Raw genomic sequence first — 72089 nt, 5'->3', positions numbered from 1 at the left:
GATTAATTTAACCTAACCTAACATATAAGATAACATAACTTAACTTAACGTAACTTAACATAACCTAACTTAATATAACTTAACTTAACCTAACTTAACTTAATATAACCTAACGTATACGATAACTTAACTTAACATAACGTATAACGTAACTTAACAACGTAGCTTAACTTAACGTAACCTAACCTAATCTAACTTAACATATAACATAAACTTAACCCAAAACAAAAACCTCATCAACTCCATAATTTGAAAAACGACATAATTCAATAAATAAAAAAATTCAAAACAATTTTTTTCATAATTTAAAATGAAATTTCACATAACAAATCCTAATTTCTTTTAAAACATTGAAAGTTTAAAGCATGAAATTTTCTTTTCTTAATATACAAAGTAATTTAAATAAACTTAATATGTATTTATAGGTTTGAGCACTCATATTTGTCATATTTGAGCAATGAAAGTTATTGTAAAAGTCTTAGAACCTGCAAAAATGTACACACAAACACAAGTTAAACTCTAAACCATAAATCTACAAGTAAACATGAAAACAATCTTACTTTAGTGTTATACGCTAACCCACAAGCAAGATTAGCACCTCCGATGGTGTGCATCGCAGCAGATCTATGAGAGATGGGGAAGAGGAGAGCTTGAGAAAACGCGCAAGAACTAAAAGAAATGCGCAAAGAAAGCCCGCGGTTTTGATTTTTGCAGGTGTCGTCGGTACAGTTGTCGGTACAGGTGTCGATATGTGCATTCGCGCTGCCGTCAGAATAGACGTCGAAAGAAAAGCGTCGAAAATTTGAAAATCAATTTTTTTAAAAAAAAACCTAACTCCCTCCATGAATACACACACATATATCAACGCCCGCCAGTGACGCCGGAATTCAAGTGACCTGTTGTAGTGACTTCTCCTTCTTTCGCACCTCCATCCAATCATAAATGCATGCCGATGCTACATGCTGTCTCAAGGCCGCGTCATGGCCATTCTGGCAGCAAAATGCAACAGAGATGTCTGGAAGAAGAGAGAATCAAACAACTTGGGTCGTCAAAATCTATACATCTCACCATGATACATTATCCAAGGGGCCTTTTTCATGAACTCTTTCTCAACCCAATTTTTTCCATTAGCAGCCGATTGGACGAGCTTCTCTATGACGGCGGCGTGCTATGACCGAGCTGCCATGTGCAATGCCAGCAATCCATCATGATCTACAATATCAACAATGTTACAGCCTATTTCATCTTGCTGTATGGCAAGACTATTGGTGAGCAGCTCCTAAACGATGGCTTCATGGCCCTCTCGGGTAGCATCCTCCAGGTGGTCGTGGAAAGCAGCCAAATGCAGAGGAACGCATGATCGATTAGCATGGCTTCATGGCCCTCTCGGGTAGCATCCTCCAAATGGTCGTGGCAAGCAGCCAAATGCAGAGGAATGCTTGATTGATAAGCATGATAGAAGAGACAAGGTTTCTTCTGGATCCCATGATCTGCCTTGCTTCTCTCACTGTCAATTAACCTCCATAGGTTTCATCTAGATCCCAGTTGCCTATGCTGCTCTCACTGTCCCTCCTCTTTAGTTGAGCAGATTATGATGATGCTTTTGATGTGGATACCGGCCTGAGCACCATGTCTTTCTAAGTGCTCCTTGTCATGGAAACATGATGGAATTGCTCCAAAAGGGCAGCCGTGAGTACTTGATACTGATGGGTAAATGTATTATGAAGGATCAAGTGATGGTAGACATGCTAGTAGCGAGCAACATACTCCTAGCACACAACTTGGCTTCCTAGGCTATACATAGGTCTATATCGGCAGAGTCTATGAGCACATAATTGTAATGGATGTGGGAGGACTAGTCCTTTATTTGCTATGGGAATTGCCGAGGTTATGCAGAATTATGTTATTCTTTTATCCTGTCAAAAAATTTTGGTGTGCAAAAATTGATTAGAGGGAGAAGGGGTTTGCTTTACACATGAATATCATGCATGTCTATTTTCCTCTGGGAGAATCTTTGTAGATGGTGTTTTTTTCATTACATGATGTTATGTACGCCAACTGTGTGTGTAGGACAATGGTGCGATGAACCAAATTTTGCTAAACGCTCTCAAGGATGGTGGAAATTGAGTTGTTGCATTCCATCGTCTGAGTATTTTGCTTGCCAAGAAGCTTTGCTGGGTTGATCACATCATCAACAACAATCTCTGAAGTGAATCCTATGCAAGAAGGGCTAGTTTGGGAGCTTTGCTGGACATTTAAGGTCACTCTCTCCTGCTTCTCCTACTATTTGATTTGTTTATGGAAACACAAGTTTTGCTTTTGTTATTGTGTTGGGAGCATACGTGGGATGAGGTTGATGGTTATACTGTCTTATGGGTGAGTACACAAATTGCTTTCTCGTAATTGTAATTGAGAACCCTATTCTCCACCATCTTTGTCATTTCGTGCAGCCCATTATCCATGGCCACAGCTTCTGGTACATTCAATACTATCTCCTTTGCTATCATGAAGTTATAGTTCTCCAAAGCAGTGCACAAAGCCTTGAACCTTGCAGCTGCTCTGCTGTGCATCTACCAACTAGCAGGTGTAAAAGGAGCTAGTGATCAATCATTTTTAGAGTATTTAATCCTAGAGGAGAGTTCATATATCTTTGCAACTTTTGAGCCATCCAAGTTATCCACACATGCATTAATGTCATGAATAAATAGAGGAACTTTTCTCAAGTCATTGCTTTATGTTACCATATACATGTGGTAGTGATGTGTGTGAACACACTAGGACCGCCGGGGCATTTTTTCCCTCTTTAGGAGGTTTTTTTCCCCCGTGCATTGTATATACGCCCATCACTCTAGGGCTATCCATCTTTCCATTGCACACTAAGTAACACACTCTCAATTGTGTGTCTTGAGCTTCCTTCGTCTTCTCCAAGCTGTGTGTGTTTCTCTGCAACCCTAATTCCAACAATTGGTATCAGAGCAGGTCACATCCTCCCGGGCTTAGTCGCCAGCTGCTTAAGCACAAGCCTGCTCACTGAAATCAGAATGCTCACTTTCTCCGATTTCAGTGAGCTTTGGCGAGCGTTCGCAAGTCGATAAAAATTTTGGGCAAGCTCAAAGAGCTTGGTCTGCTCAGAATTTTGATTTGGGCTCATTTCGGCCTCCGTTTCCACTACAGGTAGTACTGCACAGGCTATTTCGTCATTTTGTGTAGAATTTCTGTTAGTGCCATTTTCTGCATAACAGGTGCCTTAAAGTCTTCTACGGTTTGTGCTATATAGCACAAGTTGTTCCCGCTCTGTTTCTCCTATTTTCGGGCAGTTTTCACATCAGCTGCAGCATTTACCATGGCTGACAACAAGAACACAGATGTGTTCAAGATGTTTGTTACTGAGGACAGGTTGGATGGGGACAACTACCCTTGTGGGTTTATATGATGCAACATGTTCTTGTGTCAAAGGGTGTCTGGAACATTGTGCAGGGCATTGATGTACGTCCTGGTTCTGAGGATGTAGGCGATGTTGAGGATGTTGCAGGTCTTGCTGCAAGGATTGCAGCTGTTAGAGTTGTTTTGCCTACGGCAGAACAAGCTCGTTGGGATGTTAAGGATGTGCAGGCTCATGCATTGATTGCGTTGTCTGTGAAGCGCACCATTGTTCCTCAAATCCGTTCAGCAAAATCTACAAAACAGGCTTGGGATATTTTAGCAGGTCTTTATGCAAGCCGCAATGAGGCTAAAATTGCTTTGCTGCGTAAAGAGCTGGAGTCGAAGATTATGCATGAGGCAGATGATATGGACACTTTCCTTGCTAGTGTCAAGGATATCAATGAGCAGCTTATTTCTGCAGGTGAAATCATTTCAGACAGTTCCCTTGTGCAGACTATTCTTGATGCCTTACCAGATTCCTACCAGACTTTGGCTAGTACTTGGAGACTGATGACCCAAGGAAATCCTGAAGTTGTCAAGTTTGATGCATTATTCACATTGCTGTTGCAAGAGTCACTTTCTAGAAAAAACAAGACTAAGCAGCGTGCAGTTGAACAGGCTTTTATTGCTTCTCAAAGAAAGGGTTGTAACAGTAATGTAGCCACTTCTTATGGTTCTGCTGCGAGTGGCAAAAATTATGTTCCTAATGCTTCTGTTGGCAGTACTTCGTCTAGCAATTCTGGTGATAAAGGCAAAAAGAAGATGCGTTGCCATTATTGTAAAGCCAATGATCACTTGATCAAGTCGTGTCCTAAGTTGAAGGCCAAACAGGCTAAGAAGAAAGAGGGTGGTTCCACTGCAAATGCTGGTTCCACTACAAATGCAGCCATTGTTGAGTCTTCTGTGAAAGGAGACTGTGTTGCTGATGTCGATGCAGAATGGGCTTTTAGCGCAGAGTGCACTTACAATCCTGCTGTCCATGATGCATGCTTGTCAGTTGCTGCAGATTCATATATGTGGTATTTTGACAGTGGTGCTACAAAGCACATTACCTCACATCGTGAATTGTTTACCTCTCTCGAGTCAGTCCCTCATGGGAATTCAGTCACTTGTGCCAACAACGCCTCTTATCCAGTTCAAGGAGTTGGAAAGATTGTGCTCACTGCTGCTAATGGCAATTCCTTCATACTTGTTGATGCACTTTATGTACCTGGGATCAAGAAGAATCTCTTGTCTGTATCCGCACTTGCTAGACTTTGACTTGCAGTCAAATTTGTGGATGACAGATTTACAGTTCATGATCTCAGTTTTGGTGATGAAATTGTTGCATTTGGCCTTTTGTGCCGTGGGCTGTATAAGCTCACTTTGTATGACAAGTGTGGACAAAATTTTGCAAATGCTGTTGCAGATTCAAGGGCTATTTCAGATGCAAAACTTTGGCATGCACGTTTTGGTCATCTGAATTTTGCCAGTTTGCTGCGTTTGCAAAAATCTGATATGGTTGCTTCTTTGCTGCCTCTTGAAGCACCTGTCAAACATGTTTGTGAAGGCTGTATTTTGGGTAAGATGCAGCGTTCTAAATTTCCAAAGGAAGGTTCAGTTCGGGCCACATGCAGGTTGCAGCTTGTGCATAGTGATGTTTGTGGGCCCATGCAAACTCCGTCCTTGGGCAATTACCTGTACTTCATGACTTTCATTGATGATTACTCCACGCATGCATGGGTATTTCCACTTAAAGCGAAGTCCGAAGTTTTTATGTTCTTCAAACAATTTCTGGCTATGGCTGCTGGCTATGGCTGAAAAATGTCTCGAAATAGTACAGAAAAATGTCTCGAAATGTACTATGGGCACCCTCCGTTCTGATCGAGGGGGGGAGTATATGTCTCATGAATTTAATGCATTTCTGGCTAGTCGTGGGATAAAACACCAATGTACAGTGCCTTATACACCTCAGCAAAATGGTGTTGTTGAGAGGAAAAACAGGTCATTGACGAAAATGTCACGATGTATGGTCAAAAGTCAAGCTTTGCCGCATTCTTTTTGGCTTGAGGCCATTATGTGTGCCACTTATGTACTTAACAGGTGTCCTACGAAAGCTTTGCAGTCATATTTCTCCATATGAAGCATGGCATGATAGAAAACCTTCTATTGAGCACATGCGTATTTTTGGTTGTTTGGCATATGCTTTGGTGCCACAAGTGCAGCGCAGAAAATTGGATGATAAGGCTGTCAAATATATTTTTGTTGGTTATAGTGCTGAAAGCAAAGGTTACAGGTTGTATCATCCGCAAACAAAACGTATTCTGGTTCCTCGGGATGTAGTGTTTGTGGAAGATTCTATTCAGCCCTTGCTGTCATGTACTAGAGATAGTAATGTAAGCTCACAGGACATTTATGACACTTTGTTGCCTCTTTTCAGTGGTGGAAATACGAATGTAAGTTCCAATGAGGCAAATGTACAGCCTATGGGGGTTTCTGAAAATGTTCTAGATCAACCTATTACTGATGTAGATGTACTTGATGTACTTCATGAGGAAAGGGCTGAAAATGAGCAGGCTAGAGGTATGCCAAAATGGCTGGTGCACACTTTCCGTGACAGTAAATTGGATGCACCTTTGTCTAGTCGTACTCGTTCAGGCTCTCGCCATGCATCTTATGCATCAGATTGTTATGCTTTGGCTGTGTCTAGCTTACATGATGTTGAGGAGCCTTTGACTTTTGATGAAGCACAAAATTCAGAAAATTGGATGGCTACCATGCAATCAGAATATGATGCACTTATAGAAAATGATACATGGACTTCATGTGATTTGCCTCCTTGCAAAAAGGCCATTGGTACGAAGTGGGTTTACGAGTTGAAACGCAAGCCGGATGGTGAGATCGATCGCCATAAGGCTCGACTTGTTGCAAAGGGTTATGCACAGCAAAAAGGCATAGATTATGAAGAGACTTTTGCTCCTACTTGTCGTATGACTACTGTGCGTTTTCTATGTGCATTGGCAGCTCATTTTTGTTGGGATGCACATCAATCAGACATTGTTACTGCTTTCTTGAACGGTGACATATTTGAGGAAGTTTATGTAACGCAACCTCGCGGTTTTGTCATAAAAGGACAAGAGGACAAAGTGTGCAAATGTAACAAGGCTTTGTATGGGTTGAAGCAATCTCCTCGTGCTTGGTATGAGAAAGCTAACACTCATTTGGTCAAACAAGGCTTTGGTAACAGTCCAACAGAAAGCACATTGTATGTAAAGCGTGAGGGTGATGTACTTCTCATTGTGGTTCTTTATGTTGATGATTTGCTGATCACTGGACCAAATGAGAGACATATTACTGAATTTAAGGCTGATTTGAATGCTACTTTCAAGATGAAAGATTTGGGGATGTTGCATCATTATTTGGGTATACAGTTTAAGCAGTGTGATGGTGGTATTGCAACGTGTCAGAAAAGTTACATAGAGACATTGCTATGTAAGTTTGGACTTGAGGATTGCAAACCTATTGCCACTCCCATGGAAACAGGTTTGAAGTTGAGTCTACATGATGCTTGTGATCCTGCTGATGTCACTCTTTACCAAACTGCTGTTGGCTGCCTCATTTATGTATGCAACACGAGGCCGGATATTCAGTTTGCAGTCTCACAGGTCAGCAGATTTATGCATAGCCCGGGTCTAAGCATTGGCAGGCTGTCAAGAGGATTTTCCGCTACCTTAGTGGTACTTTACATCTTGGCTTGTTTTATCCCAAGGGGGGATCATTGCCGCCAGACTTACATGCTTTTTCAGACTCAGATTGGACTGGTTGTTTAGACACGCGAGTGTCCACAAGTGGTTTTTGTTTCATGCTTGGCAGTTCATGTATGTCATGGTTGAGCAAGAAGCAACCTACTGTGGCCATTTCGAGTTGTGAGGCTGAGTACAGGGCAGTCTTCACAGCTACAGTTGAGTGTGTATGGCTTAGACGCCTTATGGCTGATTTGGGTGTTGGACAGGACACTGCCAACACTATCTACACTGACAGTCAGAGCGCTTTGGCAGTTGCGAGGAACCCAATTTTTCATGCTCGCACAAAGCACATTGAGGTGCATTACCACTATGTCAGGGAGAGGCTCTCAGCAGGAGAGATCAGCTTGGCTTATGTGTCAACATAGGACAACCTTGCAGATCTTTTCACAAAGGCATTGTCTCGTGAGAAGCTTGAAGCTTTCCGCAAAGCTTTGGGCTTACTCCCCTTTGTGGACTGATCCTGTCCTCAGGGCATGGCACTTCCCTTTACTCATGTGCCAGCTCTCGTTCACCGCATCACTCCAGGGGGGATTTGTTACCATATACATGTGGTAGTGATGTGTGTGAACACACTAGGACCGCCGGGGCATTTTTTCCCTCTTTAGGAGGTTTCTTTCCCCCGTGCATTGTATATACGCCCATCACTCTAGGGCTATCTGTCTTTCCATCGCACACTAAGTAACACACTCTCAATTGTGTGCCTTGAGCTTCCTTCGTCTTCTCCAAGCTGTGTGTGTTTCTCTGCAACCCTAATTCCAACACTTTAGAGTGCGTAGCTTCACAATATAAATTATGTACATGTATCTTTGCTACTGCCCGACCATGGCTGCTCCCATAGCTACATGATGCATGCTCTATGTCTTCTAGTGCAGTCCCCTCATCAACTATATCGGAAGCCAGTGTCCTCCAGGTGGTTGTGGCAAGTAGCCAAATGCAGAGGAACGCATGATCAATAAGCATGATAGAAGAGCCAATGTGGAACATCAGCAGCAGCTGGTTGGAGGAGCTTCTCTATCACCCCAGCGTGTCCTGATCGAGTTGCCAATGTGCAAAGGCCAGCAATCCTTCATGATCTACAATACCAACAACGTTACAGCCTATGTCATCTTGCTGTATGGCAAGACTATGGGTGAGTATCTCCTGAACGATGGCTTCATGGCCCTCTGAGGCAAGAATGTCTCTCAAGGACCACACATTGCTAAGCGAGAACCGCAGGATGGGAGTGTGCCCACATCTGACCGCCCAGTCCACAAGGCCTTCGAGCCAGCTGCTTCCATAAATTTCTTCTAGAACCCATCTTCTTTGCTGCTCTCATTGTCAATCAACCTCCATAGGTTTCATCTGGATCCCAGCTGCCTATGCTAATCTCGCTGTCCCTCCTCTTTAGTTGATCAGATTATGATGATGCTTATGCTGTGGATACCGGCCTGAGCACCATGTCTTTCTAAGTGCTCCTTGTCATGGAAACATGATGAAATTGCTCCAAAAGGGAAGCTGTGAGTACTTGATATTGATGGATAAATGTATTATGAAAGATCTAGTGATGGTAGACATGCATGTAGCTAGCAACATACTCCCAGCACATAAGCTGGCTTCCTAGGCTGTACATAGGTCTATATCGGTAGAGTCTATGAGCACATAATTGTAATGGACGACGCAGGAGGCTTAGTCCTTTGTTTGCCATCAGAATTGCTGAATTTGTGCAAAATTCTATTATTCTTTTATGCTAAATTCTATCAAAACGTTTTGGTGTGCAAAAATTGATAAGAGGGAGAAGGGGTTTGCTTCACACATAAATTCCATGCATGTCTATTTTCCTTTGGGAAAATCTTCATATAGTCTCTTTGATTTTTCCCTATAAGGATGATGGATAGCCTATACATAAGCGGTTGCAATCGAACATGTGTCAAACATGTGTTAGTTTCGGACGTGTTGAAGTTGCGTACGATGTTGTAATGTGTTGAGCTCGATGTTGTTGTGTGGTACTAGGTATTGTAGTAACCGTGGGTCATCCCAAGCATTGCCTTTCATGACAATGCATCTAAATAAGGCTCACTCTGTTGTAGCATCGATTTGAGCCTCTAAGTTTGGTCCCTTCTCTTTCCCCTTCAGGTTTGACCGTATGTAGGCTGTCTTCACCATATACCATCTGAGCATTAGCGTATTTAAACATCCTATGCTCTATTCCAAAAGTGAAATTATCTAGTCTAAGTCATCTTTACCGTAAACCTTAAACTCATGCTTGCGCTTTGCGGCCTGTCACTTGGCCCTTATATGTGTGTGCCTTAACTCGCTCACACTCTTAAGATTGTATTCCTTCATGTTGTGCATGTATTCAAGAATGAAGGGTGATGTATAATTGTGGAGTTAAAAGTTTATCTCGTTTAATAATGTTGGAGGGGAAGGGCATGTACCAGAGGAATGCTCAATTCGCCTCATGTTTTTCAATTGCAAAGTTTCTTCTTTGTGATTAATTTTGAATGGAAAAGTAAGTATTTAGTCGTATTGGCTCAATGCTTTCTAAAGCAACCACCTAAAATGAGCTCTAATGATCCTGCAGTGAACTCCCATGTGAATAAATCTAATGAGGGATATGACAGCACTGACATCTACAGAAAAACGGAGAGCATGGATTTTGAGCAGGGTAAGTTTGCCTTTTGATGGTTCGTTGTGTTTCTGTGCATATTTTTCTGTATTGACGCGCTCGACGTGATGTCACTTTATTGTCACTGCTACTGAGCTATTGATGTACTCCAAAAGTTTGCCTTTGAAGATGTTTATTTCCTGTTTGTGTTACATGGGTATTGAAGAGAATCTGAGGTAGAATATTCTTTAGAGAACAAAGATTTTCATTGAAAGTGCGTTGTGCGTGGTGCGTGCGGAGAAGGGGAGAAGCAAGACCGTGGTGCTGTGTGGGTGGAGCAACCTCCTAGAATGAAAGGAGCCCCTTGTTCTTTGGTATATGAATAATAAGGTATGTATACACAACCGGCCGCCCGGTCGCGGGTAGAGGTAATAACGCTTTTACCCCAACAAACTCCCACTTAAAGGCGATACGTCGATGAGTGGGACGTACTAGCTAAACTACTAGTATGTATAAGAAAACAGGTGAGAGACTCTCTCAATCTATGCCCTCAATCTATACCCACTGGCTCTCTCAATCGATCTAGATGAAGCCGTATCGGCTCTAGTGATAGACGAGTGCGTATCCACATTAGAGCCTGCATGTAAATCTCGTAGACAACTATGTACGGTTTGCAAAGCTTTACAATGCATCATGTTAGTGTCAGTCATCGTACGATTGACAATCTCTGCTACAAATGCTCCCATTGTAGCTGCTAGATAGGGCCTCAATTGTAGTAGGTCGTACATGAGACGCTTGAACGCTGACGAAATCTGCGCAAACTTGGCTCTCCTAGCCTCCCGTGTACTATCTGCATGTATTTCATTATCAAGACTACTCGTCGCGTATGGATGTGTCATCGTCGAGACCCAACATTGAGATGGCTACATCCCTCTCACCCATAGGCGGAACCATGCATCCTGAAGCACTTTCACTTTTGAGCAATTAACTCTTGGGAGCAATTGCGTACCATTAACTAAAGCTTGATGATTAGTGCCACGTGGCAAGTGAATGATGGGATCAAAGGATTGTAAGAGCGGCTAGTGAAGGATAATTCCCCTTTGTTTTCATACTTCTATATGTAGGGGCATGGACTAGTGGATCAAACACATTCTTTCTCATCCTCTTATGTAGGCCGTTGTGACTTTGCCACCTTGGTATTGCCTCATCTTTCAACATAATGGTGATTGAAATACTCTTATTTAAAGAGAGCGCTAGGCATGTGCATTGCTTGCAAAAAGACAATATAAACGTTTTGTAAGAAGTATCAGACACCCATTCGCACTCTTGCTTCTTATTTTGAATTCAACACTCTCCTTTTTCTAGGTGGCGCTTTTTTTTAACGTAGCATTCCTTTTCTACTAGTGGCAATCCATTGTTTGTTTTGGTTGTTTAACTAGTATTATAGGTGTTTATTTTTCTTGTTATTAAACACTCCTTTTTCTGGAGTTCTTCCAAAGATTCATTGCAAAACTGGGGTTGCCCATAAAGCCTAAAAGAATTATAGCAAAACACATAGTCCAATTGATATCGGTTCACCATTTCTATGTTGCAACTATCGAATGTGTGCCAAAATGTGTCAAACTTCCATTTTCTAACAAAAGTTGCATTGTTCTTTGAAGTGTTATAATTTCTAATTAAAATTTCTTTGTTACTTGTCCCAATTTTGTTGGCCGTGGCCAAGAATGTTTGTGTATGCTCTTTGACACCATATTTTGATCCTCACGAAACTTTCGTAGAGGCTGAAATAAAAAGTGAGTTGCGTGTATGTCAATAATTTCTTGTATGTGGCCTAGGTCACCTCAACACTTTTTGGCCTAAACTTGACCATTGCTTGCAAAAAGTAGATAAATATGATTGTACAAAACCAAGTAGATCATCTATGAGATTTTGTCACATTATAGTATACAAAAGAAATGCATTTTAGACCTTTGAATAACTAAAGCTTTTGTTCTAAGTACTATACCTTGAAAATCATTTTATATTTCTTTAACTGCACTTTCTACTCCCTTTGAGAGAAATAGATTTGAGAAAGTAACTCATATATGTACCAAAACAAAGTAATCACATATTTAAGACCTAGTTTGGTATCTTTTAAATTTTTCTCATAGTTCCAAAACCATCAATTCCTAATCTCTTGTTGATATTACCATATTCTTAGGTAACAAGATAATAATGAGGCATACCATAATGAAAAGTGAGTCCAATAGTCATTCGAATGAAAACTCAATCACTGTAAAAAGGTATTTAAAAAAGATGCACAAGACGGAGTTAGAGAAAAACTTCCACAGTATACACCAATGAGATTCATGTGCACAAACAAAAGGAACACAATTCACTGTAAATATCATTAGTGATTATAATATCTCATTTTTTTGCTAAACATTACTTACTTCATTGCAGAGCAAGTTACATAGTTATGCTAAATTAGCATACTAGAAATAAAAGACAAATTCCTCATGTTAGAGCAAAACTCAAATTTGGCCCTCATGCTTCTTGGTTGATGAAGATTTACTGATTATAACACTCTTAGTCCATTAGTTGTATTTATGATATTAAATGTATAGGACTTTTTTGGGGGGGAAAGAGAGAGAGAGAGAGAGAGAGAGAGAGAGAGAGAATCTTATGAATGTGAAAATAATATATAAGAAATGAAGCATTAATTAAGAGATTTGCCTTGCTTTTGTACTTGAGTTATTGATATCTAAGTGGTTGATTATACATTTTTGCTAAAACAGAAGAGCCTCAACCAAGGTAATGAATGAGTTTAAGCTTCATCTCCAGATCATGATATTAGGAAGATAAGATTGGTAATACAAATCAAAGTTTTGTGGGTTCAAGGGAGGCCATTTCACCTAACCACAAGTCGCACATTTTAGATTTTTTTATTCAATCTTTTTAAAGATGTCTTAGTCAACTTTGAAACCCCCCCCCCCCTGTGCGCCCCCCGGGAAGAAAAACACACTTAGTGGCCATATGGTTAGGTGGTATTTTTGCTCATAAGTTGAGCTCTATGTGCTAGAGTAAGGTGTTATACAAAGATATTATGATATTTTTTCAAGTGCAAACTTTCTCATTGAAAATACTGAACCCACTACTTGCCTTGCTATGAGTGCAACGCCTTCCCACCACATTGTGGCATACTTTGTGACCTCTCTCATTAACATTGAAAAAATCATACATGACATCTTGAAATATTTAGTTCACATTTGGCCCTCAAATGTTTTAGAAAGACATCTAAAGCTCACATGATTCAAACAAATTCACACCCCATTCATACATGCGGTTTTGTTCACATGTCATTCACATCTACTTCAAGCATGAATTAACCTCGAACATTCAATTCCAAAACCACCCATTCATTTGGACCATTTATCCCTTTTGACACAAGGAATGTCACTTATCTATGAGGAAGCTTGTAAGGGACCAAACAATTCACTCAACAAACAAAGCGCCATGCCCATTGTTAATGAGCTTGGCAGCCTAAATAATATTAATGCGTCCAAAAACAAGAACTCGCACAGTTTGTGTTATTCATTTTTTTGTTGAAAATCAAAATCAACCAAAAAAAAAAAAAAAACATGCCACCTTACCAACACCCTCACTTTGGAATTTTTGCAAGTTTCCATTTCTTTACCATCTCTCTCTTCTATTTTCCATCTCCAAAGCATGCTCAAGACCCATGGCAGCAAGATGTCCATAAGCATTCCATAGATCAAGACAAAAATAGATGAATTGTTTAGTAAGAATCTAACTACACAAACTTTTTACGAGGGAGGGGAAGCTAAGATACAAAGATAATATAAAACAACAGTAAGATGAGTATATTAGTGAGAAAGGGAAGATTATATAAAGAAGATGATTGAATCAGTTTACATAATGCTGAACTCGACAATACATAATCTCTAGGTGGAAGATGTACATCTGAGGTATGTCCTCGGGCTACCTCTTTACTCTGAAGAGAAACAATTTGTTCTTTGCGTGGCATGGATACTTCCAAACCAATCCTGGAAGAGGTTTCTAGTGCTTTCTCATATGGACCCTCACCCAACATGTTCTATATTTCTTGCTCAAAGGGAACTTAAGGTAAACAACACCCCCAAAGGCCAGCTATGGCTGTTTTAATTTTAAGGATGCTTGATTTCATTAAAAGCATATTACTGGTCCCATTAGATTATCCATTGGTTGCTTGCCAGAACTAAATGTGATAGAGCTTGGTACTCCCATTGCAATAGAGGAGTTCCATTTTATTTTCTTTTTTAACTTGCATCGTATATATGACCATGCTAATGTCAGCCTCTAGCTGTAGAGAAAATGGACGGATGCATGCTCAAAAAGTGCGAGAGAATAAACGTGTTAACACTTCCACATGGGAAGCACTATGCAATCAGAGATGTTAGAAATTTGTGTGAATTGTACGTTGCTTAATTTCTCTGTGCAAACAACTTTGCACCATGTTGAGTGGGTGCATGCAGAGGCATTTCATCTCAGTCCAAGACTTAACTTTTCACCATGTACATCACTCCACTCACTTGCTGAACACAGGATTAAGTGCTTTACAACCTCAAAAAGTCTCAATATCTACAATTTCAATTGTCACTCCAACTAAGCATTCCCTCGGTATGGCCTCTTGTGGGTCTGAGGTGTATAGCAAGCCCATTGGAAATACACAGGCACCTCCCTACTAACCTTCTCCCGCGCTGATGGTTAAAGAAAACAAACCAAAAATAAATAAAAATCTACGATTTCAATTGTCACTCCAACCAGTTTCAATTTCCGATGTAGAGTTCCAATACAGTTTGGACATGACAGCGAGCCTCTCTAATTCAGTTGAAAACAACCAAAAATCATGCCTAAAAGAATCATCAAGAGATACAACAAAGGCTTGGCTCACAATAACTCAGCCTTTCATTTTCAGAAATAGGTTCTGTTAATCACACTTTGCATCCATTGTCTCATAATATTGGAATTTTCTCTACTGCCATGGATCTGTATCGCAATAAAAGCTCAGCTCACAATAACTCAGCTTTGGAAACTTTGAAATGGGTTCTGTTAATTACACTTTGCATCTATTGTATCAAAAAGATAGAATTTTCTCCACTGTGCCATTGGATCCTTATGAACAATTAGGTATATATCAGGACCGAGGTCAAGACCAACTATTTAAGAGTGAGTTAGCCTCTCTAACTACAGACCTATGGTTAACCTACCATTTACGTTGTCAACTGTAAAATATGAGGGCACTTATGTGGGGGCACTCCTTCCTCCCATAGTGTAGCCAGCTCTCCTCGTGTCCAACCCAAGAAAAACAAAGAGCCTGAAAAACAAGTGAGCATGAAGATAAAGCACACATGGTGATATTAATAAAAATGCAAAATAATCTCTACGCGATGCACATACTGTTTACACATACAACTTGAGAACATGCCCACACACAACAGCGCACACTGGGGAGAATACTAACATGCACTCCACCTTCGTTACACCAGTTTGCATGCTAATGACTAGAAGGCAATTTTGAGGTGTGAGTTTTTACCAAGAGTGAAGGGGACTATATATAGCAAAGCCGGTTGTCCATGACCGTCCATCAGGTTCAGTGCAATGTATGTTACAATAAGCCCTGTCAAAACAGAAAGACGGCACATTAACATGAAAAGTCTGTACTCTTGCCTGTATTCCAGAAGAGCTCTGATGATTAAAAGGTCTTACCAAACCCATAGCCTATTGACAGCCACAGAAAATAACCACTTCGTAAAGTTTTCCTTGTTGCCACATCAAAACTACAAGGACAGAAAAGGTATGGAGTTCGTAAAACATAAGTTTCTATAAGGATTTAACAATTCTATTGATGAAATCTTCACTTATAATTCTAGGATTTAACGACTAAGATCCTAGCAAAACTTGAGCATTACCGTTTTGCAAACGATATCAAGAGACCAGGGAGAAGTATGTCCCCAAACCCTATGATACTGTAACCTCCCCAAGGGTCAAAAATTCGAGGTATCTTTAGCAGCATAGGTATGCCATCTTCTCCACTTCTATCACCTCGAGCAACCTATTTGAACCACTCCAGAACTGAATACCCTTTTTTACGATCTTCAATTGAAAATTAAATGCTGTGCTTTGAAATTCATATTTCTTATATTGGCTTTTGAGCTATTTTAGTAAAACATGCCTCCTTAACTCATAACATAAAGACTAGGAAAAGCATACTTACAACAATCATCACACTCTCGTGGAAAAGCTTTGGAGACATGAACACCCAGAAGATGTCGTACACAAAAGCACAAGTTAAAAGCACTGTTGCAACCTGCCCAACATTTTGAATGAGTAAGTTTTAGCCTCTTCACAAGTTGAAGAAATTTTGCAAACCTAGCATAGCAAGCAAAAAGATTCTTGCCTTTATATTTGGCAGCCGCACAATTTGCAGAACGGTTATAATCAATGCGATACCCTAACATCAAGTCCCATGTTAACACACTCTCTCTCTCTCTCTCTCTCTCTCTCTCTCTCTCTCTCTCTCATCCGTTTTTGACATTCACTATTTTGATCATAACTTCTTCATCCGAACTTTAATTTGGGTGATCTATAGCCTCAATCGAAGAGCACAACGCCCTCTACGCATTGATGTAAAAACAGAAAATTCTTGAGCAATGAAATGCTTTTCTGCAGCAGCATTTCTGAAGTGAATAGATTCAGTGAAGTTGACTATCATCTCTTGTTTTGCATACAATGTCTTCCGGCATTCTTCTTCTTCAACAAGTCCACAACATTGTAGAAAATGATCCAAAATCTCCTTAGTATGGGGATAGCAACACAACTACTCCGTCAACGACATTGGAAACCATGATAATGGCATACTTGGTACCATTGTAAGAGACCATAAACAAGCAAGGTGAAGATTTACGGGCACTTGCAATGGAGAATGGCACGCTGAGGGTTTCTGTTTTTCACAATGAGAATCTCAACAAGACACTTGAGATGCAAACACGGACTTGAATGCTTTGAATGAGTGCATGATCATGTATTAAAAGAGGACAAATTTGACACCATGAGTTGTGATGTATGCGAGATGAAAAATGTATGCACAAACAAGTCTTGTATTGATGTATGTGGTAGCAATGTTTTCAATTCCTCTCTCGTGCAAGCTATGGCTCAAACAAAGAATGTTGAGGATGTGGATGTAGAGGAGTTGAAGGAACGGGAGTAACATTCCAAGAACATTGTTATTCGTGGAATTTCATTTTCTTAAATATTTTTAATGATTAATCTCTGTTTCTAGGATATTTTATTGTGTACACTAAGAACTGTTAAAAGATTGTAGCTATAGGAAGTGCCATCAAGAACGGACAACTCTGATGTGTCATTTGATGGGTGACGGTAAACATCACGAAGGAGTTTCCGTAAGTTCGGTGGAAAGGACCGGGTTACGAGTGCCCCTGATGCGTCACATGATGGGTGACGGGTGCATCAGTAAGGGGGCATTCCGTAGGCTAAGGAGGAAATCCGAACTGAGTAAGAAAACACGCATAAGAACGCAAGCACAAGAATAAAGATGGGTTCAATGAAGCTTTTTACGAAAAGCAGGAACATTCGCGGGAGGGCAGATGCTTTCCCGCCAGGAGTCTGTGTCTGCATTGCATCTGTGGCCGTGTTCTGCACCCGGGGACGCCTGGAATGTGTTTGTGTCGCATTGTTTCTAACTCACTGAGTGGTTTTTAAAGTTTGAACACGTTCACACCTTATTTTATAAAGTGGCCGGTCACTTTTAAGTGACCAGCCCTCTTATAATAAAATAAAGCAAGGCTCTTCTAAAAAAGAAAAACCAGCGCTAATAAGTTACGCAGGGCTGAAAACAGCAATCTCTCTCTCTCCTCTCTCTAGAAGCGCCAGAAACAGCGAGCTCTCTCTCTCCTCTCTATAGAAGCGCCAGAAACAACGAGCTTTCTCTCTCCTCTCTCTAGAAGCGCCAGAGCTTCTGCTTTTTGTGCCCTATTTCCGCCGGGTGCCCGGGCCTATAAAAAGGCAGCAAGCGTTCCAGTTTTAGGAGGCCAGGAGCAACAGAAGGAGTTAGCGCTGAGGATTCTGGAGCAAGTACCGGCGACGGAAATCTGCGAGAGTTCGTGTGACGACGGAGTGCAGAAGTCGCTTTCTCGAGGGAGGAGCAATAGGTATAATTTGTCGTTTACACATCGCGAGTATTGCTTTGTGTGGTTGTTTTGCAAGAATCCTCCCTCACAGGAAGTCCCTCACGGGAAGTACGACCTTTACGTCTAAGTCCCTTACGGGAAAGTACGGCTTCGCGCCTAAGTCCCTTACGGGAAAGAACGGCCTTGTGCCCAAGCCCTTTTACGGGAAAGAACGACCTTCGGGTCTAAGATTACAGAACAGAGGGGTTTCCTCGGGTTCTCGTGCTTGTATATGAATTCTCCCTGAATAAAGAATACTCTTGACGGGGGGGGGGGCAGCACATCTTCTGGTCCCCAATACTGTGTCGATCTTCTCCCTTCTCTCACATTTGCAAAGTATTTTATTTTTCAGATTTCTAAGTGCTCGTGTACGCTCCCGTTTTGTGACAGTGGTATCAGAGCTCGGACTCCTCTCTTTCTCTGCAAAGAAGGACGATTCTGGGAAGAACGGGAAGAACCATGTCGAGCCAAGGGAGAAGCGTTGAAGAGGAGCTTCAACAAGTGCGAGCTCAGCTTGAGGATTTGCAACAAATCTTACTACTGCCAGATGTCTAAAAGCTCTTGGGCGGAATGAAGAGAACGAATGGAACCGATGCAGCCGGGCATCCAGACCACACTGTTGGCGTGAGACCACAAGAGGAAAGAGAAGAAGAACGTGCCGAGGTGCACAAAGGATCTTCGGATCGGAATGAACGGCCTACTCCAAGGAAAGGCCAGGAAAAAGCGCTCTCTTTGTTAGACGAGAGCAAGGACATCTCTATCTCATCTCCATCTTACTCTCCTGATTATACTTCTACTTCTCGATCGTCTCGTCAGAAGAAGGAAGCCGCTACTACTACTACCCTACATCAACCCAAAGATAAGCCACGATTCAAGAAGCATGGTCGCAAGTCTAAACATCGCATGAGAGTCTTCAAATCGGGCGACAAGGACATCAAGTTCGAAACCTACAACGGACGGAGAGATATCTCCAAAGCACTGTCCTTCATCAGACACTTTGAAGTCGCCTTTACCAATGGGCACTTCACAGAAAGATCCAAATTGTGCCATGTGGGGATGCACCTCAAGGAAACGGCAAGTAATTGGTGGTTAGCCAAGATTCTAGAAGGTTCTCAGGCCAGAACTTGGGAGAGATTCAAATCTGAATTTTATGAACTGACTTCGAGCAGGACATACAAAAGGAATGGGACTGGCTCGCCCAAAAGGAACATGAGAGAGTCACGACCTATGTGGACAAGTATTGGTCGGTTCTTCTGAAGGTCACTCCCTTCATGAAGATTGCCGACGAGGAAAAGAAACAAAAGTTCGAAGCGGGTCTCCAACCGCAGCTTCGAAAGAGTATGAAAGCGTATCCGCATGACACTCTTCAGAGGATGATGGAGTCAGCAATCATTGCTGAGGATTTGCACTCAACTGGGACGCCCAGAAAAATGGAGCATAGCACTTACCGTGCAAGACAAAGAGGGGTCTACGATGACCAAGGGGGCAAAGGAAGAAAATGTCCTCCATCTAGGGACTATGATCATTCTAAGAAGCTAGAGGGCAATGGCAAGCGAACTAAGTATCTTTCTCCTACTCAACTTCAAACTTTCAGAGAGGAAGAAAGATGCTTCTACTGTGGTGAGAAAGGACATATGAAACCGGATTGCCCGCTAAAGCAGCAACGACAAGAACAAGCCTCTACAAGGCAAGAGAAAGCAAGGAAGGAACCCGCTCCACCAAGCTCGAACTCTATTCCACATGTTCAAGGAAACACAGAAACGGAGAAAGGGAAGCGTCAGCTTCTGAAGGGCTGGGGGTCTTTGAACAACCAGCGAGTACTGATTCTTTATGATCCAGGATCCACGGATAACTTCATCTCCCTGGATACTGCAGAACGTTTGTGCCTCACACCGGCTCAGCTTGGCACACCGGTTACATCCGGATCGGCATTCAGGGGTTAACAACCAATGCAACTCCCGTGCAAGGACAGCTCAATCTTCGGATTGGCGAGTACAAGGACCGCGAATCATTTTTGATGGCACCCATCGAGGGATGTGATATCATTCTGGGTATGCCATGGCACTTGCACATGACACCTATCCCCGATTATGTGGAAAAGACCCTCACTTTTGATCATGGGGGTAAGAAAATAAAGATTCATGCTGATGTAGGAGATTGGCAGTTCCCAATTGTAAGTCATATCTCCATTAAGAAAGAAATGAAGAAGTGTGTTTCTGCTTACTTGATTTTTGCACGTGAGAAGGATAAAAATAGTGGGGATTCACTCTCTAGTCTGGACATTAAGCGTTTTCAATTTATTGAAAAGTACAAAGATTGTTTCACGGAAACACTCCCTGATGAACTACCTCCGGTACGCCAGGAAGATCACCGCATAGATCTCATATCGGGTAGCTCGCCTCCCAATCAACCCCCTTATCGGGTGAGTCTTGCTCAGCAAGAGGAAATTTTGAAGCGAGTCAACGAGCTTCTAGAGAAAGGGTTAGTACGGCCAAGTGCTTCACCCTACTGCTCTCCGGTTCTATTGGTGCAGAAGAAAGATGGCACGTTTCGAATGTGCATAGACTATAGGTCTTTAAACAAGATCACGATCAAGAATCGCTTTTCGATCCCTCGGATTGATGATATACTTGATAAGTTGCAGGGTGCAAGTGTCTTTAGTCGCATAGACTTAAAGAGTGGGTATCATCAGATACCGGAACGCCCCTGAGGATGTCCATAAGACTGCTTTCCGCACAACCTTTGGACTATATGAATTTTTGGTAATGCCTTTCGGCTTGACCAATGCTCCTGCGACGTTCAATCGCATGATGGACCGCATTTTCAGCCCATATTGATCTTTTACGGGAGTATTCTTTGACGACATACTCATATTCTCTAAGTCAGAAGAGGAACACCGGAAGCACTTGGACCTAGTGTTTCAAGAATTGCAAAAGCATGAGTTGCATGTGAATGCAAAGAAGAGCGAGTTCTTTCTCTCAGAGATGCACTATCTCAGCCATATAGTCTCTCACAATCAAGTGAGTATGGATCCTGCCAAGATCCGAGTGGTAGAAGATTGGCCTATTCCCACTACGGTACATGATGTACGTAGTTTCCTGGGATTATGTTCGTATTATCGAAGGTTTGTCCGAGGATTTGCTCATGTAGCAGGACCACTTCATGATTTGACAAAGAAGAAGATTCCTTTCAGATGGGGATCGAGACAACAAGGAGCTTTTGATCGGCTCAAGTACTTGCTAAGCCATGGACCTATTTTGATAGTGCCTGACTTAAGGAAACCATTTGAGGTTCACTCAGATGCTTCAGGCGATTGCATCGGAGCAATGTTAAACCAAGAAGGCCATGCAGTGGCCTACGAAAGCAGACGGCTTAAGGATGCAGAGTTGCATGCATCAATCTACAAAAAGGAACTCACGGTTGTGATTCACGCCTTATCCAACTGGAAGCACTATCTTCTAGGAGCGGATTTTGTGATCAAGACTGATCACCAGAGTTTGCGGTATTTTCTTACGCAAAGGAAACTATTTGAGAAGCAGAAGAGATGGGCAAACTTTTTGTCTATGTTTCATTTCCAGATCCTTCACACGGCTGGGAGTAAGAATGTGGTTGCAGACGCACTCTCTCGGCGACCAAGGGTGAACGCTATCACTTCGGTGTATCACCAAGAATTAGAATCACTACCGGATTTGTATCCAAATGATCCAAACTTCTCCACCATCTGGGGAAAGCTATAGCGTGGAGAGAATGAGTTCCCTTATTCCATTCGGGATGGTTATCTCTACCACCATCAGGCCATTTGTGTTGCAGAACCCTTAAGAAAGAAGATCATGGATGAAGCACACGCTTCGCCTTATGCGGATCATCGGGGTATTCTCCCTACGACCTTAGCAATGGAAAGATATTTCTTTTGGCCTAGCATTAAAGCAGACATTGATAAGTATGTCAGGGAATGCTTGGTTTGCCAAAAAGTGAAGTATGATCGGCATAAGACGCCTGGGTTGCTACAACCATTGCCTGTGCCTAATGAACCTTGGGAAAGTATTGCCATGGACTTCATCATGGACCTCCCTAGAACTCAGATTGGAAATGACGCAATCTGGACCATTGTGGACAGGTTTAGCAAGCAAGCATACTTTATACCAGTCAAGAAAACGATCAAAGCAGATCATATGGCTAGGGTCTTTCTAGCACAGATCTTTAAGCATCATGGAATGCCTAAGTCTATTGTGAGTGATCGAGATCCTCGCATGACAAGAAATTTTTGGCGTGCCTTGATGGATAATCTTGGTGCGAAGTTGAATTTTTCGTCTGCCTACCATCCTCAAACGGACGGGCAAAGTGAGATAGCCAATTCCACAGTATTGGATATGTTAAAAGCTTATGTCTCAGACCGGCAATCTGACTGGGAGAAGTATTTGCCCCTTGTCAAGTATGCGTATAACAATACCATACACTCATCGACGGGGAAAGCACCTTTTGAGATTCTTTATGGTAAGCCTTTGCTTCCACCGATCCTTTTAACTAAGGATAAGATCTTTGCAGCATATGAATTTGTCCGGGATTTGGACACAGCCTACGGGCAAGTTAGGAGAGCTATTCTACGCTCTCAGGAAAAGCATAAGAAAGCTACAGACAAGCACAAGAGGAATCTAGACTTAACAGTCGGACAGTTAGTCTTACTCAAGTTTGAGAAGGCGACTTAAGAAACAAGCGTCTCATAAGGGGAAGGTGGTAAAACTTTCTACCCGTTATTATGGGCCGTTTAAGATCACTAAGCAAGTGAATGATGTCACCTTCCGATTGGAGCTACCGCCTAATTGAAAGATCCATAATGCGTTCCATGTCAGTTTACTCCGGCCGTGTGTGGGACCGCCTCCGAGTCAGCCAAGTGCTGAGGAACCTCCTGAGGTTGAGGAAACAGAAGAAATACTCCAACCGGAGCAGATAGTAAGTCATCAGGAGCGGCCCCTCAAGTCCGAAAAAATAACACGGAAGTATTTGGTTAAGTTTAAGAACTATTCGAATCTAGATGCTCAGTGGATGACACAAGAGGAATTAGCAGCTTATCCCAAGATACTGGAGACATATGTCCAAGCACTACAGTTGAGGTCAACTGTTTAGAAGCCACAGGGATGTTGCTAATTGGACTATTTTCTTAATTATTTTTAATGATTAATCTCTTTTTCTAGGATATTTTATTGTGTACACTAAGAACTATTAAAAGATTGTAGCTACAGGAAGTGCCATCAAGAACGGACAACTCTGATGTGTTATTTGATGGGTGACAGTAAACATCGCGAAGGAGTTTCCGTAAGTAGGTGAAAAGGACCGGGTTACGAGTGCCCCTGATGCGTCACATGATGGGTGACGGGTGCATCAGTAAGGGGGCATTCCGTAGGCTAAGGAGGAAATCCAAACTGAGTAAGAAAATACGCGTAAGAACGCAAGCACAAGAATAAAGATGGGTTCAATGAAGCTTTTTACGAAAAGCAAGAACATTCGCGGGAGGGCAGATGCTTTCCCGCCAGGAGTCTGTGTCTGCATTGCATCTGTGGTCGTGTTCTGCACCCGGGGACGCCTGGAATGTGTTTGTGTCGCATTGTTTCTAACTCACTGAGTGGTTTTTAAAGTTTGAACACGTTCACACTTTATTTTATAAAGTGGCCGGTCACTTTTAAGTGACCAGCCCTCTTATAATAAAATAAAGCAAGGCTCTTCTAAAAAAGAAAAACCAGCGCTAATAAGTTACGTAGGGCTGAAAACAGCAAGCTCTCTCTCTCCTCTCTCTAGAAGCGCCAAAAACGGCGAGCTCTCTCTCTCCTCTCTCTAGAAGCGCCAAAGCTTCTGCTTTTTGTGCCCTATTTCCGCCGGGTGCTCAGGCCTATAAAAAGGCAGCAAGCGTTCCAGTTTTAGGAGGCCAAGAGCAGCAGAAGTAGTTAGCGCTGAGGATTCTGGAGCAAGTACCGGCCACGGAAATCTGCGAGAGTTCGTGTGACGACGGAGTGCAGAAGTCGCTTTCTCGAGCGAGGAGCAATAGGTATAATTTGTCGTTTACACATCGCGAGTATTGCTTTGTGTGGTTGTTTCGCAGGAATCCTCCCTCACGGGAAGTCCCTCACGAGAAGTACGACCTTTGCGTCTAAGTCCCTTATGGGAAAGTACGGCTTTGCGCCTAAGTCCCTTACGGGAAAGAACGGCCTTGTGCCCAAGCCCTTTTACGAGAAAGAACAACCTTCGGGTCTAAGATTACAGAACATAGGGGTTTCCTCGGGTTCTCGTGCTTGTATATGAATTCTCCCTGAATAAAGAATACTCTTAACCGGGGGGGGGGGACCAGCCCATCTTCTGGTCCCCAATACTGTGTCGATCTTCTCCCTTCTCTCACATTTGCAAAGTATTTTATTTTTCAGATTAAGTGCTCGTGTACGCTCCCGTTTTGTGACACCTTCTCTTGCCGTCATTATTGAAGATTCTTCAAAACCCACTTTGGCATGTCAGGAGTTATGGTTTATGGGGCACATAGAGTAGGATTGGCATAGATGAACTAGCTAGCAAAGCCGATGTTGTACTTGTTGAAACTTGGGAGCATCATGCACAAAGGGTTACTGGGCTCGAAGAATACAATGTACATTCATTGATGGGGTCAAAGAATCCAAGAAACGAAGCGGACAAGGAGGGGTAACATATATGATTAAGAAAGGGTTGGAAGATTTTGTATCAATTGTGAATGACAAGCATAAATGTTATGTATGGCTGAAAATAATGATACCAAAAAGAGAACCCATTTTTGTAGCCAGTTGCGACATTCCTCATAATGATTCCCCTTTTTATGCTTGCATGGATAGAGATCAATCATTTGTTGATTTAGAGAAGAACATTGCTTGTTTTAACGGCAATGCTGATGTTATTGTCTTTGGGGATATGAATGCCCCCACAAAAACGTTACAATATAATAGACAACAATTTGATATGCCATACATTTCAAGAGAGTTGGAGAAAGTTCACTTTGTATGATCGTACTTCAAAGGATGAAAATGATCTGGATCACTATGGAGAGCTACTTTTACACACGTGTAATAGTACGGGTATGCTCATTGTCAATGGTATATCTTTATTGAGAGGAACCGATAAATTTACATGTAGAACACACAATGGGGATAGTGTGATTGACTATATGCTACTCTCTAAAGCCATCATGTATCACATGAAGAGTTTTACACTTGGTCAATGAACCTCAGAATCAGACCATCGGACATTATGTATTGACCTTACATGTGGAGAAACAATCAAGTATAAAAATCTCAACCAAAGTGAAGAAAAGTTATTTGTTTGCAAGTAATTCAAATGGGCACCAATGTATATTGAAATGATTGAGCAAAAGTTATGAATGATAAAGCTCCAATATGATGCACCATTGTAAACTAAATGGGAAGCTTTCAAGAAAGTTATTTGTTCTTATGCCGAAGAATGCTTTGCCATAAAGCATGTCTATGGTATCAACAAAGGTGTAGATCACGCAAAAGGTGGTTTGATAAAGAGTGTCAAGATGCTCGAAAGTCCTTGATAAAGTTAGATGGAACTATGGACAAAGATAACTATCAAAGTCATTTGCATGCATACAAGGCATTGATTCAAAAGAAGAGAAGAACATGAAGAAAAGGCGCGTGCATGTGAAAGATTTTGGAGAAACTTGTAGGAAAATCGGAATGAGAGTTTTGGTAACTTGCGTCTTGTGGATATGTACGCACATTGTAGGCAACTATATGAGCAACCAAATGCCGGAAAGATGTCATTTTATGGTTCACTCCCATGTACGCCCCCCTAATTTAAAAATTAAGGATGTGTGTGGCGGGCTTGCAAAGTTAGCCACTTGTAAACTAGGGAGATCTTCAAGGTATCAAGCTGAAAATGATTTAATGGAAGGGAGATTTATCACATGATTGGATTTGTGATGTGTTCAACCTTGCACTTCAAAATGGTATGCCTTGTGATTGGAGCACTAATTGGATCAAGCTTTTGCATAAAGGATGGGATGTAAAGAATGTAAATAACTATCGGACTATAATAATTTTTGCAAGCACTATTGGGGTTAAACAAGGATATCCGTTGTCACCAACTCTCTTTGATCTATGCATTGATCAATTGGCACTAATGACACTTAACTTTATGCAAACAGGCATTGAAGAGGTTACTATTCGCAATGTACTGATCGTGCTTTTGTTGCATGTGGATGATGTAGTGCTTCTGTCACACACTTCAAAAGATGCACAAAAGCTTATGGTTGTCCTTGAGAACTTTCACTTGCATAGTGGGATAATTGTGAATGAATCCAATACAAAAGTTATCCTTGTGAAAACCAACCATAAGGAGAAGCAATGCATTGTATACAACAATGAGACACTTGAAGTTGTTGAGAGCTTTAAGTACCTTGGCCTAGAGGTTCCAGCCAATCACAAGTGTTATGAATGTGCTATGCGTCGTTTGGAAGTTGAGAACATGTGTAATGGGAGGGATTTCAAAAGTTGGTTTCTTAAATGGTACCAACAACAGGACGGACACCACGTGCTGACGAGAAAGAAAACTTTTAAGCGCTTCAAAAACAACTGAACTGAAAGAGATGCACGACACACGAGAAGGGGAGTAGTGGAGTTCCACCCTAAGAGAGCACGGTCCCCAAACCCCGGCGTCCCTTTCAATATTCCTTTACATTGTTTCAGCTCAATACAAGCCGGTACTTTGTCCTCTACACTCCCACGCCGAGACGTGCCAGAGACCGAGTCCATGGCACATTTAAAGGCCCTGGGCCTATTCAAAAGCAGTACATGAAAAGCGTCCAGTTCTAAAAAGCATCTTGCCTTCCAAAAGCAGCTAGCACCAAATTCGGAAATCCGTACAACTGCCACATCATCAGCGCAAATTGCGGACGTTCATAGAGCTGCCTTTCATTAGATGAGAATACAAGTACACGCAACAAGAAATGCTAATCTATTGAGCTCTTTGTTAATTATTGCGCTCTGTGAAGACATGGAACCTCACATGTCAGGTGATTAATAGCTCTTTTTTTCTCACTTCGAACTTGCAATACTGACCTCCTATCAAAGACATGTAATTATACTTGGCACAGCATTCTCAAAAGAGCCAGTTTCTTCTTAGAGACCAGAACCACATCATACCCTTGCCTTGTTTGGGAAAAGTAGTTTGCCTTCTGTAATTTTTTTCAAAAATCAAAGTGCATATCTTATTCTGCTCACGGTGTTTAGCTGGAGCATAGCCAGTAGCTCAGCTACTTGCTCAAAATGCTTATTTCTAGTAATACATGCTGTCGACGTGACTTTTAAGAACCAGGTATTCATCTACTCTAGAATGGATGTGCACCCGTTTATGCACAAATGCACCCCATATATAGACAAGCAAGAGGATGTAAAAAGAGACGAAGTTCTATGAACAAATTTCTTAAACATGCCAGATGTTCATTTACAAGGACATGGCCAAATGAAACTGTGTAAACTTCACCACCCAAAATTTCTATAAAAACAACCTTGGACTGATGTACTTCACATTAAAAACCATCGTTTTCACAAAGCCAGATAAAACCTTAGGCAAAAAAGAAGCTTACCAAGATATCTTGAGCAACCCAGGCAAATGACAGATGGCGATAGACAGCCCAAACTGTGGCAAAAGTAATACAGAACGGCGATACAATGAGCGTCAAAAGTGATACTGGGCCAACAAGCGGTAAGTTTGCATAAAGTCCATTTGCCCGTGTGAACCACCTGTAGTAGTGTTCATATAAGAGCCAATAAACACAGTATCAAGTCTTGTGAATGTGCAATCAAAGACCCAACTTGATATTATAATTATGAGGAGAGGAAAAACCTTGAAAGTAATGCCACGGAACAGGTTTGCAATCCCTACAAAAAAAAAGTTGAGAGTCAGTTTTTCTTTTTTCTTTTTTCTTTTTTTTTGGGGGGGGGGAGGTTGTGTGGTTTTACAATGTACAACCTAAGGATAGAATGCGAGAACAACATAGAGAGACATGCAATGAGAGGGGCAAAAGAAAACTGGAATCTGGTATATACAATAAGAAGAATTCTCTCATGGAACGCCTGTACAGCCTACAACTCCTCGATGTCAATAAGAAAAAACATAGACATTTGTGCCTTAATTAGGTGCACGCAAATTAAATTGCTCACCTCAACTCCACCAATACAAAAGAGGATCACAAGCAGCAGCAAAAACCATGTGGACATCAACTTGTATATCATGAACAAGAAGCCTGAAGCGAAGAACACGAATAGGACGGCAGATGCCACATTGATGTTAAGAACATTGGAATCCTCTTCCACATGCTCACCATCGAAATCATCAACATTTTCCTACAGAGTATATCAATCATCACTTAGAATCAATCAATAAAATAAGAATGTGCAAGTCATCCATACTAGCTCTCATTGCACCATGACATCCTAAAGAGGAGAGTGGAAATCCTAACATACTTGATTGTGTTTTCAGTTCTGCATCTGTTCATGTATGTGTTTTATGGGTTTAGACACGATGTTCCAGGCAGTATATAGCATAGTTCTCAATTCCAGGAACTCCTCATGCTGAATTCAAGGCAGGCATCAACATTGAAAAAGCTAAAACTAAAATTGTAATTTTGCATTTACGGAGGCTGGACTGAATCATGTACATAAACGAATCGAGAATTAGGTTGAGAGTAGCATAATTATTCTAAACATGACTAGGCGGCTGGTGTACAAGGCAGCAACAACACGTTGCATGGCCACCAGTAGGCCTGCAACCCCAATCCAAGCATAAGCACCCAACCCCAAGTTCCCATGTTGTAGGGTGGCTTTTAGACTCGGCTGCACAAGGATAGCTCACAGCCTTTTACTGACGATCTGCAAACCCCCGAGTTTTGACAAACTTGTAGACTATGAACCCCTAGCTTTTACTAAAAATAACACTTTCCAAAACGTTATCCATATACGCAACGTGCAGGTGTGCTTGCATGCATGAGCACGTGACTGAATGTGTGCGTATGTGAATGCACGTGTATGCATGCGTGTGTCTGTGCAGTTGTGATTGTCATATATTGTCAGATGGCTCAGAAGGTCTCAGTATGAAAGACCAGACCTTGACTAGCTTGCAGTGTTCGTCTGCAGTATCATAGAAACTCCAAGCTGACCAGATAGAGGCACATGTTATAGTGCCCACTGCCATAATCCAAAGGACGAACTCAGCCGCATCCACAGCCGGCCGCTCAGGAGAATAAAGTTGCACTTTTACTGTAAAATAGCAAGGAGCAAACCAAAGCAGTATAAGAATCTTGCTCCCTTACTTTACTTGATTACAACTTGTCATTTCACCTTTTAACAGAAGTAAAGCAACTTGCGAAAATATGATGCAGCCAAAGCAAACAAGGGGTTTATCTAGAAGCAAGCATACCCTGTTGTTTCGCCTTTAAAGCCTGTTCCAGATGTTCACCAGCTGATTTTGGTAGCAACACAGCAGGAATGTTGATATCCAGAAATGTTTCAGGATCATCTTTATCACAGACCATCTTGTAGAGCTCTATAGAACAGAAACATATTATTTAGTTCATCCAAGACATTTAGCAGACCAGGCCCTCCAACTCATCCAAACATGGAGGGCAGATACACGTTTGAGTCTCTACAGCCAAGGCCACATTGCAAAACCCACAAATTGATTGGCAATGGTGCCAAAAAAGGGTCAAAAAACAGTCAATACAAGGAGACCACATACAAAGTAAAAGACCCACAATATCTCTAGCTCTAAGCATGAATCTGTATAAAGCTACACGCCAAGATGAATTGCACAAACCTTATAACTGGCGTTTATATCTAGTTGTGCACAGCGCATCCTCTATCCAAAAGTTTCAATTAGGGTTTTAGCTCAAATTGACAATTTCTACAAATGCACAAAGAACAACCACCATTTGAGTAATGTGTTTTCTGGCCCCTCTAAAGCCATTTTAATTTGAGCTGACACAGATCTTGATAATTCCTGCGCATGCATAAAAAATAATGCCAGTCAAAAAATCTACTGGGGCAGAATCTGAATCTAACTTAATGGTTGAATAACGATGTTACACGTCAGTGAACATACAAACATCCAAACAATCCTCCTGAGACAAAAACTAGAAGCATCCATGTTTCCTTAAAACGCTCAAGGGTTTCATCTCATTGATCCTCCCCTTGCCTATATCAATGCTTATGTGCTTTTAATATATGTCGCTAGATGAATTTGGGAAAGGCCCAGATTCAAGTATACAGGAATATTGGAAAGTAGAAGTATTGTTGTCCAAGAGACGCTATTTGCTCAAAAGTGGGAACAGAACAAGGCTCCAAACTTCACACACGCACCCTCAGCATACATCAACAGAAAGAACTGTGTACGAATGTAACCAATCCTCCACTGTGATGTCAATTTACTGAAAAAGGAGATCATTGCCCATCCAGAAACTAAATACTGACTTGTAGGATACCTTCTTTTGTGTTCACTACAATCATAGCCGTTGCACCTGCTGCTTGTGCAACTCTTGCCTTTCTTGTGAAAGTGCAATCGCCTCTTTGGATCAAAGCAGCATAACCATCAAGCTGGAGTGATCATTTATGAAGGTTAGAAACTCCTCAAAACCATGATGTTATGTCACAGTGGTCCTGTAGATGAAAATAACCTGATTGGAGGTTGCATTGCAGCATGTAGCCGGGATGGCAGCTTCTAAATCATAGATTCTAGCTTCTCGTGCATGTGCCTCCATAGGCTTGCCAAAACGTGCACTCACTCCAACGACTTCACCTTCCTTTGTCCCATTTATCCAACTTTGAACTTTGACCTGAAAAACCAACCATGTCAAAATCAATGTATCAGACTTAACAAAATATACACTGTCTCTCTGAAAGCTATAGTTTGAATCTTATTTCAAATTTGGCATGATTTGATGTTCAAACTTTACTGACAAAACTCTTCTTGTGTTTTTCAAAGAAGGCTTGTTAGCCAAGATCTTGCACATACCTCCGTAAAATCTGAAGATATAAGGTCAAATAAAGGCTAAAACATGTGTACAAAACATGTATTTAAAAGGAGCATGACCACCATACATGTGAAAGAGAGACGCTTCTGTTTACAAAAGATGAGTTAAAGTCAATAATGTTAGCAATGCCAAAAGAACTAAAGACAATTTTCAAAGCTTGCCAATATGACCTTTACTTTCACTGCTTGTACAAACTGTTCCAAGCTTTTCGTTCAAACTTCACCTTCCAGATGGCTTTCACTCTTAACTGCTGCACAAAGACCCATGATTGCAGGTGTTGGTCACCCTTTCACCCTCCTTGTAGGGATTGTAGGCACATATAGGGTTTGCACACCAAGCACTTTGCACATTTTATATTTTTCCCAGTTTCGTGGATTTTTTGTGTTGGTAATTTTCTCTAGCCATTCCCCTTTGTTGGTAGCCCTTGCTCATCCTCCTTGATCACACTTGTGCATCTCTTAATTGCCAATGTTGTAAAATTTGTGCCATCAACATTTTGTCCCGACCCCAATGGTGGTTGCGCTCTCACAAGCGGACTTAACCAGAATCTCCTTCCACTATTGTGTCCGATATTGTGTGTCTTGAGAGGGGAGCATTTCACAGCGTACGTATCCTCAAGACGACTTCTTCTCGCCTATGCTAGAGACTTCTTCACTTGGGATTTTTGCCGATTTCCCACCTTGCCAACTTTCTCTCCTTTTGGTCAAAGGTCCTGTTGAGGGAGGTTCTCCACATTATGCTCTGTCTTGTCGATTTCCCACCTTGGCAACTTTCTTTCCTTTTGGTTAGAGTGTTCCTCAAACCATAGTCACAAGGAATGGCCATTTTGAGGCCTTTGTTCCCCGTTCCCATTCCTACTTGCCGTTCCGTGTTTCAAATGTGAGTATCCGTAACAGGGAATGGCATTTCATGCCCATCGCCGTTCCCCGTTCCCTATTCCAATTTCCCGTTTTGGGTAACTATGCCTCGAAAACAGCTGAAGGGGGGTCTCTACATTATACTCCTTGTCTCGTCTCATGCTAATACACTTGATTTCCCTATCTAAGTGGTGATTGCCATTGATAAGCTATGGGACACTCCTTTTTTGTCACTTCCAATATAACTTTTCAGTGACTTGTTCCACAGTTGGCCAATCCATCAAGCTTCAGCTTTGCTATGAGACTTTATCCTTGCATCTCAGCCTTGGTCATCATCACAATGACGTTGTATGCGTCGCCATGTTGTGGGTTCGGCACTCATTCCGTCAGGTTTTCTTCTTTTCCATACAAGGTTGCATACCTGACCCCGTGTTCCCATACCCTACATACCTTACGTATTTTATCAATCAATTCGTCTCACACATCACATCTTTTAAAATTAGAAAAGGTATGGCGGTACAACCATACTTTACACTTCAAGTTTTGATGGCATCATTGTAGCATCACTTGCATTGTAGCGTCATTTGACATATACGTTCCATGTATGCACTTTACCTAAAGCTTTATCTTTGATCAACAATCTACAAATAAAATAATCTTGTGCATTTTTTTCAATACATTGCCACCTTACACGTGGCCTAGGGGGCTCTTTGTCCTTTTTGTTTTAGCATTCGTAGAGTTTTTGTCACAAAATGATGACGTGGCAGTATTGCCCAGATAGAGGGGTGCTGACGCGACAATAGACAATACGGATTTTCGGAATATGCACTGACAAGGGAACTGACTTCCCTGGTTACTTGAGCCGAAAATCCTCTTTTGCGAATGCAAGAAAACAAAAAAAGCTTGTACACTTCAAAGGATTGTCCAGTTCGTTCTCATCTTCTTCTAACAGCTCGAACAGCTCATCCTCTTCTGACTCGAGTGATGAGGATAGAAAGGGCAAGAAATGACGAAAGAACCAGAGATTGGGAAAGATCAAGAAGGCCAAGAAAAGCGGATCCTGACACTTTTTTGACAGTTCTAATGAGGATTCATCCTCTTCTGAGAGTTCGGACACCGATGACCATATGTTTTACTAAAAAAGGAAGCACTTTTACAAAGCCAACCAATAAGACTTTCTCCAAGACAAGGGCAAAAGGAATTCAAAGAGGGTGGAGAGGCAGTAAAGTTTGAATACTTTTCAAGGTTTCGAGATGCTCCCAAGGCTTTAGTCTTTATCCAACATAGCATTTTTTGGAGGCCGCTGTACAGAGCACTCCAAGATTAGACGGGCAACATCCTTTTTGAGAGTCAATGCACGGACATGGTGGTCCACTCTTTTGTTAAGAAAAGAAGCACCGACAAAGTGGTTGAAGATTTTCTTCATGGCTCACTCAAGAATACAAACGAGACGTGATTACTTACTGGAATCATCTTCGGATGGTCAAGGCTTCTAGAACCCTTGGACACTTACTATGAGAGATTTTGGGATGTTTTCCTACCTGTTTCATCCTTTAAGAAGATCAGTTTCAAGCAGCAAATCGAGTGGTTTTGTTGTGGACTTCCCAAAGAGACCCGAGATTATTTCCATTAGCAGAAGTCCGAGTTTTTACAACAAATAATGGGACATGCTAAGTGGGCATTTTCTATGCATTCGGGTAACTTGGCTTATCCACCAAATGAACCTTCATCAACAAGTCATAACAGAAGCAGATGACAGAGAGATACATGATCTCGACTGACAGAAGAACAGAAAGACGAATATTTCAAAGCGGGAAAGTGTTTTGAATGTCGAGAACAAGGACATATCTCTGCACAATGCCCCAAAAAGGCACAAGAATGAGAATGATTGATAGATTGAAAATATAACTGGGCGAGGAGATACTCGTTCCAAAACAGATATTAGATAGAAAATTACGGATGAACTGGCATTGTGTTTTTGTTTTGTGAATTTTTGAATGAATAAAGTAGGACTTTTTTAAGATGATTTTGATGAAACTGATGTTGTATGGGAGATCCTACTTTTAATGAACAGATAACAGGCAGAGTTACAGGGGAACGCCCCCTAGCCCTCGTTCCGGCGTTCCGGGGGGCAGTTCCCTTCCCGAACATTCCGAGACGTCCCGGAACGTTTGACGTTCCGGGTGGCCAGTGCAAACCGGACCGGCCATTCCGGAACGTTCCGGAACGTCCCCGGAACGTTCCGGAATGCCCCTGGAACGGCCAACGGCTACAAACAAATTTGGCAAAAATTGAAAAAATTGAAGTAAATGTTTGGGCTTTGTTTTGAAGTGTGCAAGGCCTCAAGGACTCATAAAATGCACCCCCCTCCCCCTTTCTCTCCACAAGCTAATCCTCAAGGCTCAAGCTCTCTCCCTCTCACACTCTCAAGATCTCTCCCTCTCAAGACTCGCTCTCTCAAGGCTCAAGGCTCAAGGTTTCACACCTTCAAGCTCTCTTCCTCTCCCTCCCACTCTCTCAAATCTCTCCCTCTCCCTCTCTCTCTCCCTCTCTCTCTCTCTCTCTCTCTCTCTCTCTCTCTCTCTCTCACATCATCATCTAGTCATAGCAAGGTTGAATGGTCTTCAAAACGAGTTTTTTGTGAGTATTAGAGTCAAAGCACTCTAATACTCCTTGTATTTAAACACAAGGAGCTAAAAATGCACTATTTGGGTGTTTTTTATACCTCCCGTTCCGCGCCGTTCCCGTTCCGGACCCCTAGCCGTTCCCCCGTTCCGCAAGGATCCCATCGCCGTTCCCGTTCCGCGTTCCGGTTAACTATGATAACAGGATCGAGAATGCGATGATGATGATTTCGGAGCAATGACAGTTCTAGAATGAACCCGATAACGATAAGAATCATGATGAATGATTTTATGGAAATGTCGTGAGTGCATCAAGAGTTCCCACGAGATGAGATGGCCATACAACTAGAACTGAATGATTGAAACACTCTATTCAGTATGAACTCAATGTATGATTGATGGATTGGAATTCCCAGAAGATTACTCGCACATGGCTGTGTTTGAGTGAAGATGGAATGATTGACGAAATGAATGCAACATTTCGGTCTCAAGAAATCTATGGACAAGAAACATTCCTAGGCTACCTAAACCCTGGAAGTAGGAACAGCTTGTCCACATGCACATAAGGTTAGCACGTGACTCAAGTGTAACAGAGAGAGAGAGAGAGAGAGAGAGAGAGAGAGAGAGAGAGATGTGTCAGAGCAAGATGCCCCTTTACATAGTTGGTGACTCTGAATTGCCACTATAGGCGCCCTCATTTGGGTATTTCTTTATCAATTGAATTCTTCTCGTACAAGGAGTGGGAGCACTGAAAACCGAGAGTTTGTGCTCAAACAATCACGCAGCGTCAATATGCAAGTTCTGTGTGTGCAAGTGATGCCCCAACGGGTTGCTTTTACAGGCCCAAAAGACCTGCAACAATAGCACGTTCCCAAAAACCAGGGGTGCTCCCAAAACAGACCCCCCCCCCCCTCCCTCTCTGCTTTCTCCCCTAAAAAGAGAGAAGAAAATTACTTTTTTTATCTTAATTTAAAATTCTGCTTTAGAGACAGAAAACTCGTTGAGACCTTGAGTTTGTACAACAGTTTGACGTCGCCTTCTCTTGAGAGAGGTTTTCAAAACTTTCCAGGGAGCGAAAGGCGGCATCTTACTTGAAAGGAACTGGGATACTCGTTTGCCAGTGTCTTCGTTTCTGAAGATTACTTTGAAAGACCAAATTGAGCGGTTTTGTTGTGGTTTGCTAAAGAGATTCAAGACTATGCTTTACACCAAAAGTCTGACTCCATTCAGAGACTTATGGGACATGACTAAGCAACGATTTGGAATGCATGCCGGCTCATTGACTTATGCGACGGACATGATAGTCTCCACCTCAAAAAGGCAAGAGTCTGCCCCAGTGAAGAGAACCAATCAAGGGAACCGGATGACAACTCATCACCGGATTCTGGAGAATCAAAGGGTTCCGACGAACTAAGGGAACCAGATGCAAGTTCATCAAGGGATTCCAAAGAAAGAGGAATCAAATGATAGTGCGTCTTAAAGTTCCGATGATTGACATTGACGTGCCAATGAACAAGGGAAGCGAAAGACGCTACCCGCAGGTCCTAGGGCACAAGGAAAGAAAGGAAAAAGGGAATCAACTGGTAGATCAGAACGTTCCCCGAACCCAGGATAGGATTTTTGAAGCAGATCAATATGATCTAGATCTAGAAATTGCTTTTGCCAAGGTGCACAGGCTCTTGAGAAGTCTCAAGCACGGCTTAAGAAGGCAGCCGACACGATTCGACGCGACTTGCAACTGCAGGAAAATGATTTAGGTGCTCATCCGGTTTGAGAAGGCACGCCTTCGGAAACAAAAGAAAGAACAAACGAAAGAATGAGATAATGATTTTGGAGCAGTGACAGCTCCCGAATGAACCTGCAGTGAAAGAGAGAGAGGAGATACTTGTTCCGAAACAGATACTGGCTTTCCACGACAGGAAAGAGAAAGGTAAAGTGAACGATGGTTCTTAGTCAAGAACCATCGAGCTTTAAAGTGCGAAATGGATGGAGGACGACCTTGCAGATACTCCTCGGTTACTGGAACTTTACCTTGATATTTTCGGTCTAAGCTTTGTCTATTCCAAAAGATCCTGGAGTTCAGCAAGGTTGAATCTGGTGCAGTCGGGATTGCACAAGAGGGGAGTTACTCCACTCCTTTGTCACAGATTACCTAAATATGATTAAAGTCGCTGATTTTCTTTTGAATTTCAGGGATACATAACGGCTGGTTAGTATTCTGTTGGATTACTTTATGAGAGAAGTACTTCGAAATGGGATCCTCGGCAAAGATTTCTTGCACACGGTAGTGCTTGAGGCGAATGACTACTTGCACACGACAATGCTTGCGTCGAAAATCTTTATAAACATGATCGCAATATGGGATTAGTTAATCCGACATCAAGTGAGGTCTGAGATGGATCTAGATGCGATTACAAAATACGTTGCTTGCAGTCATGGTCTGAGATTTGAAATGAATTTCTATGTGATGTGATTTAAATGTGCTCTTTTATGTGAGTCGTTTAGAGTGCATGTTTGAAGACGAAATGACTGCAACAATTCTGTCTGGTCGTCCGAAGAGATGTGATGGAACGGATAGTAACAAAACTTTAGTCAATCAAGACATCCGTGAGATCTGTGTAGATCTAGAAGTGATTGTTAAGTACCTTGCCGATAGATCTTGATTCTCATCGAGATCTCGACGGAAAGTAAGGTGGAACCAAACGTAAAATTCTGTACGTATTCAATATGTAAGGTACGCAGTCCTGTATGGATTGAGGTTTAAGGTACGTAAAAATACACACTATTGGTAAAAATCCCTTAAAAATTAGAAAGCAAATAGGAATTTCATGAGAGAAGCCTACAAATATATCACTCTATATGTCTATATGGCATTAAACATCAATCAAGTGACCTACCATGGTCCATGATACGAACTTGAGACACAATACCATATGTCAATAATAGCAATGGAACTTAAGAGGAGGGAGAAACCACCACCACCACCACAAAAAAAACAAAAAACCATCCACAACAACTGGAAAAAAAAAAGAGTACGGATTCAATCCGTACGGATCCAATCCGTACGTACGTACGGTACAACCTTGACGGAAAGTGATATGATTGTTCAATGACTATCGTCTTTGTACAAGTGTTGGATTGGTGTTGTCTAGTGCGTCAATACTTAGAGTCAGTGTCTACTGAACTAGTTTCTGGCTTATGTCTGTTTTGCAGGCGTAATAGGGGGCGATTACCATTCTTTCAAGAGGGGGGTATGTCACAAAATGATAACATGGCATGACCCTACGGACGGACTCATGACGTGGACACTATGAACTGATGACGTGGACAAGTTATACGGACCTATTGACGTGGCACAATACGGACATCCGCTTTTTGCGCTAACATGCTGACGTGGCCACTATATGGATTTCCGCAATTTGTGCTATTGCTTTTTGCTGGTAGATTTAGAGTCAAAAGCTTTTGAGACTCAATTGCTTTTGAGTTTAACTACTTTTGGGGCTCTTCTTTCGGCATCCCTTGTAAGAATAAGAGGAGCCCAAGGGCCTCACTCTGCACGACATCTCGACGCAGAGTCTGAGAGCTGAGGACCCGCGGGAGTTGTAATTTGCTCAAAGACTAATACAAAAAGAAATACCGAAAGGGGCGCCAGTCTTTGGGGCCAATACCTCTAGGCACGGAACTACGTCAGCCCGTCTCTCTCTCTCTCTCTCTCTCTCTCTCTCTCTCTCAAAGTTCAGTGATTATGAAGTTTCTGCTCGTGTGTTGCTATTGATTTCTCACTGGGAGAGGCCGGTTACAAGAATTCTGCAACCCTTGGAGTGCGAGAAGGAGCACAAGAATCCAGATCTTGCAACTTCAACATGGCTTCCCCTTGCTTGAGCGCCTGCGACGATATCGACCAAAACCAACTATTTGCTATGGATAGTAGATCAACCATCGAGTTAGCGGCCTATGCTCAACCAAAGTTCTAAAAGAAACCGGTAAATTATTTGGCTCAAGATCGTGACACCAAAAGCAAATGCAAGAGTTCACTAGAGGACAACGGCAAAGGCACGCTTGACAAGGATGGCAGTACCAGTACTCAGTTAGCTGCCTCGATACCCACCACGAGGTCCAATCACAGTTGTTCTAATTGTAACTTGATGCTTTGTTTGGCTCGAGAGTTTGAAGCCAAAGACAAAAGCACAAACTCAAAGATAGACAAAGACAAAGGCAAGTTGGATAGAGATTACAGTAATAAAGATTTGACAGAGGAGATTAGCATGGCACATGTGGCGGCGGCCACAGTTGTTACAGACTTGGGTACCCCAAGTTGGAAATCTAGCACGACACACAAGAAAATTCCTTATTTGTGCCCAGAGGTGTTGGCCCCAAAATCGGGTGCCCCTTTCGGTATTTCTCTTTATATTAATGCTTGAGCAAAGTACAACTCCCAAAGGACCTGTGCTCTCAGACTCTCCATCCAGATGCTCTACAGAGTAAGGCCCCAAAGGTCTATTTATTCTTACAAGGCATGCTCCAAAAGCAAAAAATTCAAAAGCAATTCATCCCAAAAAGCATCTAGTCTAAAATCTGCCCCCAAATAGCAGTCAAGGCATATGGCGGAAATCCGCACACCAACCACGTCAGCATGTCAACGCTATTTGCAGACAATCCGTATAGCAGCCACATCATCAGTCAATACAATTTGTGGGATCTCCGTAGGGCTTGCCACGTCATCTCATCCTGCCCATGTGGTCGTGCCACGTCATCAATTTATGACATACCCCCCTCTTGAAAGAATTGTGATCGTCCTCAATTACGATAGCAAAATCAGACATAAGCCATAAACCAGTTCTATAGACACTGACTCTAAGTACCGACGCTATAGACGACACAAATCCAACACTTGTACAAAGACGACAGTCACATCACATTTAGATCATATCACATAGGATCCATTATGATCTAGGATCATGATTCCTGGCAACGTATTTAGCAATTGCATCTAGATCCACACCAAACCTCACTGATGTCGGATTAACTAATCCTTATTGCAACCATGTCCATAGATTTCTCGAGACCGAAGTGCTGCAACTATTTCGCCAATCATTCCATCTTTCAATCCTGTACTCAAACACGATTTCATGTGTGAGTAATCATTTCCGGAAATTCCAATCCATCAATCAGACACTGAGTTCATACTGAACAGAGTGTTTCATTCATTTAGTTCTAGTCATCTTTTCACTGTGTGGCCATCTCATCCCTCGAGAACTCTTGATGCTCTCACGACAGTTCCATTCAATCATCCATCATGATTCAAAATTCATAGCAAGTTCTTCGAAAAACATTGATTTCATACATAAATCTGAATCATCTTTTGAAAAGTCCTATTTCAAAGTACTGAACACGGTGTTTCAATCATTCAGTCTAGTCATCTCATCTGTCCAAAAGTCTTGATGCACCTAGATCCCTATGTAGCCATCTCCTCGACGTCAAATAGTCAAATGACAGTTGCCGCCACTAGCTTCAACCAGAGAGAGACTTGTGAGTGGTAGAGAGGGGAAAACAATGCTCCATAATTAATTTGGACCCTTGTGTTGGAGTTCAAGTTATCAGTCTTTGGACCCGTACGTCAAGATTCAAGGCACATGCATATGGCAGGGAACCAATTAGACATATCTAAAACACTATGGATGAGTGCACCAATCCATTGTTGTTGGTCGAATTATGGACAGGATGTGTTTCAAAGTTCATTATCCAGAAAGTATTTTCGGACGTGATGTGTTCACAGTTCACAAATGGGAATTTTTGGACGTAGTGTAGTCTACAGCTCAAAGTTTCTAAAAGGCAACCGATGCTCAAGATGGCATCATTCTCAAGTACAAACTTGAGGGTAGCATAACCGAGGTATATCCAGTATCACGGCTGGTGCTAGGGTGTCCATGGTAGCTTCTTCATCGACTTGGTCTCACTATTGATGTCCGCTATGAGCTACACAGAGGGTGTTAGAGTTTTGGCATCTCAAGTGAACTACCCATTGTGATCCCATTATTTAGTTTGGCTTTTAGGTATTTATTTTACTTATTTGTCAAAGTCTAGGTAGGGCAATTCACTGAGGTTGCTATATGAGCAACCCTCAGCCCCCATTGTATTATCATCATTTCATTGCCAAGGTTGGTTGGTTCACAGTATCTCTTTCTCTCTCTCTCTCGTGTATTCTCCCCGCTTGTGTACGATTCTGCATTGTCCACACTCCGAGCTTGTATGAATCAAAGATTGCCACCATAGTGGATCTCCAAATGGCATAGTCGCCATTCAATTGCCAATCAATAGAGAAAGGTAAAAAGGGTAGGGAACTTGATTGGTTGATCATTAGAACTGGGACCAATCTCCCCATTTCTCGTGACTTGTTCCTCCATCATTAACATAAAGGCGGGACATAAAAGGCAAAACTATAATAAGTAGAGACTTTGACCCCGAGGAAACCTAGCAATAGGAATCCTACCTCAGCCTGCCAGGTGGGCACAATCAACATGGCTAGTACCGCCAAGAAGGTACATCTACCTCGGATACGACCAAGCACAACCACAAAACAACCCTCACTTCCTACACTGCTCCCCAGAAATACTAGAGCCACCTCCAGATAGAAGATGTAACACTAATAGAAACAAACCCTAAGATGACCCTCAAAACTCCCAACACCTACTTACAACTATCGTCAACAATTCCAAAGCATGCACTTGTTAAAGTGTATAGCATCTAAGTGAATAGCCCAATGTGATCCCAATATTTATTTTGGCTTTAGGTAGTTATTTTACTTATTTGGCAAACCCTGGGTAGGGCAATTTGCTAAGGTGAGTATATAAGCACACCTAGGCCCCATTGTATAATCATCAATTTCATTGCCAAGGTTGGTTGGTTCGAAACTAACTCTCTCTCTCTCTCTCTCTCTCTCTCTCTCTCTCTCTCTCTCTCTCTCTCTCTCTCTCTCTCTCTCTCTCTCTCTCTCTCTCTCTACACGCTTCCGCATCGACTTTGACGTGGTATCAAAGCTCTTGGCTCGTTAATCTTAACAGACTAGCACGATCTTGGGAGACAAGCACGCATTGAAGAAGAGAGAAAGAAGAAGAGGACTTTCAATCTTTGGTAGTGTTTTTGCAATGGCCTTTTGATATGCATCAATAGTTCTCACAATCTCCTACGACGGCATTTTGAAACGATACACCGGCAACGAGGAAACGCTTTTTGAAACGCACATGAAGCAACGGCGGCATTCTAAAACGCTGGGCCAGAGGAGCCCCTTGGGCAACGCCTTCAAGGGTGTGTTGAAACACAGCGTTGAAGGAGATTGCCAAACTCGATGGCATTGAAGCTTTCACCTTCCAACTACATCTTGAGACACTAACAATTTGTGGGCTCTTCGATAGGAGAGAGGGGTCTCTTTCATAAGCTTTCGGCTTGATGTGAGAGCACAACTTTGAGCGTTTTGAAACGCCTACTGCAAAGGCACATGCAAGCTTGAACGGGCACAAGGATAGCCTCACGTGACTACGATGCCAATGCAGTAAGATCAATATAAATCCATGGCTATGGAAAGTGAATCAAATCAGCACCTAGTCAGCGGCCTATGCACCAGTAAAGTTCTCAAGAAAGCCATCGACTTGTCTCGCTCGGGTATGTGAAGCCAAAAGCAAATGCACGAGTTTGCTAGAGGACAGAGGAAAACGCAAGCTTGACAAGGACAGTAGTGCCAGTGCCAGTGCTCAGTTAGTTGCCTCGATACCCACAAGGTTTGAGAGTCGTCGTTATAAATGTGAGAAGACGCTTTTTCGGCTCAAGAATACAAAGCCAAAGGCAAAAGCAAGAACTCACAAGAGGACAAAGGCAAAGGCAAGCTGGACAGAGATAATGATGATAAAGATTTGACAGAGGAGATCGGCATGGCACACGTGGTGGTGGCCACGACACCAAATTTCTAGTCAGTTGGCGGTTGCCGCAACTATGTTCAGTCAGGGAGAGGCTTGTGAGCGACAGAGAGGGGCAAATAGTGCTCCCTCCAAATACTTTGGACCCATGTGTTGGAGTCCAAGTTATCGGTGTTTGAACTCGTGCCAATGCGAAGTATATAAAACACTATGGATGTGCGCGCCAATCCATTGTTGTTGGCTAGATTATGGACAGGATGTGTTTCAAATTTCATTATCTAGGAAAGTTTGGACATGATGTGTTCACCGTTCACGAATGGGGATTCTTGGACATAGTGTGGTCTACAATTCAATTTTCTATGAGGCAACATCGCTCAAGATGGCATTCTTCTAAGGTAGACAATGATCTTAAAAAAAAGAGGCAAGAACCTCCTCTGTGTTCAATGCCACCACGAAACGTTTCAGCCTCAAAATAACAATTTTTCTAAGACTAAAGCAAAGAATACGGAGCCTCTAAGGATTGTTATTCAAGCTCTAAGGAAAAAGCATCTCTACTAATCATTGCCAAGGAGTAAGTTCTTCTTGAGGAGATTCATGCCTTGGGACAAACAATCTCAAAACACGGAGTTGTAAGAAGCCACATAAGGTAAAGCTAATACCAAACTGCCCCAAGCCTGCATAAAACTTGTACCTTTTTCATTGTAGAAGGTCCCTCAGATTCTTTACAGAAGATTACCTTAGGCTCCACATGGGTAAACTAAGGGCGCTTACAGACCGAAACAAGCCTGCCCAATATGTTTTGGGATGGGCGCGCATGCGTTACGGACCACGTCCGCTGCCCATCTGGTGCAAAGACTGAGCTGGCATGTGTGCAGCCAATCATCAACCGATCGCAGCCCCTGCCCAAGCTTGGACAGGGGGTCTCCGCTGCCCAGCACCTTGTCCACCCCGGTATACCTGCAGCCAATCGTGCTCCGCCTCTTGGATTTCACGCACACACACGACCCTGCTGCCCAAGTTTGGGCTGCCGATGTGTAAGCGCCCTAAGAAGGAAGCAGGACAGATTCAAGTGCAATGTGATGCATGTGGCAGTAGCATTGAAGCATATCTTATGCGAGATGGACACGTGAACACCCTTAATGACCATGCTGCCCTCTATTTTTTAGAATCTCAGAAAGGCCATGCACCCTCCATTAAGAAAGACCAAATTCACTCCTCCAAGAACCACATTTCACAGTTGAAAAAGGTTTTAGAACCTCCAAGAACCACATTTCGCACTAGAGAAAGTAATAACAACATTCTAGTCCCCTCTCTCTCTCTCTCTCTCTCTCTCTCTCTCTCTCTCTCTCTCTCTCTGTGTGTGTGTGTGTGTGTGCGCACTCATACATGTGCTTACCAGGACAAATTTGTTGTTGCAGCCAGGACGTTTGGGTGCATCATCGTCATCGTGGACGATATCACCACAGACTGCAAGATGGGGGGTCAATAGGAGCAGAAGCAGGCAAAAACCAAGACCTGCGAATCGCGCAGGAAGTTGCATAGCTGAAAATTGTAAACAGATCTTCACATTTCGGCCAGGAATCGAACCCACAAAAGCCCTTTCTCTGCGACTGCAGGATGAGCGGGGAGGTGCCAAATGACAGAAGCCCTTTCTCTGCGCTAATAAGAGCAGCTAAGGTCGTCGACTTGGTTACAAACTTACAAGCGAGTACGAAGCTGGTGCTGCTAACCTTTACTTTCTCGCTTGGTCGCGCTAGAGAGAGAGAGAGAGAGAGAGAGAGAGAGAGAGAGAGAGATCATTGTTCGTACGATACGGAAACGAGTATCATTACCTTTGGAGTAGAAGGAAAGCGTCATAGCGGGTGGGTATGTTCACACGGAGGGGGGGCACCCGGGGTACCTCATGAGGGAAGGGGACCCTCAGGATTAGAGGGCACATGGTCTTTAATGAAGACACAGTGATGGTGTTGGGGTATAAAGCCCAATGTGGTCGCCGAGCTAAGTGGGCGGACCGCCAGGTATGTACACATATTCTTTTGTAAAAACCTAATAAGAACTCACTATGCTCTACACATTACAGTAGAGCGAGTTCACCATATCGTCGTGCTCTTCTTCTCGCACTCTCTCTCGCGTCGCACTTCCGCTCGTACTCCTTCAACTGGTATCAGAGCTCAGATCGAGGCTCGGGGCAGCATTTGCAGGTAGCCAGAGTCACCTGCTCAGATTGGAGTGAGATTCGACAGACGAAGACACGGCCCCAAATCTTGTGGGCAAGCCCAAAGGGCTTGGTGTTCTCAGAATTTCATTATGAGGTCATCTCGGCCACCGTTCGGCTTCGACAAAGATCTGCGCAGGCCATTTTCGACTACGTGGTCTCGGCGAGTGCAAATCCGACTCTGCAATTTTGGGGTTTCGGCCTACGACTGCAAGTGCTGAGGATATCTGCACTTCCAGAGTGCTGATTTGTGGCTATCTACACAACGAAGAACGGCTTACAGTTCTTGGAGGCATGTCACATACGACACGGGCGCATCTACACATAGACTGTAGGCGACATTCACTAGTTCATCAGGTAGCTTGTGTTTGCTGCTTGATATTCCAGATTTCATCCTGACATTGCAGGTACTTCCACATGGGATGTATTGTCAGAGATGATGTATGTCTGTTAAGGGTTTGCTGGCTGTGAGTCACGCAGCAAACAACTGCCGCAGCGGTTACAGCATATAGTGGGAAATTTGTGGATGTTGTTGGGATCGGAGAGCACACACACAGAGAGCCAGCACGAAGAAGGAGATAGACGCAGTGTGTGGCGGGGCGGTACTCACACTACAATGTGTAGTTATGAGTATAGTTATTATGAATGAGTAAATGAATGGCTGTACATGGGCGGCTGAACAACGGGCAGCCGGGCACACGGGCCTTTAACCCAACAATCTCCCACTTAAAGGCAGTGTGCCTTTAAAGTGGCCAAAGTACAGCAAAAGAAGTCAAGCCATACCCATCAGCGATCTACAGTGTGCAAACCACTGTGAGGCTAACGACTTCGTGAGTAGATCAGCAGGGTTATCGTCAGTGTGTACCTTGACAAGCTCTATGCACTTGTCCTCTAGCACCTCTCGTATGAAGTGATACCTCACCTCAATGTGCTTTGTCTTCGCATGGAAGACAGGATTCCGTGCCAACGCTATGGCACTCTGGCTATCACAATGTAGAATCGGAGCATCACCAGCCATACCAAGATCTCCCACTAGTCGTGAGAGCCATACGGCCTCCTTGGCAGCCTCAGTGGCAGCCATATATTCAGCCTCTGTAGTGCTCAAAGCAACGCATGGCTGTAAACGTGATGCCCACGAAACCGGTCCACCTGCAACTGTGAACACATAGCCGCTAGTAGACTTCCTCGAGTCCACTGACCCTGCATAGTCTGAATCTGTATATCCGCAAACAGACATATCCTTCTCACCATAACATAGGGACAACTCTGAAGTCCCTCTCAAGTATCTGAGAATACCTCTCACTGCATCCCAATGATGCTTGCCCGGGTTAGACATGTACCTGCTAACCACACCAACTGCATGAGCAAGATCTGGACGCGTAGCCACCATGGCATACATCAAGGAACCAACAGCTGACGCATAGGGAATATGAGACATCTCTGTAGTCTCCAAATCTGTCTGCTGGCAGTCATCATGGCTGAGTTTTACATATGGAGGCAACGGGGTACTAATGGCCTTCCCCCCTTCCATATGAAAACGCTCAAGCACCCTGTCAATGTACTCTTTCTGACTAAGAAAGAGCATCTTGCGAGAACGATCACGAGTGATCCGCATACCCAAAATATGACTGGCATCCCCAAGATCCTTCATGGAAAAGGTGTCATGTAGCCTATGTTTCAAGGCATCCACATCAGAAATACACTTCCCTGCGATTAGCATGTCATCCACATACAAATCCAAAACAATAAGACTACCATCTGCAGCCTTGCGAGTATAGAGGCATGGGTCCTCATAACTGCGTACATAACCCAATGAACTCATGAATGCATCAAACTTACGATACCATTCACGAGATGATTGCTTCTGCCCATACAAGGTCTTAAGAAGCCGGCATACCATCTTCTTTGAACCATGAATAACAAACCCACTTGGTTGCTCCATGTACGAATCCTCGTGCAAGTCCGGATGTAAGAAAGCTGTCTTTACATCCATTTGCTTCAACTCCATGTCTTCTGTAGCTACCAAGGCAAACAACATACGCAAAGTAGACATCTTCACCACTCGGGAGAAGATCTCATCAAAATCAATGCCCTTCTGTTGCTTGAATCCTTTAGCCACAAGCCTTGCTTTGTACCTAGGCTTTGCATCCATTGAACACAATTTTATCTTGTAAACCCACTTGCATGGTAGTGCCTTCTTACCCTTTGGCAAAGGAGTAAGCTCCCAAGTTTCATTTTGGATCAACGAATCCATCTCTGACTGCATAGCCTGCTCCCACTTGAGCTTGTCAACACTAGACCTGGCCACATCATAACATGATGGCTCCCCGCAATCAGTCAACAATACATAATCCATAGAAGGCACAAAACGCTGAGGCTGTCTTGCACGCCGCTCTGAACGCCTCAAAGACTGTGCAGGAGGTGCATCTGGCTGTCCCACATCTACATGATCTCCCAACAAGGGCTGATCTGGTTGTCCCACATCTACATGATCTCCCAACAAGGGCTGATCTCCCACTTGAGGGTCAATGGGCTGCCCACGAGTAGCCATGGGACCATTATACCGATGACCATCCTCCTCAAATATCACACGCCGAACCTCAACCGTTCGCGGTGATGATCTATACATAGAGTCCTCATGAAAAACAACATCATGGCTGCGCACAATCTTCCTGTCAATAGGATCCCACAATCGATAACCCATCTCACCAGAGCTACCATAACCCAAGAAGATACATCTCTTGCTCTTTGGATCCAATTTGCTGCGTTTTGCCTTAGGTACATGTACATAAGCTTCACAGCCAAAAACACGAAGGTGACCATACGAAGGTGGCAAACCTGTCCATACCTCTTCAGGCACTTTGAAGCCCAAAGGAACACTAGGTGAACGATTTATCAAATGCACAGAAGTGGCAACAGCTTCAGCCCAAAATCCATTTGACAAACCAGCCATAGAAAGCATACTACGGACTTTTTCCTGTATAGTCCTGTTCATGCGCTCTGCCACACCATTTTGAGGAGGTGTATAGGGAGCACTAAGCTCGCGCCGTATACCCTTCTCAACACATAATGTTGTGAAAGCATGAGACATAAATTCACCCTCATTGTCCGTACGTAAGCACTTCAACTTACAACCTGATTGGTTCTCAACAAGAGCCAACCATTGCTTAAATATATCAAACACCATATCCTTCTTACGAATGGGGTATGCCCATACCTTCCTGCTAGCATCATCAATGAACGTAACAAAGTACATAGCACCTCCAAGAGAAGCATTGGGCATCGGCCCACATACATCATTATGCACCAAAGCTAGCTTTTCCAAAGATCTGTGTGGAACACTTTTCTTATGGGAAGACCGAGCATGTCGACCATAAAGGCAATGCTCACAAAACTCAAAACCACCAAAATCTGAAACGGGAATGTAATCCGCACGTGCCAACAACTTCAAACCTTTTAGTGACATATGCCCCAAACGCTGATGCCATAAAGAAGCAGGAGGTTGCTCAGTGATCCCCACAATGTGATCAGCCACACTAGCTACACAAAGGGAATACAACGTATTCCTCTTAGCACCTTTAACCAAAACAAGGCTGCCCTTAGTGATCTTCCAACCTCCATCACCAAAAGATACATTGAAACCAAGTGAATCCAACTGACCCACACTAATCAAGCTTTTTGCAAGAGCCGGCACATGACGCACACGCTGCAAGACAAATGTAGTAGAGTTTGGCATAGCCAAATGAATATCCCCAATGCCATGAATCTGCATAGAACGCCCATCGGCAATCCTGACAGTACCTGTGCTCGAAGCATCATAGTCATGAAACCACGACCTATGAGGCGTAACGTGAAAAGAAGCACCACTGTCAATGACCCAATCCATAGGCATACTACGCTCATGAGTGAGAAGAAAAGCGTCATCAAAATAGGATGCAAGCAACACATCACCAAGCTCTTCACTAGTAGCACTAGTCGGAGCACATACATGGTCATCTTGAGAGCTACACTCTCCCTGTGTTGCATTTAACTCCTCAATCTTGACATTGGATTTAGGCTTGTCCTTAGCATCATGGTCTTTCTTCTTACCATCTCCATTTTCCCTTTTCCACTTGTAGCAATCCTTTTTGAAATGGCCTTTTCTACCACAATGAAAACATTCCACATCCTTTTTACTTGTGCCTGCACGGGACTTGCTTCTAGATTTACCCCTGTTGGACTTATACTTGTCCATAGTCCTGCCTCTGACAACCATTGCACTAGAAGACTTACTACCTGCATTATTCTTTCGATTAATCTCTTCCGTGAGAAGACTAGACTCCACATTAGTACTTGTCAACTCATTCGCAGGAACCGAGTTACTTATGGCTGTCCTAAATGTGTCCCATGACTCAGGCAACGTGACAAGTAAAAACATAGCTTTTACATTTTCCTCAAACGTAATTTCCTGCGTAGCAAGTTGGCTGAAAATTGTATTGAAATCATTCAAATGCGCATTCATGGAAGCACCTTCCTCCATTCGCAAATCAATAAGCTTTTTAATCCAATACACCATAGAAGCAGCCGAATGCTTATCATACATATCGCAAATCCGCTGCCAAAGCTCATAAGCTCCACCCTGTGCATCTTTCACATTGTAATAAACAGACTTTGAAAGGGAAAGCCTAATGGTAGACCTGCACATCTCATCCAACTCCTCCCAATCATCCCTCTCCATGTTCTCTGGCTTAACTCCTTGCAACTTTAGAGGTCGAATCTGTTTCTTCTGCACCAAGACATCCCAAATCTGATCTTTCCAATATGAGAAGTTAGCACCATCCAACTTCTCAATATTGAAAACTGTGTCCTCTTTAGTGCCCATTACAACAAGAATGCAACAATGAGAAACCTGTAACCAACCAACAAACTGCCACAACAAAGTAGTGTTGCAAATCTGACAACACCTGCTGCTCAATCAAAGAGCAAACGCATAGAGTATAAATCAGCCCATAATATGGTCAAAAAACGTACGTAGAAATCCACAAACAAATGCATAAACCCGTGACACCTGTAACTCAACCGGCCTAGGCAAACTGTGCCACAAAATGCATCAACAATGAGCTGTCATAGAGGCATAAACATACTCCATGTCTGAATAACCACAATAGAGACATAAGCTGACCAAGCTTACACAAATCCGTGAGCATAAATGGATCCAAGTGAGCATATAACCAATGCACAAGCTCAACGAAGTCCAATCTCTATTGTCAACCAAGTACCTATCCGTACTCAAACCGCAACACTGCAAGCAAGAGCAAACCCGCTCTATGTATAAGTGAACCAAATCTCCACAATATCATGCATAAAGAGTGTCTGTCAAACTGCCATATCCACATCCATCAACATACATAGATGATGTAAACCTGTAGCTCAAGAACACGCATAAACAGACTGCCCAGAAGAGTAGAAGCTCCCACTCAAACCACAACCATATACATGGTTGTCCCACAGTCAAAATACATGTTTTGTAACCACAGAAGAGACCTGTATCCAAAGCTCCCTGTAACCTGTAACCTGTACCCGTACCTATACTTGTACCTGTACCTGTACCTGCACTTGTACCTGTACCTGTAGTCGAAGAAGACAATGTCGCCAAAACTCCCACTCTTTCTGTGTGTATGAGGCCACTCCAAGAAGAGGCTACACACTCTCAAATGAGCTGTGGGCTCACGTAAGTGGGAGACACTACAACAATGGCACCTGTAATGGCTATGGAAGCTCTGGCAGCAGAAAACTACCAAAGAGAGCTGAAAAACGCAGCTCCTAGTCTGTAGCTCGGATGGGATTTCTAATGGCACGAATGGCTCCGAAAGGGGGGTTAACCTCCAGGACGCCTGCTGAAAATACTCGCGGAGTGCTGAACCTTCCAATGCCAAGCTCAGAAAAACCTTCTGCTCTTTTGAAATGCGCGCGTGCGCGAAACCGAAAAACGGCAATGAAACAGCAGCAAGTTTCAACACACTCAACAATGATGATGAAGCTCTCAATGCTCTCACTACCAAGCTCTGATACCACTTGTTGGGATCGGAGAGCACACACACAGAGAGCCAGCACGAAGAAGGAGATAGACGCAGTGTGTGGCGGGGCGGTACTCACACTACAATGTGTAGTTATGAGTATAGTTATTATGAATGAGTAAATGAATGGCTGTACATGGGCGGCTGAACAACGGGCAGCCGGGCACACGCGCCTTTAACCCAACAGATGTATGACTTTGTGGGAAGTCTATGTACTGTCAAATTTACTGTAGCCTTTGTTGAGGGTCGAGTGAGGTTTTATTGAGATGGGGGATTCTTGAATGTTGAGATCCTTTCGGTGATACAGGTCTTGGAGCGAACCCTCGAGCACCCTTAGATAGGCAGCTAGGATGTATTGACTGTGAGTTAGACAGTTGGGATTGCATCTTTGCTTTACTGACGTTGAGGCATTGTTGCAGTCTATGCTTACAGGACAATGACAGGACAGTGAGAGACAGTACAGGTGCAGGACAGGTTTACCCACAGCTTACAGTGTTAGAGAGACAGTGGTTTTTTGAGCTGTTTTTTGGTCTGTTTTTTGAGTACACCAGAGCCATTTTACAAAGGAGACTCTGCCGAAATTTATGCAGAATCTGAAGCTTTCTTGGTTCATTTGACAGGTTGATATTGGTTCAGAGGTCAGTTTACAGGGGAAACTCTGCCGAATTTTTCCCAGGAAAGTAAACTATTGTGAAGTGTAGCTATGGTTGGATCACAGGACACTGCTCTTTACAATATCAAGAAGCTGGATGGAACCAATTTCCCATTGTGGAAGAAGCAGATTTGGCACGTGTTGGTAGAAAAGAAGCAGATAAAACCTATAAAGCTCAAGGGGATAAAACCAGAAGATATGGACAAAGATGAATGGAGCGAAATGGATGAATTGGCACTTTCTACCATTATGCTGACTTTGGCAGAAAGCGTTTACTTCAATGTAGCAAACGAGATGTCGGCTTATCAAGCATGGTTAAAGCTGAGTGATCTTTATGAGAAGCAGAGTGCAGCTTCACAGGTATACTGGCTTAAGAAGCTTGTTGACTTGAAGATGAAAGAAGGGACACCTATGTCCAATCATCTGAATGAATTCAACACAATCTACAGTCAATTGTCAGCTCAAGGTGTCAAGTTTGATGAACCTGTTAGAGCTATGTTCCTGTTGATCACATTGCCGGAAAGTTGGGACACTTTTCGCACAGCTTTGAGTAATTCTGCACCTCCAGATGGTTTGAACATAGCAGGTGTAGAAGGAAGTCTGCTTACTGAAGAAACCAATAGAAAGACAATGGACAAAGGCAAAGGAACAGCCTTAGTTGTCAGGGGAAGGACCAAAGAAAAGTACAAAGGTGGAAACAGGAATCAGTCTCGTAGCAAGTCCCGCAGTGCTAAAGGCAAGAGTGACATAGAATGCTACCATTGTGGCAAGAAGGGTCACATGAAAAGAGACTGCAGAGAATGGAAAGCAGAAAAAGGCAAATAGAAAGTTGAAGACCATGGTGAGAAGAACAAGTCCTCAATGAAGATTCAAGAAATAAATGTGACAAACACTGTTGCAGAGGATGACAATCTAGTGTCAAGAGACATCTACTTCTTGAAGAATACAATGGACTCGGCTCTTCTTACAACATCTGATGGAAATGCACTGAGTGACTGGATTATAGACTCAGGGGCATCACTTCGTGTGTCTCTAAACAAGGAGTGGTTTACCTCTTATGTGACCACTAAAGATCATGTTCGGCTAGGCAATGGGCAGACATGTGAGATCTTAGGTGTTGGAGATGTTCAATTGAAGTTTCAGAATGGCTCTTCTTTCACGCTGAAGAATGTGAGACATGTTCCCGCAATTACAAAGAGCTTGATCAGCACAGGTTTACTTGATGATGCTGGCTACGTCACCACTTTTGGACAGAACATGTGGAAGATATCCAAGGGTTCTATGACAGTAGCACATGGAGTAAAGTCTGGAGGACTTTACATGATTTATGTATCAAATGTCTCTAAAAATGTAATCAATGTAACCGAGCAGCCGAACGTTTCTTTGTGGCATAGCCGGTTAGGACATATGTCCAAGAAGGGAATGGAAATCTTGTCTCGTTCTGGTTATTTGCCTGGCTTTTCATTTAATGATTTTGAATTCTGTGAACATTGTCTGTATGGTAAGCAAACACAACAACCACATAAGCATAGAAGCAGTAGAAGAGATACACAGTTGGCACTTGTTCATAGTGATTTGTGTGGACCTATGCCTAACCTATCTCTAGGGGGAGCTTCTTACTTTATGACATTTATAGATGATTACTCGAGGAAAGTATGGGTTTACTTTCTCAAGCACAAGGATGAAGCGTTTAGTGTTTTCAAAACGTTTGTGACACTTATGGAGAATCAGAGTGGCAAGAAACTTAAATGCTTACGCACTGACAATGGTGGAGAGTATGTTTCAAAGGCCTTTCAGGACTTTTGTGAGTCAAAAGGTATAAAACGTGAACTCACTGCTCCTTACAATCCTCCTCAAAATGGTGTTGATGAGAGGATGAATAGGACCATACAAGAGAAGGTCAGAAGTATGTTGTCTAATGCACAACTGCCAAATGGGTTTTGGGCTGAAGCTGTATCAACAGCTGTTCATCTTGTAAATAGATCTCCTAGCAAGGTTTTGCAGAAGGATTCAGTGCCAGAGATGGTATGGTCAGGCAAAATGCCCCTATACAAGCATCTTAGAGTCTTTGGTTGTGAGGCATATACTCACGTTCCAAAGGAATTTAGGAACAAACTTGAGCCAAAGAGTAGAAAGTGCATCTTTCTAGGCTATGGTAATTCTGGTGAGATGGGGTACAGACTTTGGGATCCCGAATCTAGAAAGGTTGTCCGCAGCAATGATGTTCACTTTAATGAATCCAAATATCATTCTAAACCAGAGAGGGTTGAGGAGATTAGAAGAGTTGTCTTCCAAGAAGATGGACCTGCACGTGTAAGACAAAATGTCAGGGCTCAAGAGAAGCAAGGACAAGATAGATTGGAAGAACAGGTTGTGGCTGAGCTTGAGCCACCTATTGTGCGTAGATCTGGACATATCACGCGACCTCCTTATAGGTTTGTTCCATCTATGAACTATGTCATGTTGACTGATTGCAATGAGCCTTCATGTTACAAGGAAGCAGTGCAAATGAAGGACTCCGGGAATTGGCAATTGGCCATGCAGTCAGAGATGACAGCTCTGCATAAAAACCAGCATGGAAGCTAGTTAAATTACCACAGGGCAAAAAGGCTCTACCTTGTAAATGGGTTTACAGGTATAAGATCACTGCTCATGATAGTCAGCCAAAGTACAAAGCAAGGCTTGTTTCCAAGGGCTTTAAGCAAGAACAAGGCATTGACTTTGATGAAGTCTTCTCTCCGGTGGTCAAGATGACTACATTGAGATGCTTTCTTGCATTGGTTGCCATATTAGATTTGGTGTTGCACCAAATGGATGTCAAGACAGTGTTCTTGCATGGTGATTTAGATGTGGAAATTTACATGCAGCAGCCAGAAGGGTTTGTTGAGAAAGGCAAGGAAGATTTGGTATGCCAGTTGTTAAAGAGTCTTTATGGCTTAAAACAATCACCGAGGGCATGGTACCATAAGTTCCACAAGTTTATGCTTTCTCAAGGCTACAAACGTAGTGAGTTCGATCACTGTCTATATACAAAGAAGGCTAAGGATGGCAGTTGGCTCATCCTTATTTTGTATGTGGATGACATGTTGATTGTTGGCAAGCACTTGGAAGAAATTTCAGCTTTGAAGTCAAAGATGGAAAAATCGTTTGACATGAAAGACATGGGTGAGGCAAGTCATATAATTGGTATGCGCATTGAGAGAGACATATCAAAGAAGTTGATTTGGTTATCTCAAACATAGTATATTGACAAGGTTTTGCAACGTTTCAATATGGAGAAGGGAAAGGCATTGAGTGTTCCATTGCCACCATATGTGAAACTTAGCAAACAAGATTGTCCTGTGTCTGAGGAAGAACGGGCTGAAATGGATAAGATTCCATATGCTTCTGTAGTGGGTAGTTTGATGTATGCAATGATTGCTACTCGCCCAGACATTGCATTTGCAGTGGGAGTAGTAAGTCGATACATGTCAAACCCAGGCAAGAAACATTGGGAGGCAGTGAAAGGAATATTGAGATACCTGAAAGCTACAAAGAGTATGCGTATATGCTATGGGAGTCAGGAGGTAAGTGTAAAGGGTTTTACAGACTCAGATTATGCAGGTGACTTAGACAACCGAAGGTCTACGTCAGGGTATGTCTTTACATTGGCTGGTGGAGCAGTATCATGGCGTTCTAGATTACAAGATTGTGTTACTCAGTCTACTACAGAGGTTGAATATGTTGCAGCATCAGAGGCATGCAAAGAATCAATTTGGCTTAATCGACTAGTAACAGATTTGGGAATCAAAGAAGAGATGCCTGTGTTATATTGTGATAGTCAAAGTGCTATACAATTGGCTCGCAATCCAGTTTATCACTCAAAGACAAAGCATGTGGATGTGAAGTATCATTTCATCAGGGAAATGCTCGAGGATAAGCAACTTCAGCTTGTCAAAGTTCACACCACAGAAAATCCTGCTGATCTACTTACAAAAGGACTTCCCTCAGAGAGCTTTGCGCATTTTCGCAAAGCAGTTAGGTGTAGGGTAGTACATCACTTCTCTACATCTCTTGTATAGTAGCTTCTCTCACACTTAAAGTACCACATTGGACTTTAAGTGGGAGGTTGTTGGGGTATAAAGCCCAATGTGGTCGCCCAGGTAAGTGGGCGGGCCGCTAGGTATGTACAAATATTCTTATGTAAAAACCTAATAAGAACTCACTATGCTCTACACATTACAGTAGAGCGAGTTCACCATATCGTCGTGCTCTTCTTCTCGCACTCTCTCTCGCGTCGCACTTCCGCTCGTACTCCTTCAGATGGGATACATGGCGGAGAGCTAGACGTGCATGATGCGAGGTCGGCTCGGCTGTCGGAGGTGTCCAAGTTTACCTTTTTTGTTCTAGTTACTTTTGTACGTGTCCAAGGTTACTTAATAATGCACTTGTTTCCCATCATGATCACCACACGCGCATGGGAGGGTTGGATAGGCCACACGCCTTAGATGGCTCCCGCCAAGGTTCAAATCCCACAAGAGGTACTTAGTGCCACATTTTTTTCAACCCTCCAACACCCTGAGATTTACCCTCACAGTTGCCCACCATGGCTCCCACCGCTTCACTTTATTTAATAGCCCGTGGGCTTTAGCGTCGAGGGGGAGGGATGAACAAATATAACTTGATCATAACATCATAAGTAGATGTTTACGTTTTTAAGTAATGAGCTTAGTGAGATACTTCTATCTTTTTGGCGTGCTAAGTCCATAGAGATGCCGTCTCTTTTTTTTTCTTAAAAATAAGATTTATTTTAAAAAATAAATTAACAAATGTAGTGATTAGTTAAAGAAGTTAGTGGGCATTCATTAGAGAAGCCATCTTTTGAGATGATGAGTTTCTTTTAAAGGCGTAGATATTAGAGAGTATGTGCCCATGAGCCCCTTCTGTGTGTGTGTGTGTGCGTGTGTGTGTGTGTGTGTGTGGCATGGCACCGTGAGTGGAAGTAGTGGGTAGTTGTGGTTTCATGAGTGGAAGTAATGGCTCCACGTGTAGCAAGCTAGTAGACAAATACATTAGTGAGTCAAGCTCTGAGGTGTGATTAGGATTACAAGAGCGTACAGCTCTAAGATACACAATATAGGAAACTAGGATTCTATGATTAGTAGTCTCGAAAATGAATTAGTGAGCCCTATTTATAGCTTTCCAATTAGGCTTCTGATAGATTGTGCATTGTACCACTTACCACTATAATTGGTCGCAATAACTGTTCCTGGAGTTACCACTAGTTGCATTCTAAGCAGTTGTTCCTACCAGCTACATTCCTTCCCCATTTTCTTTAAATTTTGGTGTATACCAAAATTTATCAAGCAGCATTGAAAAGTTAACCATTGTTAGTTGAGCGGGAGCCTGCTTCTTCTTATCTGCAGCCTTCTTCTTTGGGGGTCGGTACAAGACTTCGGGTGACTCTAGCACAATAGGACCAGCATTCTCTCTCTGAATGAGCCTATACAATGCTTTTTGTAACGGAATTAGGCTAATAACATTGATTGTAGAGGAGTTAAAATGATAGTAGTGATCATTTCATTACAAGTATTCCTAATGAAGGTAGAGAGGAAGTGCTTGATTAAAGATAGCAATAGAAACATTACACCGAGTTAGCTTGGCATGGACAATACTTGTAAAAGAGAGAGAATTAGAGAAGCTGACAACAGTTGAGGACCGGATTTACTTGGAGCCAGTCCCTCCTTCAAAAGGCTTTTGTATTATATGTTCTCTAATAAAGAGAGACTTGGTACAATATATTCTTTGTGTTCCTTGAGACCTTGTTGATGCCATGAAGATGGAAAGCTTCATGCACCAAGATTATGTCCAAAACAACAACTAAACTTACTTGTAATAACATAAATTTGTCCCCGGTCTCAATCCCAAGACCTCAAACACCTTCAAAGGTGAAGAGAGCTAGCAAGGAGTGAGGAAAGTGAAGAGGAATAAAATGTAACATACGAGAAAAACGTATTCTCCTCACTTATCATCACTCTTAGAGCATAGCTCATCATAGTAATGGAGATTTGAGTAGATGATAAGCATGCTTTGAAGCTTGACTCTTGCTTGGATTTTCATTCCATAGCCAAGAGGTGTTGGTGTAGGCTCTGTAATGGAATTGGCCTATTTACTTGAGAGTAGCAGAAATTAGAGAGAGTACTTTTGCGAAAATTACTTTGTGAGCATAGCGCATGAACATAATTGAAGGTAGCAACATAAACATAGCACTTAGTTAACTTGGCATGAACAATAATTTTGCAAGAGAGAGAATTTAGAGAACATGACAACATTTGAGGACCGGAATTATGTGAAGGCAATCCCCCCTCCGATAGGCATTTGTGTTATAGTTTCTCCCATCGAGAGAGACTTGTTACAATACAGTCTTTGTGTTCCTTGTGACCTAGGTGATGCAATGAAGATGGAAAGCTTCATGCATCATGAGCATAACATAAACTTTGTGGAAAGCATTAACTATCCCAAGCCTCAGTCCCAAGACCTCAAACACCTTCGAAGGTGGAGAGAGCTAGCAGGGAATGAGGGTAGGGAAGAGGAAGAAGAAACATTTCATAGGAGATAGAACCAGTTTCTCACTCATCACTCTTCTTGCTATCATACATAATAGCATAGTAATGAAGATGGAGAAGATGGAAAGCTTAAGCATTGAAGCATGGCTCTTGGTTGGATTTGCATTCCATAGCCAAGAGTGTTGGTGTAGGCTGTCAATCTCTCTATTTGCTTGGAGAAGGAGAGGGAGCTCTTGCACTGTGCATACTCCACAATGAGTGTGTGTGTGTGTGGGGGGGGGGGGAGGGGGGGGAGTATACCCCTCAAGCAGGCCCCCTACTTGCTTTGGTCGACCCCCCCTTGTAGCTCATGCTTGAAGCTCATTGGACCCCTCCAGGCCTAGCCAATCATAAGCAAGAGTCATACCAAGCAACAAGGGTAGCCTTGGGACAAGTGTCCCCCTTTCTCCTTTGAGAGAGAGGGCTTGATAAATGATAAAACAATTAATTAAACTAACCAATTTATCATTGGACCCCTTGGGTGGCCAACCAATAGGCTTTAGGCACACCATGAGGGTAACCTAGCTAGGCGCTTGACATGTGTCCTACTTGCCTCTTGGGCAAGGGATGCCCTTTGGGGGAGAGAGTGGTCAAGCAACCACCCCCCCTTCTTGCATGGATCGCCCCCTCCTTGTAGGGATTTGCTTTGACTTTTGTGCCACCTCAAGCCCCTCAACCTTGGGCCTAGTTCTCACCACAAGCTTGGCCCTTAAGCCCCTCACGCTTGGGTTTGGGTTCTCACCTCAAGTACAGCCCTAGCATCTCAAGCATGACAAGCACCTCAAGCATCTCAATTTTCAAGCACTTCAAGCATCTCAGTCACCAGGCATGACAAGCACCTCAAGCTTGGGCCGGGTTTCCACCTCAAGCATAACCCTAGCTTACCTAAGGTCAAAGGACTTTTAACACTAACTATTGGAGGTCTTCAATGAAGCTAACCCTAAGGTCTTTATGCTCCATTGGTTAGCCTTGCTCTTTGATAGACATCTCTCATTTGGGCCCCTTTACCATTGGCCCTGAGTTGAGATAGATCTATAAGCACATGTCTATATCCTAACCCTTGTTCCCATTTATTCTCCAACATTAAATGATCAGTTTAATATGAGAAAATCATTTGGGGTGGTTAGATATTAGATCTTATGACATTACCTCTCTCTTGAAATCATAGTCGTGCTTGACTATGAGGTAGAAGAGGTAAAGCCTTAGTCATTAGTCAATCTTACTTAGCAGGTAGAGGATCCCTTTTTACCCTACGACATCTTTCCAAGATGGATGACTAATCCATTTGGTGCTTGGGAGACATAGTTGCCGCAAGCATGTTTGCTCTTCAGTCCATTTCATTCTCCCAAGTAGAGTGACAAATTCTACTTGGTGTTTGAGAGACGTCGTCATAACAAACATGATTCTAAGCATGCATAGTCTTTAAATTTGTGCACAATAAAAAGAGAACTAGTCTTATAAAACATTGGTCATTTAAAAGAAATTTGTTCATTTGCTTACTCTAATGTAGCATTGTAAGCATTGACAAGGTTCATACTATCCTTAAGTTGTATTCCTTGCATCCATCTAGCATCTTCAAAAGGATTATTTTTGAACTCAACAAGGTATCCTCGGATAATCTTACCATGTGGTAGTACCTTGTCTTCATGCCAAAGGATAGCTTCGGGTTGTAGCACCTCTTCTTGGTCTTCAACTTCGGGAGGGTCTTTAATAATTGGTTCACTTGGTGGCTCTCCATTGTAGGGCTTAAGTAGGCTCACATGAAAAGCATTTTGTATGAGCCAATGGTTGGGCAACTTGAGTTGGTAAGCCGTCTCATTGATAGGCTTCAAAATTTGGAAAGGACCATAGTGTTTTTTTGCTAGCTTAGAATAATACTTTTGATGGCCCGTAGGATTTTTTCCCGTCGTTTGCCTTAATTGAGCCTTAGGAAACTTAAATAAGACCCAACCATTTTCTTTGAATGTTAAGGCCCTTATGTGCTTGTCAGTAGCAGCTTTTTGCCTTTGTTGAGAGATGGATATAGCCTCCTTAATCTTTTGAAAAGAGTCTTGTAGTCACGGCTATACTCATTGGCAACGAAGATCTTCCCATGTACTTTGAGTAGCAAGGGAATTTTAGGTCTTCCCTCAATGATCTCAAAAGGTGTTTTTCCCGTAGAAGTATGTACAGTATTATTGTAGGCATACTCTACAAGAGGTAAGTACTTTTCCCATTGTGAACATTGATCCACTTCTGTAACATAAGTCTTTAGTAGATGTGTATCGTAAGAGTGGCTATCTCACTTTGGCCATCCATTTGTGGGTGATAGACTGAAGAGAAATTCAATCTTGTTCCTAGATTTTCAAAGAGACCTTTCCAGATATTACTGGTCATTCTAGGATCTCTATCTGACACGATGGATCAATGGTGTTTGAAAATCTGTGGTATGAAGAGAGTTTCCATTTGGTGTGCCTTAATAGTCTTTTTGACAGGAGTAAAGTGTGCTTGCTTGCTAAACCTATCAACTATTGTCCATATTCCCGTATTTCCATGGATAGACTTGGGTAATCCAAAGATGAAATCCATGGATATACTCTCCCATGGTGAATTTGGGATAGGTAATGGCTAGAGTAATCCAGGTTGGTTTCCTCTATCATACTTGGTCTTTTGGCATACTACACATTTTGAAACATACTCTTGTATGTCCACTTTAATGGTAGGCCAATAGAAATACGTCTCTACTCCTCAAAGAGTAGGTTGAATGCCTCTATGCCCCGCATAGGGAGGAGCATGGGATTCATACATAACTTTCTCGCGAAGGGAATGGGTAACACATAGCCTATTGACGTGGAGAAGATAACCATCCTGCAAGGTGAATGGTTCCTCTTTATTCCCCAAAGCAAGGGCTGAAATTATCTCTCTAAAGTCAGGGTCAGTAGCATACTCATCTATCATTAAAGATAGATCATTGTGAGTAGCTATAGACAACACATTAACTTTTGGTCGTCGTGAAAGTGCATCAGCCACTTGATTGTGCTTACCACTAATGTGAGCAATATGGAAATTAAATTGCGAAAGAAAATTTGCCCACCTCATTTGTTTGTCGGCTTGGTTTGCATCATGAAATACTTGAAACTTTGGTGGTCAGTTCGTAGAATAAATGGAGTCCCCAATAAGTAGTGCTTCCATGTGTCTAGGGCATGTAGAACAGCTAAAAGATCTGTCTCATAAATTCCCAAGACTCGTTCATCCGTATTGAGCCTTCGGCTCTCATATGCTATGGCATGACTTTCTTGAAACAAAATTGCTCCAAGGCAATCACCACAAGCATCACATTGGACCTCAAATGGCTTTGAGAGATCCGGAAGCATGAGGACTGGTTTGGAGGTAAGCTTCTCTTTGAGCGTGTCAAAAGCATTTTGCTCCTTAGCAGTCCATAAATACTTAATGTTCTTCTTTGTTAAGTCATGTAATGGTCCTGCTGTGAGAGAATTTTGCTATGAAGCGTCTATAGTATGCACACATACCATATAAAGCTTCTTAGCTCATGTATATTCCTTGGATTAGGCCATGCTTTTGTTACCTTTAACTTTGATGGATCCATACGGATACCATCTTGAGAGATAATATGACCTAAGTATTGAATCTCTTGAAGGAAAAAATCGCTTTTCTTTTGGTTGAGAAAAAGCTTATTCTCCCTCAATGCTTGAAAAATCACTTGGAGATGTTGCTTATGTTCCTCCAAAGACTTGGAGTAGATGATGATATCATCCAGTGAATTTGCGGTAGGGTCTAAAGATTTTCTCCATTAGACGATTGAACGTGGCCGGTGCATTATTCAAGCCAAAAGGCATGAATAGATATTCATAAAGGCCAAACGTTGTACGAAACGCGGTCTTTAGGATATCTTCATCCACTATCCTTATTTGATGATAGCCACTTTTAAGATCAATCCTATTGAAGTAGGTAAATCCTTGTAGCTTATCAAATAGATCTTCTAACTGAGGTACGAGAAATCTATTTTTGATAGTGATATGATTTAGTGCTCGATAGTCCACACACATACGGTATGTACCATTTTTCTTTTGCACTAAAAGGACTGGAGAACAAAAGGGAGAGGAGCTAGGCCTCACCATCCCTAGCCTCATGATCTCCTCTTGTTGAGCTTGAGAAACTCGATAAGGAGGTTTGTTAGGCGGTGAGCTTCGTGGAAGGAGCTTAATGCGATGGTCATCATCCCCTCGTTTTGGAGGAAATTCCATAGGGATATCATCGATGAACACATCTTGGAATCCTTTTCGAAAATTAGACAATTCTAACTCTTCTTGATTCCTACCATTTACATTTGACAAAACATTAGGATCTTTTAGGGATTCTTTGACAAAAATCATATACGGAACTGAGCTGTTCATTGATTTATCAAAAGCAAGAGGATTTACAAGTGGTATAGGACGACCACACTCACTAGCGTCTATATACATGTTCTTTCCCCTGTAGTAGGTGAAGTGGATTCTCCTTTCAGGGAACTTCATGTTGGCAGCCATGCGATCAAACCTTGGCGTCCCTAGGATAGCATCCTCATGTTGGAGAGGAGAGATGAAAAAGTCTTCTTTGTAGACATAAATATGGACATGAAGCCTCAATTTCCCAATCAAGGGAGTAACGGAGGCTTGTTGTCCCTTGAAAGTTGTGTCAATCGACAATATCTACCATCTCAAAAGTTGAATGCCCAACTTGGTGGCCAACTCCGTTGATATGAAGTTGTGAGTAGAGCCAGGGTCAAACAAGATGAAGGCATCATGCTCCCTTACTGTTCCCCAAGCATAGGAAAGAGATGATCCTTTGCAATGAGCATCCTCTTTTGGAGCTTCGATGGTGGAAGCCCTAGGAGTCTCATTGTGAGCATTTTTCTTGGGGCAAGAACGATAGCCATGTCCTTGCTCCCCACACTTAAAACACTTATGGTCCTTGCGGAAAGCTTCAAGCTCTTCAGGAGAGAGTTTGTTTTGCCTTTGTAAACTCCCTTCTCCTTGGACTGATTTTTGTTGTTGTTGGAAGTTCCTTGGGAAGAATTTTGGGCATTGGTTTTCTCCTTTGCATCATTTTTATCTTTGTTTTCCATGGGCTTGACATTTCGTCTAGCCCCTTGTTAAAAATTGATATCTGAAGCAACCATGGTGTGATGGATTACTTTGGTGATAGAACCAAGCCGTTGAGAGTTGACGTATTTGGCCATCTCTTCAAGTAATCCTACATAGAATTGTTGATTTTGCTCGACGAAGTCTATCTTTTGGAAGACAGTAGCCTTGAGATGTAAATCTCAAAACTTGTCTACGTATTTGTGGATAGACTCCTGAGAGAGAAGCTTCAAACTATGCCATTCGGTGAGCACTTTTTCCTTTGCATCGCTTGCAAGGAATTGCTTCATGATGGGAACTCCTAGAGTTTTCCATGTCTTTGGGGGCTTCGCCATTGCCACGAAGGCTAGCCCACCATTGACAAGCCAATTTTTGGAAGTGCATAGCTACATGGTGTAGCTTGGAGGACTTCGTGAAGCCCTCGTCTCTAAAGTCCGCATCAAATTGCTGGATGAAGGCCAACACTTTGTCGGTGGCACCAAAGGTGCCATCATAGGTGAAAAGAGATACTCTGTCCTCCCTCCTTGAACTTATTGAGCTTTTGTGACCTTCTCCATCCAGGATGATTTACGAAGTCCTCCCCTCTTCTACTCTCTAGGAGAATAGCTGTAGCTTTCGTCGGAAGAGGAGGAAGGTCAAGAAGAAGGAGAAGAGGGTGACCTCTTTTTTGCCCTTTTCTTCCTTTGTTTCATCTCTTCCCTTTTGGAATGACAAGGAGAAGGACTATGTGTTGATCTTTTCCTCTTGGGAGGAGTTGGCGATCGTCTAGACCGCCGTCTTTGTGGAGCCACATCTTTAGAGGAACTTAAAGTTTCATTGCTTTCTTGCTCTTTGGATTCCTCCTTTCATATGGGAGGAGAGTCTTCTTTTGGGGGGTCTCTTCAAGAGGTCTCCTAAGCTCTCTCTCCTCTTGGAGAGGAAGGGAAATCCCATAAGCGCGAAGTTGTTAACTTTGACTTGCAAAGCAGGGTTGCCCATAGCTTGCTGCAACCTAGTAATAAGATAATTGACAAACATGGGGGCATCATCATTAGTGCAAAATCAAAGCTATCAATGTTCATTCTACTCTCTTGGTTATTGTCATCCATGTTAACAAAATTTGGATACGTACTTAGTGTATGATTTGGCAATTCAAAACCTTAGTTGCCACTCCTCTTAACCTTTGAAAATTGGCTCTTAAGTATCTACACCCATGGCTCGAAGTGATTAATTATAGAGAGTAGTGGAGTGGGTCTAATATTGCAGAATTGCTGAGGGCTAGCTCCTTCCGGACTTATTATGTCCCAATAATGGTAAAGCCGTAGGCAAGTCTCAAAAGACCCCATTATTAAGTCCAAAGCTCCCGAGGTCTGCACCATATCCCACATAGTGGGCTCAACAAGACCGATAGTAGATCCCAGTCCCACTTATCCTAATATAATTAACAAAACAAACCATTTATAGGCTACTTAAGGACCTCTCTTCTTCAGCAAGAAAAGAGAAACCAAATTCTATGATACCAATGTAATGGAATTGGCCTATTTACTTGAGAGTAGCGGAATTTATTTTGTGTGGGAGAGTATACCCCTCAAGCAGGCCCCCTACTTGCTTTGGTCGACCCCCCCTTGTAGCTCATGCTTGAAGCTCATTGGACCCCTCCAGGCCTAGCCAATCACAAGCAAGAGTCATGCCAAGTGACAAGGGTAGCCTTGGGACAAGTGTCCCCCTTTCTCCTTTGAGAGAGATGGCTTGATAAATGATAAAACAATTAATTAAATTAACCAATTTATCATTAGACCCCTTGGGTGGCCAACCAATAGGCTTTAGGCACACCATGAGGGTAACCTAGCTAGGGGCTTGACATGTGTCCTACTTGCCTCTAGGGCAAGGGATGTCCTTTGGGAGAGAGACTGGTCAAGAAACCACCCCCCTTCTTGCATGGCTCGCCCCCTCCTTGTAGGGATTTGCTTTGACTTTTGTGCCACCTCAAGCCCCTCAACCTTGGGCCTAGTTCTCACCACAAGCTTGGCCCTTAAGCCCCTCAAGCTTGAGCTGGGTTCTCACCTCAAGTACAACCCTAGCATCTCAAGCATGACAAGCACCTCAAGCATCTCAATCCTCAAGCACTTCAAGCATCTCAATCATCAGGCATGACAAGCACCTCAAGCTTGGGCCGGGTTCCCACCTCAAGCAGAGCCCTAGCCTACCTAAGGTCAAAGGACTTTTAACACTAACTATTGGAGGTCTTCAATGAAGCTAACCCTAAGGTCTTTATGCTCCATTGGTTAGCCTTGCTCTTTGATAGACCATCTCTCATTTGGGCCCCTTTACCATTGGCCCTGAGTTGAGATAGATCTATAAGCACATGTCTATATCCTAACCCTTGTTCTCGTTTATTCTCCCACATTAAATGATCAGTTTAATATGAGATAATCATTTGGGGTGGTTAGATATTAGATTTTATGATAGGATCTCTACTTATCAAGCTTGGAGAAGGAGATCACTTCTTGCTTAGCACAGAATGAGAAGATGTGTGTGGCATCATGGGTTGAGAGAGAGAGAGAGAGAGAGAGAGAGAGAGAGAGAGAGAGAGAGAGAGAGAAATCGACCCTCCTTGTTTACACTAGCTCAAATCCCATTGGCCGAAGCTTGGGGCTAACCAATGGAAGGCCTAGGTCATATCAAGCAAGGGGTGTAGCATGTAGACAAGTGTCCTTCTTTCCCCCTTTGAGAGAGAGCTTGATTTATTAAATAATCGATGCTAAATTCTTGTTGGCTCTCTAGGTCAACTGACCAATAGGAATTAAGCTTGCACAAGGTCTGCTCAATTCTTAGACTGTCCAATATAAATAAAGTAAGTCCTAATTCTTATTGGTCCTTTTTAGGGGATTTTCCATAACGTTTAAGCTTAATTCTCATTGGACCTTTCCATAAAGCATCCATTAGCATTCAAGCTTAATTGGGGGCAACTTAGCTAGGGGCCTGCCATGTGTCCTTTATGCCTGTTAACCCTCACAGACACCCTATCACCTTCGAGGATGAACGCCTTATTATTTATTTGATTGAGTCATGGACTGGGCTTGTCGGTCCAATAGGTGTGTAGGTGATCGCCGATGAGAGACGCACCTCTCATCTTTTTTTAATAGTAGTTTTGCAACGACCGGCCACTGTGGGCGCCCATGTGTGAATGGATGAAACTCTTATAAAAGGTCCATCTGACCTAAAAATCCTCATTCTGGGAGGTGCAACCTAAGAAGTGCTCTTGCTCCATCTCTGTCTCCTTCTCCTTTGTGTGCTCATGGGTGTGTGTGTGTGTGTGTGTGTGTGTGCGTGCTTGAGAGAGAGAGAGAGAGAGAGAGAGAGAGAGAGAGAGAGAGAGAGAGAGAGAGAGAGAGAGAGAGAGCATTGTGGCGGCATCGATGACAACGAGGAGGTTGAGCGCGGCATCGACGGTGGCTCCTTCTTCTTTGCAGCATAGGATCCTTCACAACAGAAGCATTGAGCGGTGAATGACACACTATTGTTTCTTTGAGCTTGCTAGGACTGTCTAGTTGTGTGCTTGTAGCCTTTTGAGGCTTGCACATAGTGCACAGGCAAGTTCCTAGCCTCTGATACGTGCGGTAAAGCGCACATTTTTAGCGTCGTGCACCGGGACTGCCTGGCACTAAGCTTGAGGAGCACTCAATGCTACCTCAAGAAGCCTTCACTTTTGCCATTTTTGGTTTTTTGTTGAGTTGTATGAGAACTATTAAGTGGTTGTAATGGGCAGTTTTAGCAGGTTTTTGTAAGCTCTGTTAAGTGCTCCACTATACTTGTTTTTGTTAGATTTGTTAGATTTGTTAGATCTGTAATGTGCAGGTGTTCGCAGATCTGTTAGTTAGTGTAAATCGATAATGTACAGTAGACGGTGAGTAGATTGAGTACTCAGTGAGTGAGCATTGTTGTTGTGTTAGGAAGTGCAGACAGTGTGTAGCTTACTGTGATAGACAGTGTGTGAACAGAGGTAATTAGTGTTAATCAATTGTGTTAGTTGCAAGGAGGTTAGATAGAGCTGCTAGGAGCTGCTATGTGCACACGTGAGCTTGGCGTCCATGCGGCAACATTATCCACAGGAAAAAGTTTTTTTGAAGAAAAACAAAACCACGCAGAATATCTGAGACCAAAAAGAAAATTAAAAAACAAAATGAAAATTCAAAAACAAAAAGAAAATTAAAAAAATCTCATTTTAAAAAGAAGGGATCGGGATTGGGATCTTCTACGGACCAGGACTAGGACTAGGACCAGGACCACGACCACAGGTCCAGGTCCAGGACCAGGACCAAGACTAGGACCACATGTTCAGGTCCATGACCAGGACCAGGACAAGGACTAAGACCAGGACTAGGACTATGACCAGGACCAGGCACAACAGGCCCAGGCCCAGGCCCAGGACCAAGACCAGGACTAGGACCTCAAGTGAAGGGAGAGCATGTGGCACAAGTTCCTCAAGTCCTCCACCATCCCCTTCACACTCACCCTTTGGACTTACTAATTCTAGCCCTCTTCCCACCTAGGAAAAGACTACTTTTAGGATTCCGAGGGCTTTACATAACCGAATCGGGGGCTGTAAAGCAGGACACGTCCCTCTAGCCAAGACGCTCATTTTGATCTATCACATACCATATTTCGTGGCTTGGTTAGAAAAAAGGATAAAAAAATTGGGTTGTAAACACCTAAAAAACTAGATGAGTGCCTTCATGGGCACTCACCAACACTTCTAGAGTGTTGAGGTCACATGCACCTACGCTCTGGTCGTGTGCTAGAGGACGATCACATAGAGAGTGTCTCCGTTTACGCGGGCACTCATTATTCCTCCACCTTAGGCTCTAGGCCCTCAAACGGGCAACCCAAGGTAGTACCACTGAGGACCCACATATTGCGTCTAGTGATTCGTCCTCTGATTACGACGTCATGAAAGGTTACCCGATGCCTAACCCCGATAGTTCAAGCCAAGACATGCATGCCATGGGTCCACGGTCCCGGCCGAGCGTGCTTAGCTGCTTGAAGGATACTTTCAATAGAGTCACTCGCTCCGAACATGGAGCTAACGATGTGAATGAAGGGGGGGGGGGGGGGGGGGGAGTAAATTCACCATTCATGACCAATGTAGACCCCATGTTCCTAGAGAGTGTGCATGTGAATACTCCATTCACTGCACCCCCTGACTCTTCAGAGCTATTCCTCTCTGAGGTTATATTACCTCATGGAAGAATCCTTGCAGAAGTGCAAGAGGTTGAGCGATATATCATTGCGGCTAGGGAAAAGGAAATTGAGAGTCTACGCAAGGCAGAGCAAAGGAGAGAGTTAAAAGCAAAAGCCCCTATGTCAACATCCATGCTAAGCGAGCAATCAAGTGCCCCTGAATTAGCAACCGCCCCTGAATTAGCAACCACTGAGGGTCGACCCATAGAGAGCCACATTGCATCTAGTTCAAAGGACACCCCTAGCACCTCAATCCTAGATGGAGCGTTTCTAAATGAAAACTGGGAGTATGAAATACAAATGGAGACTTTAACCGACCTATACACGGGTCACACCTATCACGTGGGTTGGCTAGATGTCCTACAATCCACAACGGGTGCTACTAGCATAGAGGACCAACAACAAAGAGTTTGTGATGTCATCCATAGGGTTATTGAGCTGGAGAGGCAGAACAAGGGGATCCACATGCCTTCAACGGGTCTCATGAGATTCATGGATACAGGGAAGGCTAGGCAACCAACTTTATCGCAAATAGAGACTCCCTCAGTAAGTCCAATGGATCCTCCATATGTTGTCTCTCCATGGGTGTCAATACAATCTGTCATAAAAACTAATATCTAACCAACCCAAATGATTTTCTCATATTAAACTGATCACTTAATGTGGGAGAATAAACGGGAACAAGGGTTAAGATATAGACATGTGCTTTTAGATCTATCTCAACACGGGGCCATTGGTAAAGGGGCCCAAATGAGAGATGGTCTATCAAAGAGCAAGGCTAACCAATGGAGCATAAGACCTTAGGGTTGAATTCATTGAAGACCTCCAATAATATGTGTAAAAGTCCTTTGACCTTAGGTAAGCTAGGGCTGAGCTTGAGGCGCGGGAACCCGACCCAGCTCGACGTGCTTGTCCTGCTTGTCATACTTGATGACTAAGGTGCTTGAGGTGCTTAATGATTGAGATTCTTGAGGTGCTTGACATGCTTGAGATGTTAGGGTTGCACTTGAGGTGAGAACCCAGCCCAAGCTCCAGCCCAAGCTTAAAGTGCTTAAGGGCCAAGCTTGTGGTGGGAACTGGGCCTATGCATGAGGGGTTGAGGTGTCAAAAAGTCAAAGATTCAATCCCTACAAGGAGGGGGCGAGCCCTACATGAGGGGGGATGAGAGAGAACACCCACACACTCACACAAGGCATGCATGATATAAAGAAAGCAAAAGCGACACTTGTCAAGTTCCTCCTCATGTTGCCCTCATGGTGTGCCTAAAGCCTATTGGTTGGCCACCCAAGGGGTCCAATGATAATTTGCGGGATTTAATTAATTGATTTTGCATTTATCAAGTCCTGTCTCTCAAAGGGGAAAGGGGGACACTTGTCTCAAGGCTACCCTTGCTGCTTGTAATGCCTCCTGCTTATGATTGGCTAGGCCTGGAGGGGTCCAATGAGCTTCAAGCATGAGCTACAAGGGGGGGTCGACCCAAGCAAGCTAGTGGGTTGCTTAGGGGGTATACTCACCCACACACACTCACAAACACTCTCATTGTGTGCTAGGCAAGGGGCAAGAGCTCCATCTCCTTCTCCAAGCTCCTTGAGAAGTTGAGAGCCTACACCAACACTCTTGGCTATGGAATGCAAATCCAACCAAGATCTATGCTTCAATGCTTAAGCTTTCCATCTTCTCCATCTTCATTACTATGCTATTATGTATGCTAAGCAAGAAGAGTGATGATAAGTGAGGAATTATTTCTTTCTCCTATGGAATACTTCTTCTTCCTCTTCCCTACCCTCATTCCCTGCTAGCTCTCTCCACCTTCGAAGGTGTTTGAGGTCTTGGGATAGTTAATGCTTTCCACAAAGTGCATGTTATGCTTATTGCAAGAAGGCTAATGGTTTATTGCAAGTAGATTAGTTACTTAATGCAAGTAGATTAATTGTATTGCAAGGTAGATTAATTGTTGCTTTAGGCACAAGTTGATGCATAAAAGTATACATCCTCATGCACTCAAATGATTTAGGGAACACAAAGACAAATGATGTTCACGAGTTCTTGATTGTTTTCAAGCTAAGATTGATTGTTGATATGATGCAAAAGCTTGGTGTATGAAGCTTCCATCTCCATACTGCCAAAGAAGTCTCAAGGAACACAAAGATTGTATTGTATCAAGTCTCTCTTAATGAGAGAATCTATAATACAAATGCCTTTTGAAGGGGGGACCGGCTCCACATAAATCCGGTCCTCAACTGTTGTCATATTCTCTAAAATCTCTCTCTCTCTCTTGCAAAGGTATTGCTCATGCCTAGTTAATTAAGTGTTATGATTAAGTTGTTACTACCAATTAAGTTCACCATCTATTCTCTCAAAGTTGCTCACTCTAATTCTCTTAATTCCGCTATTCTCTAAGTTCATAGGCCATTTCCATTACACAATCTGAGCCTACAAGTGATAGCTTTACCTTTCCAAGTTTAGTTCATCTCTCTCTTGATGACACCATGACTACCATGCCTACCCCAGTGATGGGCACGCCAAAAAACATTTCGTGGACCTCATTTGTTAGCAAAGCACTGCTACATGGTAGCTCAATGCCTGCAACAATACCTACAAGTGTGTATCAATCATATACACCTATGGGCCCTCGTGTGCATGGAGCTCCTACGCCTCCCATTGTTTCAACAACTTATGCTCCACGACTGCAACATCCAAGCCCTTATGAGGCCATACCAGCTACCACGTCTGCTATGCCCAAGGCTACACATATGAACTTTGGGCCACCACATGGAGTGACATCGTTGCCAACTTGGAACCCAAGGGCTACATATATGCCAAGCCCAATGTCAATCCCCATTCCACATGCAGTCTCAAGAGCGCCTTTCCCCACTATACCTGCTCATCTAGGTGACTTGGCAACCTTTTCTCAAGCTATTGGTCGATCCATTGCTGAAGATATGCGTAACACGCCTGATAGAGAGCTTAGAAGTAAGGCGGTACAAATAGCCAAGCTCACACAAAAATTTAGCAGAGATGGGGATGTGAGGAAGCATATTGAAGTATTTGAACAAATATGTGATACCCTAGGGGAGCATAATGACCTGCATAAGAGTAATGCTTTAAGTCTGACCTTAAGTGGAAAGGCTAGGGATTGGTATAGAACCCTAAGGGTGAAAGAGAAAACGATTTACCCTACTCTTAGGAGACTAATCTTGAAAGAGTACATACGATAAGAGGGAGTACTTTGGGGTGTAGTATCTCAGGTCCAGAAAGCCCAACGAGAGGAAGGGGAGTCAATGAGAGACTTTATTAGCACTTGAAGCATTTGAATTCTCGTTGTAATCTAGATGAGCGTCTCAATAATAACCAATTGCTTGATAGATTCATTATGGGATTACGATGTGAGGATATCTAGAATGGCCTAGTCAGTAGAGAAATCACCACTTGGGAAGCAGTCGCCACCAATGCAATCCAATTGGAGGATAACTTAATGGTTCAAGGAGAAAGAGTGTCTGTTGAGCCTAAATCTACTAGCTCGCAAGCATCGGGGCATCAACTAATGACCCTAAAGCCTATTGCTAAGGAGCCAAAAATATCTGAGATGGCTTTAGTAGATCTCACCAAGGCCATTCAAGAGAGTCTTAGAGACAATCGTGCTCCACAAAACAACCATATGTATCCAAGAAGGGAGCGCAATGGTGCTCAGTTTGCTATGATCCTCATAGTACTAGTGAATGGCCTACTTTTAGAGTAAAATTTAATGGGAATTGCAATGCATATGGTAGG

The 72089-nt window shown here is 42.8% G+C and overlaps 2 protein-coding genes across 2 annotated transcripts; one reads left to right on the top strand and one right to left on the bottom strand.

Annotated features, from left to right (window-relative positions):
- The first annotated feature begins 953 nt into the window (after positions 1–953).
- Positions 954–2259, top strand: LOC147435176 (uncharacterized). The gene is made up of 3 exons (XM_086487905.1): positions 954–1321; positions 1395–1469; positions 2071–2259. Exons 1-3 carry the CDS (start codon positions 1208–1210, stop codon positions 2125–2127), a joined length of 246 nt encoding a protein of 81 aa, XP_086344031.1. The 5' UTR covers positions 954–1207; the 3' UTR covers positions 2128–2259.
- A 12462-nt stretch (positions 2260–14721) lies between these two features.
- LOC147435175 (signal peptide peptidase-like 2) lies at positions 14722–44200 on the bottom strand. The gene is made up of 14 exons (XM_086488277.1): positions 43868–44200; positions 30724–30882; positions 30532–30643; positions 29472–29597; positions 29160–29311; positions 28217–28399; positions 27900–27934; positions 27640–27796; positions 16232–16285; positions 16049–16141; positions 15744–15886; positions 15541–15611; positions 15368–15451; positions 14722–15148 (listed from the first exon to the last, which is right to left on the bottom strand). Exons 1-14 carry the CDS (start codon positions 44009–44011, stop codon positions 15045–15047), a joined length of 1617 nt encoding a protein of 538 aa, XP_086344403.1. The 5' UTR covers positions 44012–44200; the 3' UTR covers positions 14722–15044.
- Between the last annotated feature and the right edge of the window lie 27889 nt (positions 44201–72089).

Source organism: Adiantum capillus-veneris, chromosome 18 (assembly GCF_014529385.1).
Source record: "Adiantum capillus-veneris isolate H3 chromosome 18, ASM1452938v2, whole genome shotgun sequence".
In the NCBI taxonomy this organism is placed as follows: domain Eukaryota; kingdom Viridiplantae; phylum Streptophyta; class Polypodiopsida; order Polypodiales; family Pteridaceae; genus Adiantum; species Adiantum capillus-veneris.
This window is presented reverse-complemented; position numbering and strand designations above follow the sequence as displayed.

Excerpts from the sequence above, each read along its gene's own strand:
- LOC147435176 (XM_086487905.1), top strand. The coding sequence starts at position 1,208 with ATGATCTACAATATCAACAATGTTACAGCCTATTTCATCTTGCTGTAT. Across the intron at positions 1,322-1,394 it reads TCTCGGGTAGCATCCTCCAG|CATCCTCCAAATGGTCGTGG; the intron begins GTGGTCGTGGAA and ends CCTCTCGGGTAG. Across the intron at positions 1,470-2,070 it reads AGCATGATAGAAGAGACAAG|GACAATGGTGCGATGAACCA; the intron begins GTTTCTTCTGGA and ends CTGTGTGTGTAG.
- LOC147435175 (XM_086488277.1), bottom strand. The coding sequence starts at position 44,011 with ATGCAACTTCCTGCGCGATTCGCAGGTCTTGGTTTTTGCCTGCTTCTG. Across the intron at positions 30,644-30,723 it reads GCAATGCAACCTCCAATCAG|CTTGATGGTTATGCTGCTTT; the intron begins GTTATTTTCATC and ends TGATCACTCCAG. Across the intron at positions 15,612-15,743 it reads TTGATATCGTTTGCAAAACG|TTTTGATGTGGCAACAAGGA; the intron begins GTAATGCTCAAG and ends CTGTCCTTGTAG.